Source organism: Colias philodice, chromosome 9, assembly GCF_061535455.1.
Source record: "Colias philodice isolate Cphi_HAF_F1 chromosome 9, ilColPhil1 Martin Lab GWU primary, whole genome shotgun sequence".
Lineage (NCBI taxonomy): Eukaryota > Metazoa > Arthropoda > Insecta > Lepidoptera > Pieridae > Colias > Colias philodice.
Genome location: NC_143094.1, coordinates 7887911 through 7951171, shown reverse-complemented (window position 1 = coordinate 7951171; position 63261 = coordinate 7887911). Strand labels below are relative to the sequence as shown.

Sequence of the window (63261 nt, the reverse complement as noted above, 5' to 3'; positions counted from 1 at the left end):
TATAACCGTAATAATATATATTTTTTATTTAGATATTTTTTCAGCATTATAATCGCAAATATTCCGGAATAAATGCTTATTAAACAAAAATGGAACGCCTGCGGAATCGGAATTGATGCGGAATTGTTAAATATTTGACATGTGGTAATTAGCTATTGTAATTTGATGGAATGTATGATAAAATATAACTATGTAAACAACTTTAACCAGTTTTTATAATTGTTGTACATCATCATCAACCTAAAACCTAATGGTTATTAGAGCGTATTTTCACCTGTTATTTCATGTAAGTACCTACCTAATTACACAACATTACCAACGAAGCATTATATTTTGAATTTCTTACATTTTATGAATTATTTGTTTACTTTGCATAGAACAACATTTGTACACTTTTAATTTATGCATCTATGCATTTTTCATACACGCATGTTAGTTCATAGTTGTCAAGCCGAAATGGCTGATTTGCTAAAAATATGTTATTCAACCAGTAATTTGTGTACCTAGCTTTGCCTACAGGTATATTCTATTAATTTGTCCACTGTTATAACCTACCTACATAATTGGTACTCATCATAGTTTTCAGTTGTTAAATGCTAGAAAAGGTAACAACTAGGTAGGTAGAATTTTGAAACAGTAAATATTTTCCTATACCTACTATGTTTGTTGGTATTAAAAATTTCAACGGACTAAAATCAGGATTTATTAATCATATTATACAATAACTTACCCGGCGATAGGCATCGATATTGGCATCCGTTCTTGCGGCTTGCCGTGACAATTGTTCCTGCAACTGGGCTACTTGCGACGCGCTGCGTTGGATTTTTTCTTCATATTCTAATACTACTACGTTCATCTATTTTTTAATGTGTTATTAGTAAAGAATAACATAGTTATTTAACTTTTTAATATCATTGAAATAACTTTTAATGTAGAGTTAGCGTTTAGCGCTTATGTATTCTGTGGTAGAGTGTAGAGTCTAATTTTAAGTGGAAAATAAGTAGGTAACTGATGATGTCTATACTAATATTGCTAAATTGAAGAGTTTGTTTGTTTATCAAGAAGTCATACTACAAATAACAGGAGTGGAGCTGCAGTAGAAAAAAAAATGGAAAACCTTCATGTTGAGAGAAGACGAATACCAAATACCAAGTTTCATCCAGGGTCAACTAGTACTTAGTAGGTATAGGTACTAAATATATTAATTATTAAAGTTTATTGTTTATTAAGTATCTACTACCACAGAATAATAACTAGTAATTAGCTTCCAGGTGCATGATTAATTTGCTGACAAACAGAAAACTCACTTTATCTCTATGCTCTGTTTCCATGTCACTGATTCTACTCCGTAACTCTTCAACCACACACGTTACCTGAGCCAATTGTGTGTCAGAATCGATTTGCAACTGTTGAACTATTCCGAAAAAAAAGAAACATATTTCTTAACGTATGATTTAAAATTTAAATATTTCGATATGTTTGATATTAGTTATCTAGACTAGATAGGCAGGTATAATATTTCTATACCGATCTACATAAGAAATCCTGGGACCTGGGCTGTGGAACTTGTGGAAGTACGAAATTAAACAAAACTTAGAAAAGTGGGTAACTAGATAGGTATACCTACCTTTTTGTTCATTCTCATTTATTATTTCGTTAATTCGTTTTTCCTGTGCATGATGTAATTCTGTTAGTGCATCGTCATGCTTTCTTATAATATTATTCTTTTCCTGTAACATGCATGTTGAAGTATTAATAATATTCACATTTTTAATAAGACGTACTTAGTTACCACAGTATTTTTTTTAAATGTACTTACTTTTTCCAAAGACGAAATACAAGAATCTTTCGAGATTATTTCCTCTTTTAATTTTTTTACATCGCGTCTAAGATAAACCAACTGTGACACAGTCTCCTGCAAATTGGCTATCATTTCACGCGATGTAATTAAATGATAACGGTGAGATTTTTCTAACTCTCGTGCTTCTGTTAAATCGGTTTCTAATTTTATGTTTATTTCACGTAGTTTTTTACACTCCTCCCTTTCATTTGAGAAGTCCTATATTTGAAATTGATTTATTTATAAGATTATTAACTAAACGGGGAAAGAAACTTCATTAATTAAATTAGGCATCCTTACGATTTTAGTTTTTGATAAGTTTTTTATCATAACTTCTAGCCGCTCATTAAAACTAACTCTATCTTCTTTTAGGTTTTCATCCATTTTATTATAAATTATAAAAAAATATGTTCTTTAAAGTTCTAATTAGAAATATACATCTCAATTATTAATATCAAAATCCACAAATTCAAGACAGATTCACATTTTCCGGTTTAAAGTTACCGCCAAAATATAAATGGAATACAGATAAAAAATGTTTGTCAACACAGGTAACCGATACCACAGAATAAAAACTAGTTGCCGATACGAACTCGAATGTATTGTTCTTTTTATTTAAAAATTACTTAGAAAAATTAAGACACATTAAAATTTATAATTTATAATTATTATATAAGGTATATAGTTAGGTAATTTATTGGTATCTATTTATATTTATTAAGTCCTTCTGGCTATTTTTATAATATACTTATATCTATAGGAATTATTAAAATAACATAGCTTTGACAAAAAACTTACCTATTTCCTCATTAATCACAGGTCACAGTCATAGCCTCATAGGCATAAATTAATAAACTATGAAAATTTTATTAAAGTTCAGTTAGTAGCTTGTTAGTAGGTATTCAGATAATAACATGCTATTTCAACATTTTGCCAAATATATCTAAGATCCATTTACCCATGTGGTATGTATGAAAAAATAACCATTCATTATCAATACTGGTCTATAATTTAAGTAGATAATAAAATCGATATAATAAATCACAGTACAAGAAAAAAATAATAAACATTGGTGATCTAATATTTTATTATATTCAAATGGCAGAGCTTGATTTAAATTGGGCATGTTCTACCTTATTCAACAGTTTGTGGTAAAATGAAAAGAAAATATATATTTTTTACAAGTAATATTTTAAATACAAAAATTATTCAACTTGTAACATGAGTTTTGATTCTTGTAATGTAGCCTTCAATTTAAAAGGTTTATTTAAATTTTCTATATTAAATTCTTCCCTTGCAAATTCCTCACCATCAGGATCAGCGTGTAGTGTAAAACTCATATTTTTAACATCATTACTTGAATCTATATCACATGAATACTGGCTAAATGGTGCTGTGCCTTCTTTAAACAATTTAACAGTTTGATTTAAATACTTCAGATATATATCTTTTCCCAAAAATTCAACCTCAGTATTGACATCTGTTAGCGATGAATTTGGAAAGTCCAATATAAGGCCAGCATGCTTTGCACAGCCCACAGCTATTACTTCATCAGGGTTGATACCGGATAAAACCTCAGCATTTGGCAACAAATTGGCGACTGCGGACTGAAGCTTGGGAATCTTCATACTTCCTCCACATAATATAATTTTACTTATTGTTCCATCAAAACTCTCTATAACTTTTTGTACTGGCTCTATATAAGCAGATATTTTTGAGGATAATATATTCTCAAATCTAGCCCTTGTAACATTCTGGCTGCAATCAACACCTTCTACCAATGACTCAATGAAAACATGTGCTGAATTTAATGTAGAGAGCACATGCTTGCAATTGTCAGCATGAGTTAAAAGTTTTGCCATGGCTCTACGGCTCTCCTGTGGGTCCAATTTCCATTTTTGCCTAAATTCTTGAGCAATATAGTCTGCCAAGTCTTTTGTCAAACTTTGTCCACCAAGATCAGATCTAAATATATTTTTCTCTATACTAATGAAACCTCCTGATACTTTGATGATTGATGCTGCACATGTAGAACCCCCAAGTCTATAAACTAACACATTCACATCTTCGGGGCTCTCTTCAATATTGTAAGCTAAGAGTGCAGCAGCTGGTTCGCTTATAACTTGTAAGACATCAAAACCTGCTAACTCTGCGCATTTTGTCAATCTTTCTCGACTGGCATGAGACCAGTGTAGTGGGGCAGCTAGCACTAATTTCAAATCTCCTTCATCTTTTACGGAATGACTAGCAATTGTAAAAAGTTTTGCATATATTTTTGTTGCTATATTATCTGGGTTGGAAAATAATTTAGTTTCACTTGTTTCAAATTCATAGACTAACTTTTCCTCATTTTGTATATGACATGACGATGAAGATTCAACAAACTTTAAATCTTCTTCAACCCAATCACAGTTCATAAGCCTTTTGTTATGTTTGATGATTGATTTTGAAGATGCCTGTCCTGATATCGCCGGTAATCCTACCTCCCATTCTGAACCATTAAGAGCTACAATTGCTGGTGTAACTCTATCTCCAGCATCATTAGCAAGAACAGAAGAGGTGCCATTATTGAAGGCTGCTAAACACCCGGAAATATTTCCTAAATGTATACCGTAAGCCACCGCCATATTATTGAGATAATTACATGAAATGCTTTAAATATTGAAAAAGAAACTTAACTGAATTTATAAACTGAAAACTATGTAGTTATTAAATCATATAATTTTACTAAAATTCGATAACCTCAATGCTCAATACGAAACAATGCTTTATTCTTGAAATCAAAGGCTGACAGCTTGAATCTGTCAGTTGTCTATTGAATTTGACAGAGATCGTGACAAATAATTTTTTTACATTGCCATTTAAAATATTTCCATTTAATTTTCCTTACGGTGGGCTTACATCAAACAATCACCTAGAAGAACATCAAACATAGAACACAAGAGCATTCTTTCGTGATCACAACGTGATCTTTTAGTTTAAACAAACGAAAACTCGTATTCAGTGTTATTCAGTATTAGAACATTGCATAGAATCTTTTCGAATGCACTAAGAACAACGAAATAATGCTCTACGCCTGTTTACAAGAATTTGACATAGTGAGAGTAGATTGAGCATTCGCTCGTCTGATGTAAATCGACCTTTACAAATTGTAAATACAAAAAAACATTGTCCTTGCAGTGTAAAAATAACAAAACTTAATTATTTTCACTTGAGAAAGGAATGCCGAAATATTATGCACGAAGATATTGAATTAATGCCTTCGCCAAATTAATGATTTTGAGTGCGACATAATATTTATTTATCAGACATCGATTATTGAACTATATAACAACAAATTGTACCCGAAAAAAAAAGGAGTACCTATGCGAGCGGACGAACGAAGTACAATAAAACGCACTAGATGACGCTGTATTAGTATTCAGTGTGGTATTCAGAATAAAACAAGCATATAGGTAGTGAGTTTCATGTTTTATGGTACCTAGATAGAAAATTATTTATAAGTGGTTTGAAAAACCAAAATAATCTCTACCTAGATTGGTCATAATGTTTTTGTTGTACGATTAAACATACATAATAGGTAGTTACATAACATTTAACAAAGTAGATTTTACTCTCAAAATACTTTTACAATCAGTATTAGAGTGGGACGCCACTTAAAAGGATAATCTTGTAATTTTGCTATTGGCATGAACGCGACCGAAATTTCAAATCCGCTAACAATTTTAAATCCACCCAGATATCTGGATTACATCCACGAAAACGAGGGTGTAATTTAAGGCCAACCACTTAGAAACTTTTTTAAATGTATTGTTTCATAGGTTTTCGTCATTATTTCGAAATTAAGGTTGGTTTCAGAAAAAAATAAAATGTTGGACAAACAAAACTACTACCTACTACTTGTAGATATTAAAAAAAATTGCTATTTTATAGGTCGTGTATAAATAAGAATAATTAGCCATAAATTAGATAATAAATTATTGATAAAAGGAAAATGTGACGTAAGGCGTTACCGGATTCAATGACACGTTCCCTGAGGGTTCAGTCGACCACGTGCCCATCTCCCCGGAATGTTTCGCAACTGATCAAATTTTGATTATTAAATATTGAATGAATCGTGATTGAATCGAACTTGAAAACAACAATTTAATAAAAAATACGGTATCATATTAAAAGGAAGTAATTTTTGTTTATTTGTTTTATTTTTATTGAAGTGAAACTTCTTTATCGGGGTTGGAAAAAAATTTAGTGTAACATTTTTTCGTTACGCGTGACATTTTTCCGTTACGCGCCATGTTTTTCTTATCCCTACCACGCGTGATTCGACGTATTTCTGTAAAGTTGCATATATATTAAATTATTTTAAGCTATTGCATAGCTTCTATCGCGGGCCTTGAGCGCGGGGACCGAATCGAGAAATTCCGTAACGAAAAAATCTCACGCTCCCCACTCCGACGGGCTTGGAGGTGTGGCTTGAAGGCATGCTATGCAATAGCTTTACCGCGGCAGTCCCCGAGTGCCACACGTCTTTTTATTTTTTGAAAAATAAGGTCATAAAGAAGTTTCATTTCTTACGTGTGTACCTACACTAGTACACGCAAACATTTTTTTTTCGCGTATCTAGGTACTCACTGTTCTGGTGAATAAACAAAAGAAAATTGTTTTTTAATAATATGCAAACAGCTGGTTCTGACACATTAGTTTGTTTCAGAAAACATCAAGGAAAACATCATTAAATCGGTATATCAAAGGCTCCTTTGAGTTTGAGCGCTAACCTCAAATATTTATTTGTCACCTGTAAAGATATACCATCTGTATAAAATATGCTTTATAATCGTTTAAAATACTACGGAATATGTTATTATTTTGTATTTCTTCTTTATTTTATTTAAAAGACAAAGTCATTTTAAGTGAATTAAAAAAATCGCTATTCATCCTAAGTATATTTTAAATTCTCAATTTCAAGAACCTAAGCCTTCATTTACATAGGATGCTCGACCCTTCAATCTTAAAACCGATTTATATACTGATTAACTTTCCTCTCAATTGCAAATTAAGGGTCAACTGGTCTCTACGAAGTCCTAATCTAATAATTGATAATTTTAATATTATAAAAATTAATTTAATTGAAACGAAATTGAAAAGCAAATTAAAGAAACATTTTAAATGAATCTATACGTACTAAATACCTACTAATATTATAAAGCTGAACAGTTTGTAGTTCCTCGATGAATGGGCTATCTTATACCGAAAGAATTTTTCAAATCGGACCAGTGGTTCCCGAGATTAGCGCGTTCAAACAAACAAACTCTTCAGCTTTATAATATGTATTAAGTATTAGATAGATTAAAGAGCTGAAGAGTTTGTTTGACATTTTTAAGCATAATAATCGATGTGGATTAATTTAACAAACAACGGTCATTTTTTGTTTTTGAATAAGTCAGTTGCTCAGTAGGTAATTAACGAGACCTTAATTTTATACGCCCACATCCTATTACGGCTTAATAAATAGAGAATGTAAATACGACTTGTGTTAGTAATTAAATTGTATCATTTGATCTTCGGTTACTAACGAGATTGAGATCATGGCAATAAATATGTATTCTAAATATTTAACTTCGGTCTTGAGTACCTAAATCTATTAATATGTACTTAGATTATTTTATGGAAAACTAAGCCCTGTAGTGTTCCGGTACCTAGTATACCTAATTGTGACTAGATTCAATTGCCAAAAGGGCTAGTTATGTAAGTATTTAAAAATTAGTATTGACGGTGACATAATTAGTATTATGATTATAAATAATTATGTTGAGGAAAATTATACCACGGCGTCTTGCCATATGGCATAGCAACCTATAGTTATCAGATTCCCAACATGTTTTGCAATTCCTGGAAAATGTATTGTAAATATTTATGAACCATCGTTGGTTTTTTATTCTATGTCTGTGACGTCAAAATCTAAACAAATCTTTTAAAATCCTACTTATTAACGCTATTATCTTAAGACTTGAAGTAACCACTTAACATGAAGCTCGTGCCATAATAATATTAATTAATTATCTTCCCCTTGTTAAAAACTCCATAATCAACAAAATGGCGTTGTGGGCCTGTTGATTGACATGCTTTTATCGCGTTTTAAAACGGGATTAGCATTATTTATATTTGATTGGGTACATACAATATTTTCTTATGGAAGGTAAGTACCTACGGTACCTACTTATTTTTATGTCACCTTAATCTAGGGTATTCTTAACACAAATCTCTATATTTTTTAATTCGATACCTATTATGTATTTACTTATTTTTTGTGTTACGAAAGAATAATACATTTTTTAATTAATAATTCATTTTCTTTAGAATCCAAAAATAAAAGATGCAGACATCGAAAGGAATATTAAGATTGTTATACAATATCGACATTCATTACATCACGAAAATGTATCCTGTTGGACTCCTTATCTCATACGTGAGATAGCGGTTGTCTTAGTTTCATTGGTATTACAAATGTGCCTATATAATATTTTGGTTCAATATCTTGGGAATCAACTAAGTCAACCCTCCCTAGACGAAAGCTCATTTCGTAGATATAATTAAGTTTGTTATTATTTATTTCTTCTACTTATTCAATTTAATCAGATATTAATTTGTAGGATAGCAAATTTTTCATAATATGTTATAGGAAAATGATAAAATGTTGTCACTAGACCACTATAGTAATTTATTTTACATGGAATTATTATTGGACTGTATTATAATATTTTTTTAATTGTATATATACAATACATATATTATACTACTCTTTGTTAGCTAGAAATATGTACTGGATATAGTGTAACAAATGTTAATGGCTTAGCTAATGGAGGTTGGATTGTACTCCCCAATTTATGTTCATAAAGAATGCTGCATAGCTCTTAGTGCCCCTCTAGAATTACATATTTTGACAAAATGGGTAGGTAAGTAATAGAAATATATTTTACTATTAAAAAAATTATTTACCTTTAAAATATAAAACACATACATAAAAATATATCTGCATTATGGAGTCTCATTTTCGCTTTTCTTTTATAAACCAATACATAGTCCTTTGAGTATATCGTGGGCAATGTTTTACTTTATTTCAATATACAATAAAATATCTTTTAAGGTATCCATAGAAAGCATTGAGCGAGCCCTCTTCAGCTATACGACTGAATGAAATTGCGTGTTCACGGTTTCGCTGAAAGCCAAGCGCTTCAGACCCTTTCGAGTGTGCGTTCGAGCCTTAATGCCTTCATTTTTTATATCTTTCCATTTCATATTTCTATATAGTACTCACGCAAACCTTGAAAGTTCTTCCGAACTTGCGTTGCGTGCGAACAGCGTGATCGCATTGAAATTAATCCTAACTTTTACTTCAGTCTTCAATATGTACGAGATCATTATACGGTATTACCCTTTAGGTTTTATTTTCACAAAAGCCTTGGATTGGTAAAAGGTTATTAACAAGTGCAATAAAAGCTCTATGCTAGATTTAACAGATGTAGTTTAAATAGGTACACTCACTGTTATTTAAGACGATACACAAAAAAAAATCTACTGCTTGGCGGGCGGAGTCTAATAGCTCGCTATCGCGAACGAATGAAACTTCATCAAATTATAAAATATCTATGATATTTATATGCGCCGTGAAGGTAAACTCGCATCAATTTGCTTTGAAATTGCTGAAGTGCAGAATAATTTTCACTTTTCTTTTAGCCCGAAAGGCTTATTTTAAAGCAATCTGCAGTTTCAATCCTTTTGAGGGTGGAAACATGACGATATTAAAGGCATGACTTGATACTATAATATATTGAAAGAAAGAAAGAAAGAAAGAAAATATTCTAATCTGCTTTTTATTTTTAAAATAATATTATGGTTTTTATTACATTAAAAATGTTGTATAGGTAACTTTGATATGAATTATGAATGAATGAATTATGAACATACCTTTTGTCATTAGCCTTGCTACCATTTTGAGAAATTAAGAAAATTGCGTGCTTATTACATATTACTATACCTATATCTATTCATAGGTACCAAATTGTAAATTAAGATCCAATTCAAACGAGGACAATTGCAATCAAAACTATAATATGTTAAATTGATCTTATTGAGACATGTGCCGTAAGTCGAATAAAATGTATTTCTAAATAATAAGTGTTTTATCAACAGTCTTCCAGATCACGAGTCTATCGATTCTCTTACACAACTTTGTTGTTGATTTAACGTCGGATCGATCTTTCGTCCCTACGGATCGTAAAACCAGTAAAACTAGAGCTACGCTTTAAAAATATATTTTATAGTAATACTAGCGACCCGCCCCGGCTTCGCACGGGTGCAATGCTGATACTAATTATACACTACAGAAAAACTGTGAACGTTGTATATAAAAACATAGCGGCCCGCTCCGGCTTCGCATGGGTATAAAATAGATAGCCGGGCGGATGTTAGTGAACTTAGCAGATCATTTTTAGCAGATCAAAAAAAAATGTGAGTTCTTATCGCGTGCAGTTGAGTTCTACAGTTCCTGATACTTTTTAGAAATAGTTCTGGCGTTTTTACCTTAAAAAACGACATTTGAAAAAATGATCTGCCAACTTCCCGTAGCAGATCATTTTTAGCAGATCAAAAAAAAAATGTGAGTTCTTATCGCGTGCAGTTGAGTTCTACAGTTCCTGATACTTTTTAGAAATAGTTCTGGCGTTTTTACCTTAAAAAACGACATTTGAAAAAATGATCTGTCAACTTCCCGTAGTAGATAATTTTTAGCAGATCAAAAAAAATGTGAGTTCTTATCGCGTGCAGTTGAGTTCTACAGTTCCTGATACTTTTTAGAAATACTCGCGTAAAATGAAACACTAGAAAATTTATTTATGTCATATTTCATCACGCCGTAGCACCATGCCGTAGCATCACGCCGTATCATCACGCCGTAGTATCATGCCGTAGCATCATGCCGTAGCTTCATGTCGTAGCATCATGCCGTAGCATCATGCCGTAGCATCATGCCGTAGCATCATGCCGTAGCATCATGCCGTAGCATCGCGCCGTAGCATTACGCCGTAGCATCACGGCGTAGCTTCACGCCGTAGCATCATGCCGTAGCATTACGCCGTAGCATCATGCCGTAGCATCACGCCGTAGCATCATGCCGTAGCATCACAGCGTAGCATCACGCCGTAGCATCACGTCGTAGCATCACGTCGTAGCATCACGTCGTAGCATTACGTCGTAGCATCACGTCGTAGCATCACGTCGTAGCATCACGTCGTAGCATCACGTCGTAGCATCACGTCGTAGCATCACGTCGTAGCATTACGTCTTAGCATCACGTTAAGCCGGGTCCAGGTCGGATTTTTTCAAATGTCGTTTGTTAAGGTAAAACGCCAGAACTATTTCTAAAAAGTATCAGGAACTGTAGAACTCAACTGCACGCGATAAGAACTCACATTTTTTTTTTTGGTCTGCTAAAAATGATCTGCTACGGGAAGTTGGCAAATCATTTTTTCAAATGTCGTTTTTTAAGGGGGCGCATAAAGCAAAATAACCAATCTTCTATTAGATGATACGTGTAATATGCAAGACCAAATCTAAAAAATAAAATATATATCAAACTAGATGATATGTTCAACGATTCTGTTTAATCAAAAACATAAAATATTAAAATTTACTCGATAAAAAAAAATCACCAAGTTAGCTCTAATTTTCACACTTTTACGTTTTCTACTTGACATGGTAATACTTATTATGATTTTTTTTTCATAAACAATTATATTAAAACATTTGCAAGATATTTGTCAGAGCATTTTGTGTAATTACTTTTAGTTTTGGTTTTATCTGCGATAAACCACTTTTATCGTGACAAAATCAAACGTTTATCTCGAGAAAAAAAGAGCGCCAAAAGTGGTTTATCGCAGATAAAACCAAAACAAAAAGTAATTACACAAAATGCTCTGACAAATATCTTGCAAATGTTTTAATATAATTGTTTATGAAAAAAAAATCATAATAAGTATTACCATGTCAAGTAGATAACGTAAAAGTGTGAAAATTAGAGCTAACTTGGTGATTTTTTTTTATCGAGTAAATTTTAATATTTTATGTTTTTGATTAAACAGAATCGTTGAACATATCATCTAGTTTGATATATATTTTATTTTTTAGATTTGGTCTTGCATATTACACGTATCATCTAATAGAAGATTGGTTATTTTGCTTTATGCGCCCCCTTAAGGTAAAAACGCCAGAACTATTTCTAAAAAGTATCAGGAACTGTAGAACTCATCTGCACGCGATAAGAACTCACATTTTTTTTTGATCTGCTAAAAATGATCTGCTAAGTTCACTAACATGCCGGGCGGCCGGTCGGTACCGCCGCAAACGCTACGTCCCGCAATTTTTAAATCTGTAATATCTTCGAAAATATTCACTTAAATCATACGGTATAAAGGGCCATATAGATCTATATTAAATGAACAATGTATTCAAGGTATTTAATTGGTTAAGGATTAATGCTGTATTGGTTAAAATCGCATCGAAAATTAGCCATTATTTGTCGTAAAAAGTAAATGACAAAAAAAAGTTATTGTGGGTTATCCATAAGAGATAGACATATACCATTGCGGACTTTTCTGTAGACCTTTTCAATGTGTATAATACTAAGTACATTATTTTGATAAAACTCGTAGGGTTCAGCCTGCGTTTGCAATGTAAGCGGAAAAAATGTAATTTTTTACGACATCACATTAGAAACCTCAAAAATAACAGTACTTCTCCACTATTTAGTGGATGTTATTATACATATAAACCTTCCTCTTGAATCTTGAATCTATTAAAAAAAACCGCATCAAAATCCGTTGCGTAGTTTCAAAGATTTAAGCGTACAAAGGGATATAGGGAAATAGGGACATAGGGACAGAGAAAGCGACTTTGTTTTATACTATGTAGTGATGATTATGAGTCTTATTTATGTAGCAGGTAGATACTAAAGAGATATGATTAGAAACACATTGGTGACTGTTACAAATATTATATCGAACTCCTTAAAATATAGTATTTAAAAAAGTTTTTGTTAATATTTTGTTTTGTTTATACTTCTATAAAGGTGTGGGTTCCATGTATATGGTGGGTTCCATAGTGGAAACCACAGATCACATAAACTTATGGTGGAAACGAATTATTAAAGGTAGAGCTCGAATACACCTACACTTTAATATTATTTTACAATGAAATACAGAAAATACTTTATTTTGAGATTTTTCAAGGAAACAATTGATTGATAGTGTTCCATTCCCTGTTGAAAAGTGATAAAAATTGACGCGGTAGGTAATTGGTACAGCCAATAATAAATCTTTCCACTTTTATAGAAAGTTGTAAGAAAAATTTCAACAAAATTTAATTGAACTTTGAATATTCAATTTTAAATTAATTGGGAATTAAACAAACTCGAGAGATTTTTCATTATCTATGTACCTATGAACTTACTTTACTTTATTCTTTAGGTACTCAATCATTTGACACGGTCAAACTATTGAGAGTATATTGTAATAATATGTTTAAGTATTTATTTGTCATTGTCTAATTCCTCAGGTACTTTGACTTTGTTTGTCTAGCAAATAAAATCTATATTCTATTTAAGTGAATCGAATATAGATTTTGAGTGGGCGTTATGAATAGAGAGAGGAAAAACACCGGGGTGACAGTATTAATAATGTTTATTGACCTCCGAGCTTGAAGAAATTATTATTAAATGACTAGATGTGCCCCGTGGTTACAGCTACGGCTACAACCACGGGCAATAACTTTCATCCCCTACTTTATTAATAAATACCCAATTTTTGGTTTTCGCTGTAGATCGGTGGAGTGTATAAATATATGTATACTAGATTTCCGCCCGCGGCTTCGCCCGCGTTTGCAAAGAAAAACCCGCATAGTTCCCGTTCCCGTGGGATTTCCGGGATTAAAACTATCCTCTGTGTTAATCCAAGTTACCCTCTATATGTGTACTAAATTTCATTGTAATCGGTTCAGTAGTTTTTACGTGAAAGAGTAACAAACATCCATACATCCATACATCCTTACAAACTTTCGCCTTTATAATATATATTAGATATTAGATGAAAGTACATTAATAAAGACATCTTACTGATAAATTATAGATTAATTACATATATGTGTGTAACATCTGTTTAACAAATCCAGATTAGCTGACATCTCAAAGTAAAACCCAAACAGCTTGATTGTTAACACAATATATCCCTACATTATAATATCTACTTACACTTGGAAACGATTACCTATATTATCTCTTGAGAGATAAACTTCTTATGAATCGCTTCAGAATAAAATAGGATAAGTAATAAAAATTTTCCTATTTAATACTACATGATTGATATTTATTATTTATATATTTTCTAAACTTTTAACCTCAATATTCAATTAAATTGTTACATTTTATTATTCGACATTGAAAACATAGTTCGGTTATAAGTTATAACCAATATGGAAGTATTAAATTTAGATTTGAAATGAATTTGAAACACAATTTTAAATTATATTTATTCAATTCAACAAAATTTGAAATTACCTAATATTATCCATGTTTTCACCGTGTTTTCAATTTGCAAAATGTTCAATATTGGCTTAGTTATTCGGAGGAATATATCCTCAGGCTGTTTAATCGACAATACGAACAAACCAAATCCGAATGCGGGCGTATAGCCTTATCAGCGTATTATCAAAAGGTTGTCCTTCTATGTCAAAGCAACCCGTTCTTCTAATGTATTTTAATCAAGTCTGTTTACGTACCTACATTCAATACATCAAAAGATGGAGTTCTATAGAAATTTCCAGCGTTGTACGTTTCGACTCACGACGTAATAATAATTGAAATGTACAAAATACATTCACAAATTCAAATCTACTTAAACTACTTATTTAGTCTTGCAAATATAAATTTATAAAATGTAATAAAATTACATAACAACATATATCTATTATTCTACTTAAGATTAACTTATATGTAAAAGGTAGATACCTCTAGACTCTACTCTCTACAAGGTACATATTATTAATTAGTATATCGCCATTAAAGAGTCAGCTAGTCACGTGTTCGAAAACTGCAATCTCTAATCTCTAATAAAATAATAGTTTAAATTAATATACTCCATATTAATATTATAGTCCCAATAATGCGGTGTAAGCAAAGGGAATATTAATTTCAAAGTTAATACCCAGTCATGGCAGTAACGTGGGTTGCAACGTAGGTAGTTAAGTCTATTTAGCAAGCGAAACGTCACGTACGTGGCCGTGGGTCAGATCGATGGACATATTAATAAATGAGTCCAACGGGGTTCTTATCAAATATATTTGATATAACTTGCAAGAAAATTTAAATAGAAACCAATATTAAAAATTAAAGACTAGAGCAAAAATTATAATGGTCTTTAATATCCTAGATTTTATATTCATATACCTACTTATGTAAATTTTACAACTGTACATAATATTATTATTGAACTAAATTAGTCTATGAAAAACCACATCTCTTCTTTAATACTAGATTATGAGTACGTACCTATACGTTTAATTAGTTATCTTGGGCTCGGTGTATCGAATTTTCAGATGCTATTTATATAATATCATAATGATAAAGTATTTGATATCGACAATCTGCAATATCTCGTGGCCAAAATGAGTACTTTGTATGAACAATGAACATGTTTCCAAAAATAAATAGGTATGTTATTAAAGCAATAACATGTAAGAGCATTATTCATTGTTCATGGAAAGCTTTGTTTATAATATCATTTTACAAATTGTTTTGTTGTATCGAATGTATTCGATAACACATGGTTTCAGCGGATATTAAAAGATAGGATCACAAAACAAACAAAGTAAATCAATCAATGGGATCGTTGTTATTTACCTATCATCCCACTCAAGCCAACAAAGGAAAGGTTGTGTGAAAATAGGGCTGAAATGTTTTTTTCCAAAAGTAGTTTAAAGACTTTCAGGCATTATACTTAATCGTATCTTTTTATCTGCCTTTTTATAATTTTAACACCGGTACAAATCATAGACATAACAAAGTACATTGTAATACGTTGAGAAATTAACATTATTTTTGTCTCGGAGGAGGTAATTTAAACTTAAAAACAACTAACAGTCGTTTAAATGACAAAACGGGGCCGGTGGGCCTGAAACAGCGAAACTTTTCAAAATTACCGTCTTCTAACAAAGTAGATATCTACTATTTAATTATAAAGTGTATTCTTTGAATTATGGATACAGACTTAAAGGTTTTCACAACCTGATAGAGCTTCCCTTCTAATCTCGTAAGCATACATAATTTAGCGGCTATAATAAATATAATATTAAAAAAAAATAAGGTCACACAAAATTATAACATTGTAAATATAATAAATTGGACTTAAAAGGCTCCAAATGTAATAACTTCTTAATGTGTAGGTATATTATAATTTAAGTTTGAATGAGCAGCAACTACAAAAGTAGTTGCTGCTCATTCAAACTTTATAACTGCAGCGGCCAGTTGTCTTGAAAGTTAAAAGTAATAATTGAAAAGCTCACATGGTTTTGGAGTATTAGATTTATGTAAACCTTGAACCTTAACTATTGAAAAGAAAAGAAACTGGTTGTAGTATTTCTTCATAGCTAATTTTATGTTCAAATGACGAAAATAAGTTCTCAATAATGGTCGATTGATCATTAAACTTACGTCTATTAAAATGTTCACGTGAATTTCATAATGATCAAACGATCGTACTTTGCGCGCTAACGGACTTGTATACCCTCGTCTGTCGACAGGTCTATTGTATCATTGCAAACTCGAACATTATAAATGAATAATCAGAGCAAATTAATTGTCTGCAATGCGACATCTCTTTGACTTGCCCCATTAACAATAGCCCACCAGATTGAATTGTATTGTAATCAATTAAAGGTATACTTCTTACGTTCCTACCTATTGTATTAATATAATTCCTAATTGTGTAGAGTGTTTTGACAAATTACTTCAAATACTCACTCAGTATTTTGTGCTATAAGGGAGCAATAACATTATTCACGAAATTCGAAGACTGAAATGAAACAATCGCGTGGGCTGTAGCTAGTGTTGCCAGGTCAAATTTGTTTTAAATCGGTACATCAGGTCAAAAAAATCGGGATTTTGGGTTGTAAATCGGGACAGAAAAAAAACAAGGTATTTTTGAATCCGGGTTCAATTTAATTTTTTTTTATTTAATGCGTTTTAAACTTCTGTATTACCCTAAATTAAATATGGATCTATCTTACATAACAAGTACATAATCAGTCTGGCTAGCTAGACTAGTAGAAATTATAAAATATAATCAAACTTTAAGGCCATGTTCACGAAGATGGCGGGAGCGGCGCGGGAGAACTAATTTTGAATTTCGAACAGTTGAAATTCAAAAATTTTTCGCCCTCGCTCGCTGCTCCCGCCAACTTCGTGAACACGGCCAGAGTACAGAAGAATAAGAGCGAGCGCCCACGAGCAACTTTGTCTCCGCAACAATTTTGTCTCCGCAACTATTTTGTCTCTCCAGCCATGGGCTAGTATGAAAGTGCGCGTACGTAGCGACGCAACTCCCGGGAGACTTTTTTGTCCGCGGGTTCGGAGACAAGCCCGCGACGCAACTGTCGCCCTATCTATTGGTTTCAATGCAAGTGCGCGCACGGCGACAAAAATGTTGCCAGGCGACGGCCGCCGGCCAGTTGCCGCGTAACCGGCGTAGCGATAATACCTATTTATGTCAACGTATTTATTCTCGTACACAGTAGTTTTAACCGACTTCAAAAAAAGGAGGAGGTTATCAATTCGGCCGGTATATTTTTTGTATGTATGTATACCAATTACTCCAAGGTTTCTGAACCGGTTTACGTGATTCTTTTTTTTTTTTTTGATGCGGAATGGTGTGGAATTGGTCCCATAAATTTTATTCGGATAAGCCCAGTAGTTTTTATTTTATGAGCATTTTTGTCTGGTCTCGATGACTTAATTGAAATGTAGCAAGTAACTTTGATTCATTTCCAGGTAACTGATTGAGCTGAAATTTTGTATACGCATGTAAATTGGATAACGATGAAACATTATTATGACATAGAGCTGATTTGATGATGGAGTCGGAAGGTGGTCATAGGAACTTAGTAATATATTGACTCAACTTTATCGAGTTTGGGCTCGTTTGATTCGTGTTGAAAAATACACTAAAAAGTATTAAATAAAAACTAATTTACTTTTTACAATTACGATTACATATCTATACTAATATTATAAAGAGGAAAGGTTTGTAGATATGTATGGTTTTCAGTTTTCACGCATAAACTACTGAACCGATTACAATGAAATTTAGCACACATATAGAGAGTAACTTGGATTAACACATAGGATAGGTTTTATCCCGGAAATCTCACGGGAATGGGAACTATGCGGGACAAGAGCACAGACCACAACCGTCTCTTCGAAAACCATGTTGATAAATGAAGAAAATTTTAAAGAAAAAGTTGCGTTGCTGTCGCTTTCGTGAGCGCATCGTTCAAAACTTTGCGAGGAGACAGCGACAGAGACAAAATAGTTGCCGGGCAACTAAGTTGCTCGTGGGCGCTCGCTCTAAAGTATTTATGTTAATAAGTGATGTGATGTGACGCTGATGTGTGCTATTTTGAATTTGACATAGTGATGTATTGAGTAAAAAATATTGTACACATTTTTTTTTCTATTTCGCATTTTGATTTATCGGGACATTTAGCGTCCCGATCAGGTACAAATCGGGACGCGTCCCCAGACCCCAGAAAATCGGGACGTCCCGCGTAAATCGGGACACCTGGCAACACTAGCTGTAGCTTATAATATAGCTTACCGTGACAAAACATGCGAGAGAAATTTAATTTCCTTTGGAAATTCGACGATATACAGAATTTATGCTACAAACATTTCTATGCAAATGTTTCAAATAGATTTCATTTTAAAAATACAGCCGATAAACTGTCTTCTTCTTCTTCTTTGTCGATTCACTCTTGGCAGAGCGGTCGTGGTCACGTTGAGACGTCCACATCGGTGGTAGAGGCGGACACAGCTTTCCGCACGATCTCCCGCCATCTCTTCCTGTTACTAGACTGTCTGGCGCAGTCTGATACGCGAATTCCTACAGCAGATTTCACTTGGTCGGTCCAGCGCATTGGTGACCTGCCGCGCGATCTGATTCCTTCCACCTTTCCTTGTACTACTAGCCGATAAACTGTACTGACTTAGTTAATGAGTATACTATTTTGGAAGGTAATAAAAATGTTTTTACAGCTAGCGTCAAGAATATACTTACGTATAAAATGGGAATATTGACATTATTTATTTTAAAAACTATTAATATCAGTACGACGCATGCCTAATGCGACTTTGACTGTTTTCAGCTTAGAGCATTAATGTTCTAAGGTTTTCAGTCTCTATTGTTTCTTAAGACTCAATTTTTGTAAAATCTGTTTAATACTGAAACGAAGCGTATTGGTTTCAATGTCAATGTAGATTATATTGTAATATAAAAACGAATACAAAAGGTAGACAATCGTGCAGACACTTTTATGTCCCTTGAAATACGAGCACTGTCTATTCCTCTCACGAACTATAGATTTGTAGAGCTTATCAATGTCTGAGTTCCTTTCCAATGGCGCCAAATGTTTTTCTATATACAGAATAGTATAACTTCACTATTGTATCAATTCAATTTGGATTTGTACACAACAATTTAACCCACTTAAGCATCTGACGATTTGCCAAGATCAAGGAAATTTTCGCGCTCCAAAAGAGCACAATATGTACGTGAATGAAAAGTACATTATAATATATCTAGAAACGCACTACATTATTTTTAATTAAAAGTATGACTGACAAAAATATGGATAATTTTAAAGTTTCAATAGCAAATGTAGATATAAAATGGCGTGGCGTGGGTGCCAATATAATAAAAATATATTTAAAAAATAAAAAATAATTTGGAAAATCCAAAAGTGCACGCCTCATAATTTTTTTTTAATAAATATTTATTAATTATTATTTTTGTTTATTTAATAACAATTAAACCACATCGAATCAGACCCTGAAAAATGAAAGGGTTCTATTCCTGAGCATACTCAAGCGTAAGAGAAAAAAAAAGACTCGATTAGTAAAGTATTTCGGTCGCTATCGTGTTAACAAGAAAAAGGATCCGCACATACAGACACACGGACGTCCAAGACAGAACTTTTTTAAACTGTTTTTTAACTAGTTTAAATAACAAAAATGACATCAAAAATATCATGAACGTTAAAAATAGTGTTTTTTCTTAATATGTGTGTGTATGTATTATCTTACAAGTGCAATGTATGATACATAAAGACATTTTAAGTTTGAAAAATCAGATGTTTTGCGCGAAGTGACAGTAGTACCCACCTCAACGCTTCGCTTATGAGGCGTGCAATAAGTTAAAACCGTACTTTCGGTAGTTACGCATTTTGTACCGATTTTCCATTTTTATTCCAATTTTAGAACATTTCTTAGAAATAACATGAATTTATTAACATACAACAAATTGTTGACATTTGATTAAAGAAATCCATAAAACTCATCTCCAATAGAATAACAACGTAGTATCGAAATCACAGCTTTTCAGAAAAAATAAAAACTGTTATGATTGCATTGCTCCAACTTCCTATTATCCGATTAAAGTGATTGAGGTATGCAATATGCATGGAAAGATATTTTTTTCTATGTAATAAAATAATCAATTATAGACATAAGCAAGGAGGCGGTATTAAAGAAGGATAATAGAATTATGTGAAATTCTGGACCATTAATATCTATAGCTGCTTTAATCGTAGTATAGCATAATATTGTATGCTATGGGCATACCTAAGTGCGATATCAACTGATACCTTTACGAATAACATAGTAATGTTGTATTGTAAGTATGTATGTTTACATTAATTTAATAAAATAAGAATAGCAAATGCAGTAATATTCTCTGTATCATCTCAAACAAGAACTATTATGTATTTTAGTGCTAAGCCTAATAGCCGTTGCAGATACGGCATATTATTTCACTAGGTAATAGCCGTTACAGATACGACATAATATTATTATTTTACACCTCAATAAATCACATGCGTTCAATCCAACTAACGACGGTAACCTTTTTCATGCTCTAACGAGTAAAGAATACATTTTTATATTTTCACCAAATCAAGAAATAATGAAATAAAAAAAATGGAGATGTATTTGACCTTCCCTAAACTAGACTATAGTTTACTGTTTTATTTTGTTGGGTGTGCGATATACATATAAATAAATACAAAAGATACCTACAAAGTATTTTACAAATGGTATGGGACTTTAAAGTTTAAAAAGGGGTCAAATAATAATAATTAATATCTAAACAATGTTTCATGAAATCCAAGACACCCCAGTAACAAACGTTATTAAAATAAAACAAAGTTTAATTAACTTCGATCGCCTAGGTAACCGATTTCAAAGGAATTTTCCGACATAATTATACCAGTGACAACAAATAATGAGTACCAAATATATATAAAACTTATCGCATCGTACCTTATCTCATTAATTTTTTACCTAAAAGTTTAAATAAGGAATAAAATAAAACCGACACTCAGCTGCATCCCTATTTAAAAATTGAATAAAACTTAGAAGAAGTCTTGGAAAACTTTTTTTTGTGCGTAGAAGTACCTACTAAATTTATTTATGTTTCTAATTGAGATCTTATAATTCCTATGACAATTAATTAATTAAGCGTATTTTAGTAAGATAGAGGTTTAGCATTTAACCACCTATACGAATGTAATAATTTATACATTTGAAAGCAATCTCCGCTACAGGGATTTGAATAAATGTTTTACTAATTGTTTTTTAATTATAAAAAGGTCTGTAGGGTTTTGTCGATGCAGGTCCTGGGAGCATAGGCTTTTATCTTTTTAATTAGATATATAGATAAAATTTATCATTATGTGTAAAATATAATATGGTCATTATATATATTATCTTTCTTATATATAAAATTCTCGTGTCACAATGTTAGTCTGCATACTCCTCCGAAACGGGTGGACCGATTCTCATGAAATTTTCTGTGCATATCGGGTAAGTCTGAGAATCGGCCAACATCTATTTTTCATATGTACCACGGGCGAAGCCGGGGCGGACCGCTAGTATATGTATAAATAATTTAAGTAACACTTATTTCTACTACTGGTATATTAATAGATATGGGGAAAGTTTATATCTACATATTTGTAAATATATGCATGTATTTTAATAAATTACTAAATCGAGTTTTTAAACCATAGCATATTCATTCATATAAATGTAAAAACGTAAACGTATTTAATTAGTTTACTTATAAATGAACCTCGTAAATTGTAATACGTATAATATTATAATCAGCGCAAATGTTAGTAAATACAATATCTAATTTATACTATCTAAAACTATTATACAAATACACAAAAAATCCACTCTAATAAAACAATGTTGTGACGAGCGAGGTTGTGACATATAAAATCTAGGTCATCCGCTTTCAGTTTGATGCACTTTAACAACTAATGACGTCAGGCTATTAGTGTTAAAAATGTGCATTGGGTAAATAAAACATCATTAATAATGTCACATGGCATTTATTATCGTCTTTAATTTGAACTAGCTTTGTAAGTACGTTAGGAACCTATATTATGTTAGAGCACTATCTAATTATCTATGGGCATACCTAAGTGCGATATCAACTGATACGTAGCATCCTCCACATGAAGACCTGTCCTCACGTGCAAATTCTCCCCATAATTTCACCATCTTCAGATTTTCAATTACCGAAAGATATCCTATTTCATACGATATTATAAGGTTTTGTCTATTACCATGATATGAATCATGCGTATGCATTTAAATTATTATTAATTCTATTTAAAACACTTAATACGACGTGGACATTATCTGAAATTTTTTATGAAACGAAGTAATCTCTGTAACCACCAGTCGCATATTATTTTATATACAGTATACGCACTCGTAGGATAATATTATAATTGAATACATATGCGAAAGCAAACATGGGACCGGTATTCAATGGAAAAACAATTCGTCTGGCTAGTTAATCAGCCGTTGAAATATTCGACGTAAACATTTTGCAGATATTTTAAGCTTCATGATGTACTACATACGCAAATAAGTTTAATATCTGATACTTCCATACACAGATCGCAGAATATCAAATTTACTGTCATACATAAAATAACAACATAAAACTCTTGGGCGTAATTATTAATTTGCATTTAGATAGCTATCCATAAAACAGAACCGGGTTACCGGGTAATATAAATATTACACTTTTTTCAATTCATTTATTCAGTTCTGATTTCGGTGTTTACGCAGCAAACGACGCAGAAATAAAATGTTCTATTGTAAACGTAGCTCAGTGAACCAATTTATTTTTCTCTTGAGACTGAATCAAATCTCAGCTTGTTTTATTTTTTTTTAACTTGCAATCGTTGATTACTGCTACGTACCTGAGTATTCTCACTATAATGCTTTATGTCAATATGCAATGGTAATTTAGAGTCGGATTGTAGCTTTTACAAACAATTTGTATTGTCTAATCAAACCTTTATTGTACTGAATAATATGAACGGTGAACAATATAATAGTGACTAGTATTTAATCATACATCATGAATACGTTATATTATACGTGTTCGTGCTGTTTATTTTCTATTTTAGGGCTGTATCACATAAGTACAGGAAAAATATACGGGTATAATAAGGTCAGTATGTGTTCATTGTATGCTACGAAGAATCTCAAAACCTATCAGCCTAAAGTTGAATGTGTATGGTATGATGATGTATTATTACTTATTATTGGTGAGTCACTCGACGAGCTATCACAAAATTAACGTGAAAGTAGAGTAAACGCATGAATTGGGTTACTCCAACCGGGAAGGTTATTTCACGGAAAATCGGTTATCGTGTGATAGTGAAGGTTCATTTGAAGGAGCATAATAAATTGATAGTACCTATATTAATAGCGCGTTTTATTACCTATTATCGTCTAAATTAGATTTCTGAATAATATCGGTTACAGTCCGGTAGCGCACATCTTGTAGATCAACATCACTTGATTTAATTACAAATGAAGTGGTTTGCATGTTCGATTCCCAAATTCGGTCAAAGCCAAGGAAACTGTTTATTTTTTTTTATAAAGTTCTCTCATAAAATGTATATGAATGATGAAATATATTTAAAATATGTTTAGCTATATCGTCTAGGTATGCATAGGTACTTTTAAAGTACGAAAAATACGACGAGTCCTCGAGAAAATTTCAATAAGTGGTTGTTATACAAACTCTCGTTGCCTTTGGAGATCTTAAGTATTAGGAGTTGGTTTGTTAACGTTATTTAATGAAAAAACTTTACCTAAATCTTCTGCTTCTTATTGCGATTCTGGTGAAAGCCCGAATTATCTATATTATGTTGGTACAGATAATACAGATAGATTATAATATAGTGTATACGAGTATAACTGATATCTTAATAAATTAAAACAAATAAATCAAACAGATATCTTTTTTTTTCTGGCCAACTGTGGCTTGGCCGATGCCGTTTCCTCACGATGTTTTCCTTCGCAGTTTAGAAATGAACAAATACCTATTTACTTACCTAAACATTAAACTATAGAGCAACTAGCAACACATAATCCTTGATCCAATGCAAAATTACATGCACAAAATTATTAGAAAAAAGTAGTCCTGTATTAGAAATCATAGTGGATAAACATTAAACACTGTACAACAAAGCCAAAATTGAATGAAATAGTAATCAATATTGGCAGTACGTCCTATGCTTATGTCCGCTACTATGTAGTATTGTATGATTATCTCTACTTATAGGTTGAAAACAAAGACATGTCACATTTTATGAGACGTTATCATGTCACATGTGACTTATCCTTTACAAATCGGATTACGATCGACACAAGGGGGCGTATAATGATGTATAGATAGTTATATCATATTGTTCTTCCTTTGTCTGAGATTATACGTGATTATACTACATCAGTTATGAATGAGAATTTCAGCAAAACAAAGAGTAAGCGATATAAACATCGTTATCGTTATTTCATTAACGTCGTTATACAAGAAGAGTATCGTCTCCGTTTCTATTATAACACGATTAAAGTTTGTATGAAGATTCATACATAATATAAATTTCTTTTTCTGATATAGCAAGAGGCTAAGCTGCGGGGCCGACTTTATGGAAATTATTTTCGTGTCTTCAGGTGGATAAAATTATGGTTAACTAGTGGTCCACCCCGGCTTCGCCCGTGGTACATATTTCGCAATAAAAGGTAGCCTATGTCCTTTCTCGGGTATCAAAATATCTCCATACCAAATTTCATGCAAATTGGTTCAGTAGTTTAAGCGTGATTGAGTAACAGATAGACAGACAGAGTTACTTTCGCATTTATAATATTAGTAAGGATTCTTACAAATGCGACAAAAATAGTGATAGCATACTTTACATATATTTATCTTCAGCATTAATATATGCCTTATATTCAGTACTCTAGTTACTTAGTTAGAACTTACTACCTCAATCTATAGCTTGCACGTCGCTATTAATTCGCTAGAGAATTCAATAATATCGTTACAAGCGTCAGTATGTTGCTATAACTATTAACATTGTAATATTTACCTTTACTTGGAAGCTTGAGTGATTAACCTATTTCGTTTTAATGTGATCGAACTAAATACAATGTGCTACATTTATATTTTTTTTCTTTGTAAATATTATGAATGTTATGAATTAGATACCATTGAACCAATGGATGGAAACTAAATCAATGGAATTAAAATCATTTCATGAAAAAAATTGCTATATTTTACCAATTTATTAGAAACTGTCTAAGGAAACTGTTTTTTAATGTCATTGCAATCAGTCATTTCTTTTTATTTTGTTACCCTTCGCAAGCAGACCAAGTAATCGTTTACCTATACGTACCTACAACAAAAACATTATGAATGCATGTATTCAAAATATACAATATCCGTATGCATTACATCAAACTATGAACAATATTTTGTGGGGAGCACCTGACTGTAATATGCACATCATAATAATTTAAACATACCTCATTTAACTACAGCGGTTTTGGATGTCTATGAAATGTAGTTTCTGTTGTAGTTGTTTTCCCGACTAATGAAAGCTCGCTCAATTTATTTTCAATTGTAGGTCAGGGGTCGCGATAAAGTTAGGTATTTCCAACTTAGTATCGAATCGAGTAAAGGCAAAAATCACGACCCAATTGTTGAAATATATCAAGGTATTTTTAACTAAACTACATATACAGAGCGAAGAAGATGTCCTTTATATATTTGAACAAAAGGACGAATTTGGCAACATAATAAGTATCTTTGACTAACTAGACACGGTTTAATGACCAAAACACACGTAAACAATACATACCTACATGTCCAACTAGTAGATGACAAATTGATGACCATATTGTAATTCAATTGGACAAGCGTATGGATACCGCATCCTTGGTCCAAAGTCTATTAATGTGTGATATTGGAACAGCAATATCATACAAATGAATATATGCATCATGCTGAGCCCCAGGGTTTGTTGCAATTTGCATGTTATTACTGAAGGAAAAAGCGCACATAGATTGCCGGGCAGGTGCAATATAAAAAGGGGCAAAAAGAATTTATGTCCATGTTTAAAAAATAAACATTTTCTTTTAAAGTGAAACTTTTATTACATCGTCTCATACTTTTTGGTCTGTGTAGCGCATGTCGCGTGACGGTCGGCTGCCGAGTAGGTATAAAGCAGTGTTCGGAACCGTTCGAACAGTTTCACTTTTACCGTGGTTTCATAAAACCACACAACATTTTTTTTATGTTCTGTATTATTAAATATAGTTTCGCATAGTTACACTCTAAGAGATAGATAATACATAGTAAGACGCTGCTGGACAATATTTTAATAATGCAAATTTGAAGTTTATTTAGAAATAATAGTAAGTTATCGTACAAAACTTTATTACGAAGGATTTACGAGGTTCTTACGTTATAGTTATGGCTCGTACACTCGTGCCGCTGTAGTGCAAGGTTTATCGTCCGTATTTTATGCTGACCGGGAACTCTTAAATATAAACCTAGTAAGTAAAAGAACATAGAAAGAAACATATTATGCAGTACACTGTATAATTACTAATTTAGTTTTGAAACGAATGACATGTTATTTCAATTTGCTTTCCTTAATTAACATATTGTCTAGTGAGATGTATGAGTGTCGAAGGGTCTTTTAGACAAAGCCGCCTTCACATGGCATTTGGCAGATTTCTCTATGAGCTTCTTCCTATGTTCTATAATATGTTTGCCTTTCGCTTACCCTCGTGTGGCACTGTCGAATACATGCAAAACATATTAATAACTAGCTTTCCACCCGCAGCTTCGCCCGCGCAGTCAAAGAAAAACCCGCATAGTTCCCGTTCCCGTGGGATTTCCGGGATAAAACCTATCCTATTTCTCGGGGTAAAAAGTAGCCTATGTCTTTTGGGTATCAAAATATCTCTATACCAAATTTCATGCAAATTGGTTCAGTAGTTAAGGCGTGATTGAGTCACAGACAGACAGACAGAGTTACTTTCGCATTTATAATATTAAGTACTATGGATTTTACTTTACATAAATATGAATTTTATGTAGGTACTTACTTTAAAGTTTCAAGGCGAAGTTCCTTTCTGCATTACAGCATAAATTCGTTTCAGAGCAATGCAGAAAACTTACCACATGTTGAATGGGTGCTCGGTATCCGAAGTTTACGAAGTCGTCTTAGACAAACTTTAGTTTCTAGATATAAAACTAATCGAAAGTAAATGACACGAATGGAAAAATGTATCTGCATTATCTACGAACAAAAGTAGAGCATTCTGTGGCATTATGCAGTTTAAAAGGATACTTTTTAAAAGAACTTTCAAGGTAAGTGCTTCGACGTCGAATTTTATGATTTTGATGTTGATTAGTATGTATGTAATATGATAATTAAAATAGCGATGAACAAATAATTATCGGAATCTTTTTATTGTAAATACTATTTTCATGTGTACATTTTAGTACAGTACTTAGTAAACTTTGTATAATTTCTGCGTAATTATTTGAGCTATGGCTATGTATAAGTCATATAAAGCCAGAGAAACACACAAGACATCCCATCTCATCCCTTCCGTTTTCTGCACACTTGTTTATATTACACGTGTAAATAACCGATAGGTACAAATTACTTTCCTTGTATGAATGTACTTTTGTATACGTAAGACAAAATAATATCACCAAATTTAATTACTCCAAGTTTTGTCATAACGCGTAACCTCGAGGCAAAATAACAATAAACGTTGAGTGTTTAAATAATATGTTTTTGGTATGCGTTTAGAAGTAACATGTGCGAAAAGGTCCATATTGAAGGAATTTCAGTTCAACGTTCAAATATTAACAAATCCTAGCCTTGTGGAAAATATATTTGCGAATAATGTACTTAAAGAATTCAGAATAGAGATTTTTTCAGTAAGAACAAAAACTTGAAGTAAAGCTTTTAAGATTTTTACAAAAGCTTCTTTATAAATATTTCATACAAAACTTAGTTAAATTATTGTGTAATAATCAAAGCAACTGAACACAACTTTTTGAAACCGACTGGAACGCGTGGATCATCCAGTTGAGTATGGTGGAAATAAATCAGCGGTTGATTGTTTGATCGCTTGATTGGTTGAATTAACATTTGAATAATTAAATTACAATACGTTTTGTTTGGAAACAAACTCATTTCAAAGGCGGATAACCGCAAATTAAATATACATTATGCAATGAGAATAACAGAATATTTTGCATTTGCGGCAAAACACATATCATCTTAATATACCGGAGGCAAAATCTCTTTAAGTCATACTTCATATTTTTTTTAATAATATCATAATTATATCGGAATTTATGTAACCACGTCAAATTAAAAAAAAAGTCGTAGTAAATCATCATCTTTGGTTACGACCGAATGTCTGAGACATGTAAGCGAGTGTCTGCTTTACAATTCACAAAACAAAACCAATTTGCATGCTTTGAGCTCAGGCTTAGTAGAGAGCTTAGTTCACATGCAAGCCTGATCAAACAGAGTGTATGTGTATTAAATGATTGTATTCGAAACAAATACAGTTTTGATTTGAAATAAACTTGGAGCAAAACAAACTAGAGCTTCCTGAGGGGTTTAGACTTTAATCTGGCAAAGATGGCTGTGACATTATGGATTATTGTCGGTCGAGAGTCTTAAAAATATTAGTTCTAAGATTAACTTCCAGCTTCCCCTTTGTCAAATCCAGATTTTGCTTGGTCTTTCATGTTCGCTGCTCATTGGATTACGATAAAGTATTTAAATAATACTTTTAATAAGTTTTACTTCAATCGCGCGTAAAGGTTACACGCACACACTTTTTTATATTTTAAAAGAATGCGAAATGACAACAAACTTTTTTTCGTAAAGTGGGATCCGATTCTATTTTCTTAAACATGCAAGCTGTGCAAGCTATTTAAGTAATAAAATAAAAATGAATTCAAATAAAATATTAATCTTAACAAAATATTAATACATAATAATTATTGCCAATACAATATATAACCATACTGTTGTCTATTTCGAATCGAATCTTGGTCGTATAAGAGATTTTTTTTTATTTCAATAAAATAAAAATGTACCATCTCTACTATAAACATCTACTCTTATTTAAATTAAATTATTTACGAAACAAAAATTGCACAAATTCCTAAACTGAAAGAAAATGGTAAATTGCTAGTCAAAGTTATCAAAAGAATATTTCAACTTAGCGCATTCTTAAAAAAAGCATAAAAACTTCATCTATAATCCTTTTGATAATCTACTAATACCGTTACGGGCAAAGCCATTGAAAATAAAATTAAAAAACTAAATACCTTATGCCGTTCATTATTGCACCTACAGCTAGAGTGTGATAATAATCTTCCTGTCGTAAATAACAATTCCCAGAAGTTCTGTAAGCTTGAAAGCGCGTAATAATGAACACAATTAATCAGTTCTATCTTTGAACATAGATAAGAATTAAAGCTATTGAACAAATCTATACTATATAATATTATAAAGCTGAAGAGTTTGTTTGTTTGTTTGAACGTGCTAATCTCAGAAACGACTTGTCCGAAATTTGAAATTTGCGGTGTTAAATAGCCCATTTATTGAGGAAGGTTATATATCATCACGTTAAGACCAACAGGAGCGGAGCAATGCGGGTGAAACCGCGGAGCACATCTAGTTAATAATTACAATCTTTTATTCTTTGTTTATTGTGTTAAGGTTCAAATTAGCTCAGTAGAGGGATATTGAAGAAAAATACGTGTTTTAACTTTGACTGTTTATTTCATACTAGATTTAAATTCATCGCATCTATCAATACACAACAAAAATTCAATTAATGTAAAATTCTCCCGAACATTCTTAATTTTCAATGTTAGGTAAGTTCTAACTAGGGAGCGTAAGAATACTTACATTTAACTATTTCGCGGTATTGTATTAGCAGCAATTGTTATTCCCACACGTATATTTAAATACAGAGAAACATTGCATTTACTAATGAAAACGTGGGCGTGGCAAAATTACCACGGCTATGTACACGAAATTAATTAATCAGACAATTAAAGGCTCGATACTGCTCTTAGATTTGAAAATTAATTATTTGTGAAGGTGACATTATGCTATCAATTAATATACATAAGGACATTGCATACATGCGATTTTTTAATTAACGATTTATCGCGACCGAAGTCCAAGTACGTATGCGCAAAATGTAATTTCACTTCTAAATTAATTTAACGTGAAGTGTTAAGTGGCAAATGGATCTCTTATTAATAGAGCATCAAGGTTTCAGTAGCGGAAATCCAGGTCACATAGAACTAAATGCGTCAAATCCCGAAACGAATATGATAATATTAAAATGTTTAAAGCTTTTGGGCTCATAACAGATTTGCGACTGTTTTCAATCACCCGTGAGCGATTGACTCAATTATAATACGTATACGTTCTGTTCAGTGTTACGGATTATGGAAATTTTAAGGGTGTAAAAATATACAAATTATAATTCATTGAATTATTTATTGATCCACAACAAATCGTGTAAAACATTTTAATTTTAACGCATAATGATTAAAAGTGAATCGACAAAAGCCTTATTTGTCAATTTACTTTAAGGTATCATAATGTAAAATCTATGCACAAAGAATGAAGATACATTTCAAATACACTTATATTATTATACTTACAATTACAAAGTATAAAAAATAAATATTTAAAGATAAAAATTGACTAAGGGGCTCTTACTTCGTACTAAAGTTATTTTATGTACGTCAATAATTCTCTACAAAATAGGTAGGTACTACGAATTAATTTGGACCCTAAAATATACAATATTAAAACGAAAATCGTAAGGACTTATTCTAGGACTCGATAAGTAAGCCTTATATACAATAATTAGTTCTTGCGTCATGGCTCAATAGACGCAAAAACTAATATGTGAACTTATTTCTAGATACAAAAATTAGAACAAGTATTATTAATAGTACACAATATTAAATATACGTATTTATGTACAAGTACCCTATGACGATTTATATTAAGATTATATATAATAATTTAAGTATACAAATGACCTTTTTATAATCTAGATATGTAACAAAATCTGAATTATAAGGTAAAATCATAAGTCTCTTTCGGCGCCAGAACCTGAAAAATAAAATTTTAATGTAATTTCATTTAAATCATAATTGTAAAAAAAAATATTCTCAATAGCACAGGCCTTTATCAAAATTAATAAATATTTTCGCAAGTCAGCGATATATTTCATTACTTTTAGTACTGAAAGCAGTTAGTATAACGTGGTATAACCGCATGTATAATATCTTTCACCGAACTAACCCCAGCTTTGTGGAAACGTTTAGGTGATCATTAATTTTTGCCTTTTTCCTTTCATTTTAACTAACCGCCTGCGGTTATTAATGGTTTTGTTAAAAGGCACGTACAGCCGTTTGTCTTTTAGTAACAATTATTAAATGTTGACTTGTTTAAAAACGCACTAGTGAACTTTTACTGTTAGGTCATCATAATACAATAAATTTTTGATCGAATACAAATGTAGAAGGATTTAAAAATTATTTCAAAATATTTCAGACGGCATAATGGATGTATTTTCAAAGCTAAAAAAAATCAAATGAAAATTTGTAAAGGAAAATATTTCGATTATTTTTTGGCAAAATAATTGAATTACTCAAAGAACAAAGATGAAAGCATTGAATTTCTAAAGAATAATATTCGTATAAATCGTGGCCAAAATCAGCTGTCAAAACAGATTATTTTTAAAACAAACCTGTAAAATTATATAATACTCTCCTCCACCACCCTGACGAGGGCGGGGATCTGTCGCTATAGGGGACCGGTGACCTACAACAAATAAACGTTAAATAAATTAAATAAATAAATAAATATTTCAGGACAATTTTCACACACGGCACGATCTGATCCCATACTAAGCTTTCGCTTGTGTTATGGAAACCAGATGGCTGATAAACATACATATTATATAATGTTAAATAAATACTTATATAGATTATTAACACCCAAACACAGAGCAAACATCTGTGTTCATCACACAAATTTTTGCCCCGCGTCGGAATCGAACCCACGACCTCTGGCTTGGCAGGCAGGGCCACTACCAACCAAGCCAACCGGTCAGTCAATTCATTCATTGTCATTGTTATTAATTTTCACAAAGTCGACAGTCCTAGAAAACGTACCTACTTACAAATGTTTAAAATTTATAAGAAATTTCAATCAAACCATAGCACGGTATTGGCGAAACGATCAAGGTCGAGAAAATAAACTTTGCCGTTTGAATATCGGCAAACTGAGAGCATGAACTGCTATGAATAGATGATAAATCTATTAACACACAGATAACGTAATGGTTAAACTTTTAAAACGTATTTACCAGTACATCTATCAAAGATTAGGGACCTATGTACTATTTAATATTTTATTTAATTAAAATATTATAAGCAACTGTATTAAAAGCATTTCTTCTATATTTGCAGTGCTATACGATGTTAAAGTCATTGTTAATGTATATCTTCTTACATTTAATTGTATAAAAGTCTCTATATAAAATGTGAAAAGTATATATTAGGGTTAAAGTAAGTATAAGTCCGAGGGATAAAAGCGTGCTCGTGAGTTGTAGAGGGACTACCGTAAAGCTAAATAGCCTGTATGGGAGCTTTGTCCCATTATTGTTTGGAAGCTCGAATCCTGTAATGTATGAAGGCTTTCGTTTCTAAGGAAACGTAAGGTAAGGTCATATATTCATTAACTATTAAATCGATTTGAACTGAGTGTGAATTAAACTTCGTTGTAATTATGATAATTATTATATAATGATATGTACATGTCACGTTTCAAAATTAAGGTTGTATTACATGCCATACAGTACATATACTAATTGTATTTTATATCATATTACATTGAAGACGACTATATCAATTTATCAGCAGCTAACATTAAAATTAAAAGAAAATGTTCAATATAAATTAAAAAATAATTTGTTTCACGTTTGTCGTCCTTTACAAAATTAATATTTTCATTAAAAAGTGTTCCATAACAAATAAATTACAAAACTAAGATCAGGTTTCTTTGCCAGACTCAAATTTGTTATTTCTAGTGGCGGCAGGCACTCAATCATTTCGTTTTATTCGTCTGACGGAGCCACTTGAGCTTTCCTTTTTAACTCGCCTTACAGATTAATGTAACAACATGAAGAATGCTCGAAGATCCTCCACAGCTATTTAGTGAATGTAGATTTATATACCGACACATATATTTACAAGCTACGAAATAAAAATCTGTAAAAGTATGTTTTAGAGAGAGTAGGAAAGAAAGTGTAAAGAAAACTAAAATCTTGACGTAGTTAATACAATACCAATCCAATTCACCCTGTTAGTTTTGTTTGGCCGCAAAAGATTAAAAGGTGCACTTTACAAAAAAAGTGCATTGTGATATTTTATCAAATTTTGTAAATTTTGATGCGGAATAATACTTGCAACACCAATATTAATAAATTGCGAATTGTTAGTCATAAAGCTTGCAGTTGTTATAAAGCTTATAACACGCAAAACCTCGTTGTCTACCTGTCGTATAATACCTGTGTAGTTGGCTCTTGTTTGGCAACGAATTTTGTAGATTCTTCAGTCCCGGATAGCATCCGCCGCGCCAGCCTTGCAAAGGTACATCTGAACTGCCGACTCATACTGCAGTATAATACGAAATTCACCGAAGATGTGAAAAGCGCCAGAACGTCCATTAAATCACCTATTGAAATATAAACATGGTAAAGAAAATCTCTCTAAAATATATAAAACAAACGCCACTGATTGCAAATTGAATGAACGTTGAAGTTAAATAATATAATGCTGTCGATGAATTTAACTGAGCTGAGAAAATACGAGAGAACGTTCTTATTCGCGTGTTTGCTTTACAAAATTATTTAGCCTTAAAGGATGTTTGTTATCGTGTTCTGAATGTTTCTGTTTAACATTACAGGTTTTGAAATAAATGAACGAGGCTCTAGATTCACGTCGAGTTTCAAGTTTCTGCTATATAGTAGGTATATACCTAAAACTATTTAACACAAACTACACTACAACATTACGATGTATGTAGTTGAGTGCTCCGCAGTCCACCGTTCTCTAATATAAAGTAAAACACTTTACCTGAGAGCCAGCTAAATGCTCTCAACACTAAGGAACATGAAAATCCTTTGAAACATGTAATTAATTAAATTATATCATAGCTCAAAGTTTATTAGAATATTACATACTTTTACACTACATAACTAAAGAGATTTCAAATTTTTATACAGGAATGTAACTAATATCTAGTTATATTACCTATATTGTGTGATTTTTGTATGAATAACTAAGTACCTAACAATTTACATGATTCACCCTTCAAATCTATAGATGACGTGGAATCGAACACAAAATGTAGAAAAGTATATTTAAACCATATCATGAAATAATGATTTGAAAAAGTGTGTAATAATATGTTTATAAATCAGTAATGAATTTCTTGGCAAGTGTTCACTGTTTATTGTTTGAAGAGTTTAGCCCAGCTAAACTCGAATTATTCTTATAAAAGAACACATCAACACATCTCACTCGATAACATTTAGATTGTGATGATGTTTGTTATACATTATTATGTGTTATATTTTCTTTATTTTAAGATGAGAATATAAAAGTTGTTATGTACAAGCCGTTAGGATTTCTGTCAAAACTGTTACCTATAGAAATATTCAAATAGAAATTGAGATAGCACTGTAGAATTGTATCCCTTAGAACAACGGTCCTAAGAACGGTTACAGATATGGACCTCGGCCTCCGATTATGCAATGTAAATGTGCAGAACGTCTACCATTCATTTACAAGGGTTTGTTACCCACCCCTACACAAGATAGACATACCTTCTGCTAGTTCTTGTCAATGCCTAAGTCCCATAGTAAAATGTACAATAATAATATCCCAAGAATCTCTACCTCTAAGCAATTTAGCAAAGCAGTAGAGTAATATGTTTATAGTAAAAGAAGAATGAACTCCTCTGGGTATCGGTCACCTGGCTAGAACCTCGATATTAAACTTTGCATTCGATTGCATTTGTTAAATACAAATAAGCCTGTACCTTAGTAGGCCATGACATGGTTTAGTGGGCCGTGGATATGTCTGCGGTATAAATGAGCAATGGGATTAGTCCATTGGATTAAGGGAACAACACTTTGCCCTCAATCTCAGCCGACCGTATTTTCCTCTTAAATAAAGAACAAAAGAGTGTTCTATAATATTCTCTTTTAATTCTCTTAAAATAACGTTGAATGTGTTATTAACGCGAAAAACATAGATTATGTAAATCTCGTGAAAGGGTTGTTCTGTGTATGTGAAGAGATAGATAAGGGGATTACAACAAATACTAAACAATCTTCTACATGAAATTAATACCAAACATCGTGCAGAAGTAAAACTTAGCTAACAGTGTTGATTTTTAACATTTAAGGAAAAAATTATCGGATCGATTAAATTGTATTAATACCACAGAATAATAACTAGTAGCTTAATACTAGAAAAAAATTATCCCAATTTTTTTGTTTACTGTTTTCACTATGTCTCTATGAAGAAACAAATCGTTTTCCATAGATTAGTTATAGTAACAGTTATCTTGTAAGACTTGCCGATATAGATATCAATATACGAGTAAACCAATTACTCGAAATCTAGATAATACACAATAATAATTAATATAGGCATTTAACATTTGAACTGAAGACCTATAAATATAAAAACTTTTCGTTTTCACAAGTTCCCCTTACACATTTAGGGCTAATAAAATGTCAAAGTTTGGTGATATAATAAATTTAAAAGGCAAATATCTTATTTCGAAGGAGCGTTTCCATCTAAGAAAATATATGCAAATTGAAAAGCAACAGATTTTGTCAATAGGGTTAAATTATTTCATTTAATATTTCTGTATAAGTAATATTATTATGGAGTATATTTTGTATTTCATAAAATCTCGTCTCCTACGTATATTTCACGTAACTTTGTTTCAAGTTACTGAAGAGTGTAAAATACATATTACAATTTCTAATCACGAAATAGATAAAAATGCATGTAAAAGGTATCTTAAATGTATAGTTAACCGCTAATCTACGTTTTTATTGTTCCATAGTAATAGATAATTAACCCAATTTAGACGAAAGGTAAATTTTATTTCGTTGACAAATCGTAAAAGTTTTATTGTAACCATAAATTCCCGGGCGATATGATACTTACCTCAGTTTGGCGAGGTAGAACATCATTTAAGATGAGTAATGATAAAACATTTCTCTATCATCTATCTACGTTAAATAATACAAAGCTTTAAAATTTCAAAGCACCAGGTGTTAGATACACCTAATAACAATCTCGTATTTTGAATGGGAGAGTTTTAATTCTTTATTGTATGTACTCAAGGGTCTTAAATATCTATCAATTATGAGAATAAATAAAACTTGCTAATATTCCCGTTTGTTATGTACGTGGTTTTTGAATTCCATGATTTTTTTAATATGTAAATTTTTTTCAATTATTTTATCTGACAAGTCGCAATGCCGACGTTAACATGAATATTGTTCATGTTTCAGGTAGATTAAACAGAAAATTAATATGAAAAGGACATCCAAGCTTACCAAACATGCTGTAACAGCTTTTAAAGAAGTCTGGTGCTAACGCGCTCGCCAGTCCCAACAATCCCTGGGGCACTTCGGTAGACAGAAAAAGACCCAGAACAGCCAGCAACATTCTGGTAGTCCTGTCCGTCCTGCTTGATCTACGTGCTGCGCTTGAATCTTCAGCAAGACATTGTTTTTCGGGCTGTAAAAAATATCACTCGACTAATTATTACATAATTCCACAAATCTGTCATAACACAGCGAGCTTAGCTTGCAAAAAATAAATGGCACGAGTTAAATGTACATACGCTCTTATTTTCTACATCGGCAAATTTTATACTGTATATCAAAAGGAGATCAAAGGGTGTAATGGACATTTGTAACAGCAATAAATTTTCGCAGATAAGTACGAAGAAAAATATTCCCATAGTGATTTAGTTGAGATTATTTCAGATTAGTTTCAAAATGAAGCTATACTGGACAAGTTCTTTTTGTTTAATCCTGGGTAAAGAACTCTCAACCTTATACTAAGTGGGTAGTATTGATCGCGACAAGTACGGTCTTTTACTTTACTTAGTCAGTAATTAATGTATGTATTAAAACTCTTGTCCAAAGTCTTTATCTACTTTGTGCAATCCATTTGTTACGCCATCATAAATAAAAGTGTTGTATACACTTCAAAACATATACCTATTTCATTTGTTTAAATAAAACTATACCTCGTTTCGATACTAAGGCCAATTATTATTATTCTTTATTTTCATCTTTTTGCTCATTTCTTATCATCTAAAAAATCTTCTATAATCTGAACAATTAAGCTTCTTTAATTTTCTGAAAAATAATGTGCCTTACTCTTAAAAATGCGCATAGGAAGTTTCGGGTTTCATGAGAAATACCAAATATGCGTTTGTTTCAGTTAAAAGTTTTTATATTTTAAGGGCCAGCTCATATTTTTTACATGTTAATAAAATACATATGTGGTTATGGGAAACGTTATTAAAATCGGTAAATATGGCATTATACCTATGACATAAGAGCAAAATGGATATAAACATGGAAATAGTGTTAATAAATAAATAATTATCAAAGTTTTATTACTTTGATTATTATTTATTAAAAATTAACATATAATTTACATCTCTAAATCAAAATGGATCGCAGAAACTACCAACTCCAGAATACCTTCATTGGGTCATTTCATTGTATATTCTGAATACAATTAGAAGATTTATCCCGCACTTACTGGCGCATTAAGTATTTATCCCCTTAGTATTCCAGATTTTGTTTTATTAATCAACTTCGACTTAGAATTGCTAATGGGATTCCAGCTGTCTAAATTCGATTAAATGGAAATACAATTTAGAGCCCACTGTTACAGAAGATATTGAATAATATAAAGCAATTTAAGGAGGTAGGTCTTTGTATTAAAACTTATAGCTTATGTTTAAGTTCTTACCTGTCATTGTATTATGCAGGATTTTTTACTGTATCTAGTTGAGTATAAGTATTCTGAAATTTATCAATCCTTACTTATCGAATACAATACGTGCACATGCTGTGTTCATAAATAGACGTAGGCTGTATAATTGATGTCGGTGCATGAAATAGGCGCACTAAGACAATCATAGGATTATATTCGACAAGAGCTTTGTTCACGACTACGGCCGCGTTAACTGAATTGCAGCGCACTCTAATTGCTTTCTAAAACCATGCCCTTAAAACTTGGAGAGAGATATCGGCCTTTGATATAAAATTTTTATGAAAACTATATAATTCATTTAATTAAATGCATGCAGCCAATCCTTCCTACCCATTGGCCAACAAAGAAAAAAGGGCTTTTCTTCATTATCATCATTTGCGGGTCCATACAATTTATAGTGTGTGACTTTATTAGATCATAAGCTATAAACGATTTTTTAATTATACTCCGCTTACACTATGTTACGTATACTCAACTTAAGTTAGTCTCAATCATGATTAGTTTTACATCTGATATTATTAGAAGAATGAACAGCAACACTTAAATGATTAATTATTATTACGAGGTACACGTGCGATACAATTGATGTGCCGTAGTTAACATTTGTGTTAAGATTTTACAACCATTAACAGTACACACTAAAATGAGGCTTTCAAATGTTAGTAATTCCTCGTATTATTTCAACATTATGTACAAAACCTAAACGTTACAGCCAAATTTAAAAAGTTTGCAAACAATTTTCAAAAGCTTGTTTGAAACCTCAAATTGTTCATGTTTAACAAGTTAGTAAAGTTGATTAATCATTAAATTAATACTGACCTCGTTGGGTCCAACAGTGGAACGCTTCAGCAACTTCTGTCGTCTCCTTTCTGTGGTGGTTAACTTTGATATCAAACACGTACTAAGTATCGACAACGCAATACTTGGAACAAGTTTTAATATGACACTATAAATCCACATGATAGCAGTCACGAGTTCTTTATTCTTCGACATTTCTAACACGTAAACGGTCCGATTTTGCGGCAAAGATAAATCCTGTGCGAACTCTGAATTATTTTGTGGAGTCACTTCACTAGGCATTATGTTCATTGCAAAATAAATAGGAAGACACAGAAATGGACACATGACATATGCACTCACTATTGCTATTGCAGTGTTTCGTTTGCTGCACCACGTTCTATTTTTTTGGGGAAACGCAATGGCAACGTACCTCCACACTGCAAGTGTAACGGCCAACCAAATTGATATCGTATGAAATGTTTGACTGAATATCGAATGAAAATACACAAACACAGCCCAAGCGTATGTGTTTTTATTCACTTGCGGTCCAATTTTAATATTCATGTGCAACACGTACGGTATGTATTCCAACATAACTAAGAGATCGGCCACTGCCAGCCCGGTGAGAATCGAGTTTGTGGGGCTGGCCATTTCCCGCCGACTCAAAACTGTGATGTTAATAGAATTTGTAGCGGAACCGACGATGCAGATAACGATGGCTAAATACCCGTGAAGACGCCTGTATGCCTTATTGAAATTTGTGGCTCCCGGCACACAATAGAGGTCGGTTTCATTAGCCATTTTCAACTCTCGTCCTCCTCCTGATACTCAGTCATTGATTTTTGGGACAACCACCCCTGTCTACGCGGCTTTGCGCCCCTTTGATCAACATTGTAGTATCTGAAACAATAATTTGTATGCTTAAATTTCACTTAAAAAGAATACGTGCAAAATAAAAGCTAAAATTTTAAGCACTTTAAACTTTTATAGCCTGTAATAGTGTCAAAGGACAGGATTTTCCGCGAGCAAAATATTTTTAAAGCGTCGTAAAAACATTCACATGTTTTTACAAGCTTGAAAAGCGCTGCTGTGCTTAAAAACCTTTTTCTAAAACATGCTGATTAAAAAAATGTGCCACTGGTAAAATATGGTATGAAACATACACAGTATAAAGATATATTTTCTGATAAATTGAATGATTAAGGACGGTGTTTGACTGTAATTAATTATTTTTAATTAACATGTTTCTCTCATATTCGCGTTTAATGTGCATATGCCTCCAATGAGTCTTTATTCTATTACAAAATTAATATCCTTATCAAACTACCAAGCCCGTCACAGAAGCCAAGCGTGGGGTAACATTTCAGTCCCGCATAATATTGATCGCCATTTTCCTAATATTGGATTGGATATCTTTGATGAAATAACTTTATAAGGATGCATTTAAGATGGCGCCCCGTTTCTTATTAGCTCTTAGCTTTAAGAGTTAATTATTGCCGATTGAGGCGGGAGCTAAAGCTCAAGATAATCCCTCTCAAGAAGACAATTGATACGCAACCTTAGCAAAACGTCTAGAATGGTTTGAAATGTCGATATACATCGATATAATTTAGGTACGCATTATAGATATAATATAAAATAATTCGTCGTTTCGAGAACGTCGGTCAATAATAATATTATCTACCTTTGCTCTGTATACTTTTATCTCTACTACAATAGTATCTATATGGTAACAAAGCAACAAAATCTTACTGGTTAGTTTTGCTTTTCTTCTGAGTCAGAGCGCGCAATCGAGTTAGTGCATCATCTAATAGTAAGCGACCACCGCCGCCTATGGACATTAATTTTTAAAAAGAACATAATGCCTCTGTAAATGTGTAAATGTGTGTGTGTGTGTGATTAGGATCTAGGAGATAAATAAAGGATTCATGATGGAAATTACGGGATAGACTGCAAATTGCAAGCTGCTAATCTTAACATTGATTGAATGTTTTAATTTCCCACGAGCATTAATTTTTCCCACAAAATTATATAAGATGCAACAAACAAGAAACCTCCGCGGTGTTTATATTAATGAAAGTGTTTATGAAATGCGTGAAAACTTTATGATCCACATCAATTATCCTTCCTTACCTTAACGTTTCATTAATTTTCATGTCTAGTAAAACAAACGCTCATTTTATTAATTACAATGACGTAGGTAGCTTTCTATCAATCCATACTTAATATTATAAATGCGAAAGTAACTCTGTCTGTCTGTCTGTTACTCAATCACGCCTAAACTACTGAAGCAATTTGCATGAAATTTGGTATGGAGATATTTTTATACCCGAGAAAGGACATAGACTACCTTTTATTGCGAAATATGTACCACGGGCGAAGCCGGGGCGGGCCTCTAGAGCTATATAAAGCTCGAAATGTATGTTTAATTTATTTTGACAGAATACGCGAAAGGGACCGCTGTGGAATTTCATAAACTGAATAAAACGGTTTAATAATGTAATCTATCTTGCAAGTAATCAATCATAAGAATTATAGTTATATACGCAAGAAAAATTCATATAAAACTGTTCTTAATACTTCAGCATTTTATGAGAACATTAAAATTCAATGCTCGAATGTCCCAAAGGCAGCAAAATAAAAGAGAATTAAATTCGCAAAATACTGTCCCCTCTGCACTTATATTTTTCATTCATAATAATGTTTCTGTACGAAGCTGAATGATCTCGCTCCAGGCTCGAATACTTTATATCTGTTATTGTCCTTAAAAGCATTAAGAAACCCCGGGTGAGCTGAGATTCTCATAAAGTCCTGCTACTTCAGTGCTTTGTTTCACAGTGGGTAATATTATTAAGTAGATACTTTATATTTCATGAAAATTGTTATTCATATTTTTGTATGAGATGTTTATATACTCCTTCTTCTCTAAAGAATACTCTCACTGGAAATATATTTTACCAAGCTACATTTTAGGATTACGTAGAAGAAGTGGTTAAATTTTTTTTTTTTTTTTTTTTTTTTATGGTAACTCCAACAAAAGAGCGGGCGACTCACTTCCTGGAAGCTCGCCGCCGCCCATGAGCGTTCGCATTGTCAGAGACTTTACGAACGCTTTGTTGGCTTTTTAGGAATTTGTAGGCTTTCTTCTTGAAGGTGGCCAAGTCAAAGTGATTAGGAAACACCGAAGCAGGTAACTTATTCCACAACAGCGTGGTTCTCGGTAAGAAGTGTCTCGAGAATCGCACTGTAGACGAGCGCCACGCATCCAGGTGGTGTGGATGGTACTTCAGTTTGTGTCGTGCAGTGCGGTTGTGGAATTGCGCGGATGGTATTAGTCCAAAAAGCTCGTCAGAACACTCTCCATTGTATATCCGATAAAATACGCACAGCGATGCAACATCACGCCGCAGTGCAAGCGGATCCAGCCGATCGGTGAGCTCGGGTCGGTTGACGATTCGAGAGGCTCGACGTTGAAGGCGGTCAAAAGGAAGTAGCTGGTATTGGGGTGCTCCAGCCCAGAGATGAGAACAGTATTCCATATGTGGCCTAACTTGGGCCTTGTAAAGTTGTAGGCGATGAGCTGGCGTGAAATACTGTCTCGCTCTTGCGAGCACCCCTAGCTTCTTTGAGGCTAGTTTAGCCTTGTCTTCCAGATGACCCCTGAACTGAACGTCGCTCGCAATGTCAACCCCGAGGATTCCGATACAAGGCGTGGGCTTAAGGAGAGTGTTTTGAAATTGGGGCGCAACGTCAAAAGGCTTCTTTTTCGCGGTGAAAGCGCAGACTTGTGTTTTTGAGGGGTTGAACTCGACTAAGTTACTCTGCCCCCATATCGAGATTTCATCGAGCGATTTCTCAATTTTTGACACAAGTTCCTTTCTGTGCTGGTCCAATTGCTCCTGAGAGATGTTTGCAAATCCGGTATAAGTGGCATCACCCGTACTATCGTCCGCATAACAATGTATATCGCGTATTCGTAACATATCATTGATGTGCAAGAGGAATAGCGTAGGCGATAACACGCACCCCTGTGGGACACCAGCATTCACAGGCATGAGTTTTGAGCATGATCCGTCGACAACGACCTTGATGCTTCTTGCCGTGAGAAAGCTGGCTATCCATTTGCAAAGTCTCTCAGGGAGGCCGTACGAAGGCAACTTGGAGAGGAGCCCCTTGTGCCACACCCGGTCAAATGCTTTCGCTACGTCTAAACTAACCGCCATGGCTTCCCCCTTACTCTCGATTGCAGACGCCCAACGATGTGTTAGGTAAACTAAAAGATCACCGGCTGAACGGCTGCGACGGAAACCGTATTGATGGTCGCTTAACAGCTGATGATCTTCTAGGTACCGCAACATCTGGCAGTTGATGATAGATTCCATCACTTTTGAGAGTAAGGAGGTAACAGCAATCGGCCTGTAGTTTTTTGGATCAGAGCGTAAGCCTTTCTTGGGTATTGGGTGTATCAAGGCGGTTTTCCAAGAGCCTGGGACAGTGCTAGAGGTGTAAGAGCACCGGAACAAACGCGTTAGGACTGGAGCCAACTCAGGAGCACAAGTTTTTAGGACAATAGCAGGGATCTGATCTGGCCCACTTGACTTGTTTACGTCGAGGTTAAATTCATGGCACAGAAGGCATGGCACGTTTGATTATACCTTAAAACTAAACTAGACGATCTTAAATATTTACTTTGAAATAACATTAATAAAATGTATTACTGTTTAAAAACAAGTCTTTTGTGATGGTTTACATTCTGTCATTCTCTAAAGATAAAGGTTTTGAAAAAAATGTTAATTGCATTACTAGTTATCCGGCTAGATATAATTTAAACTTGTATTTTAAAAAGTTCGGGCCTCCACTGGTGCCTTCACGAATCATTAATCATTTTTACTAATAACTACAACTAACGGGTTTTATATGCAAACTAATAAATAATATTTTTTTCCCATTTCAAGGTGAAATATGTGACGTATAGGCAATATAAAAAATATGAGTAGAATTATAGCTGTTACTTGTGATGTCATCACGTTTGTTTTTAAACAAAAACTCGTTTCCCTATGAAGGCATTTTTTTACAACTAGTTATGTAATTCTGTAGTTTTTTGGATCAGAGCGTAAGCCTTTCTTGGGTATTGGGTGTATCAAGGCGGTTTTCCAAGAGCCTGGGACAGTGCTAGAGGTGTAAGAGCACCGGAACAAACGCGTTAGGACTGGAGCCAACTCAGGAGCACAAGTTTTTAGGACAATAGCAGGGATCTGATCTGGCCCACTTGACTTGTTTACGTCGAGGTTAAATTCATGGCACAGAAGGCATGGCACGTTTGATTATACCTTAAAACTAAACTAGACGATCTTAAATATTTACTTTGAAATAACATTAATAAAATGTATTACTGTTTAAAAACAAGTCTTTTGTGATGGTTTACATTCTGTCATTCTCTAAAGATAAAGGTTTTGAAAAAAATGTTAATTGCATTACTAGTTATCCGGCTAGATATAATTTAAACTTGTATTTTAAAAAGTTCGGGCCTCCACTGGTGCCTTCACGAATCATTAATCATTTTTACTAATAACTACAACTAACGGGTTTTATATGCAAACTAATAAATAATATTTTTTTCCCATTTCAAGGTGAAATATGTGACGTATAGGCAATATAAAAAATATGAGTAGAATTATAGCTGTTACTTGTGATGTCATCACGTTTGTTTTTAAACAAAAACTCGTTTCCCTATGAAGGCATTTTTTTACAACTAGTTATGTAATTCTAACTAGGGAAAACGCGTTAAAAACTAGAAAAGACATATTCTTTAAAAATGTTGTAGAAAATACCTACCAGATTTTTTTACCCAAAACCGTGCTTACACTATAATTTTGTCATATAATTTTATATTCCGATTAGTTTTAATCATAATAATGAGTATATAGTAATAATATAAAGTCTTTAGTATAAAATAGATTAGCGAGGATGGAAGCAACTGGCGAAGCAACGCGTTCTACCAGAAAAAGGAGAGCAGAGACCGTAGATTATAAAGTATAGGCATATTCACTTATTTTTTATATTATATCAAAGTTTAAATATATTACTAGTAGACCCAGCGAACTAGGTATATATTTACCACTTGAGAAAAATTCTGCATAATAAATTTAAAAAATTCCGATCATTTAGTTGCTGAAAAGCCTTCACGAGTACGTTGCGTAATTTAATTTATCCGTCATCCAATAAAATAACCCGACGGATATTTTTAATTAACCACCTACAAATACACTGCTTTTAGTTTGTTTAAACGTCAGGAGTTGATAAAAGGGAAACGTAGTTGGTTTCACCCTGTAAAGCTTTGCGTGATACTGTAACTTTTGTTATAATAATTCTTATGAACCCTTCTCACTGAAGCGCCTTGAGGCAGTTTAACATTTTTCTTTTTGTTATAATTAAACCTTATCTTAATTGTTGGCAAAAATTTATGATACAAGAAATTTTAATTTCATTATACTTTTTCACGTATAATTTTAAAAAATTTTCCACGTAGAATGAAACACTCGCTGACACATGAGTCCCGACAGGTCCCAGGAGCGAGGCATGTAGTATAGTGACACCATAATATTATTTCTCTACACCACACACAGCCGCGGCTCTGAAAAACGTTCGAACGACACCGCGACATGTGCATGCATTTTAATTAATTAATTTTGTTTAACCAATAGGTTGTAAATATTTTTGTACTACAACAATATATTATAATGAGCGCACATTTTAAAAACTATATATACTTATGTTATATACATATTTTATTCAATTCATACAATTTTATCATAGAATAGTTCAATATATCAGATCACAGTCGCTGAAGTTCTCTCAAGGAGGTGACGCTATAAATGATCTGTAACAAAGACAGTTTATTCGTTAAGTGTTATTAAATATCTCCTTCAATAGACAACAACGGATATTACTGACCAAAACTGAAAAGGGATTGCAGGATGGGTCGGAAAGGGACGAATAGGTATCCGGCTCAAGTGAGAACTGAGAACACTCATTTTACGTAACATACCTACAAAGAATACTCATTTTACGAAAGGGTGAGAAGATTTTTAGATCAACGGTATTTTCTATTATCAAAAAATATATTGTATATAGATAGGTACCTATACAATAGAAAGCTATAGAAAAGTTTAATAACAGAGAGTAAATTAAAAAGGGACAATGTACTTCGTTAAAGCGAACACTTCAATATTATTACGATGCTGAATATTTTGCCCGGTTGTACGTTTCTTTTCTCAGAAAGAATGATGTATTATTTTCAGAAACCTTTTATAATAAAAGTGACTTTTATAATTCTATTCGCGTATGTAGGCTGTTATTCCGGCACCGTGGCTAATGACGTGTATGGGACATCAATCTTTACGAATGAGCAAGTAACAGGTGTGTAAAATATTTTCTTGAATTATAATAAAATAAAGAATTCGCAACACATTTTTCGCATTTGCTATTTTTGCGCGTATTTTACGTTTTGTTTATGAGACATCAAGGATATTTTAAGACGATACACAAAAAAAAATCCACTGCTTGGCGGGCGGAGTCTAATAGCTCGCTATCGCGAACGCGGGTGTGCGCGAAGTCATTCTTGCAAACTCCCCGCGCTGCCGCTGGCCGACTCGGGACAAACATGTATGGAGTCGTCATATAGTTATAATATTGTTATACATTTACTCAATTTTTGATTTATTGGTTTTATTTTCTTGCTTATAAACAAATAATCTTCTTTCCAACAACTACTTAGACATTATTAATAATTATTATTATTTCGTAATGTTTACTTTATTACAAAATAATACAGGTTATAAATAATCTTTAAAATAACAAAAAATATTGTTACTCTGAAAAAATGAAATGGTACTCAATAACGCGGACTACTGAATTGATTTAGATAGAATTTGATGCTGACGTAGATATTACATCATGCCCAGAAATGAAAGGTACTATTTCTGAAAGAAGTTATAAACCCAATTCTTCTCAGTCAAAGTCAAGAGTGGAAGATATCACTAATACAGTAAAACTGATGCGAAACTTTGGATGTTAATTTGTATATTTTTTTGTTAGTTGTTACTTAATCACGTTCACGTCAAGACTACATTACCAATTTTGATAAAATATAGCTAATTGCTTGGATTTACACATAGGATACTTTTTATTCGAACTGAACACTTCTGTGGGATAAAACAGGATTCACGATATAACCTAATTCCACGCGGGCAAAGCCGCGGTCGGAATGATATTTTTTTTTTAAATAAAAAAATTGTTTAAAAAAAAAACACAAAATATATTGACGCATGTATTTATTTTTTGCACTCGTTATTATAATTGTATGCATTATAATTGTAATTATTCATTACAAATAATCAAAATAAAATAGCCAGAACAAAGTTAGGCCCTGGTAGGGTAGGTAGGCAGGTACAGCAATGTGAGACGAACACTGGCTTATTTATACCAATAATAATGTATTTTAAACATTAAATTAAGTTTACTTTCTAACAACAAAAATACATAATATTAGCTAATGTGAAAACGAATCAACCAATCATCCCACAACAATGAAATGTGCACACAAATATTCATCCAAATCGGTTCATGTGATTAGGAGGAGTGACTGCAGCGCCATCTTCCGGGCCCAATTGTGTTTCCAGATCACCCAGGAACTCAATTTAATATACTTACACAAAATTTTTCGAAATGAAAACTCACATTACTATGTAAATATGAATATAAACCTGTTTTAGTACTAAGCAATTTCCCGCACAGGTGTAGTAAGTATAAATGAAATAAATATCAACATCAAATTCTTTATACAACATATGTATTTATCTACCACCTACTAAGAAATGTAATTCTTGAAATTTTTTCGTATTTTTTTTAAATATAATACTACTCCAATGAGCTCCTGTTTCATATTACATCCACCATACTTCCACTAAGTTCACCATGATTTTTTATTTCTTTGCACTTTGTTGCTTTCTGCTAAAAATGGAATCATGCGATAAAACCAGTAGAACGTTGATAACATACCTACATTTTTGACTGAATAAAGGTACTTACGAAGGAGTGGGGTTCACATTGTGAACAATCAGTGGGTTTATTTTCCTTCTGGATTCCGGATTTCTGAAAAGATTATCTATGCTATAAATGAAAAAAATCTTACACATTCGTTATGTTCTTATAACAGGGGTACATATCAAACATCGTCTATACAATAATAAAAATACAATTATCATCAAATTTAAAATAAAACCAACTTACTTCATTAATTTGTTCCAATTGTAAGCATTCTTTTTCCTCCAACCTTTATGTTTCTTCTTCTTATTTTCTTTATTGTCCCCATTTGTCTCATTTTGTCTTATCGTGTTGTCACCCTTTTTTACGATTGCGCGAGCGACACAAGTTCCCCGTGTGACGGCCGTAGCGGGAATGACTCGTGCAGCGATCGGGGTAAGAAGGTACAGGGCGGCTCTCGCTATATTGGCTGGTCGCGCGCTAATTTCAAGTATTTCTTGTTTATTTCAAAACCATCGCATATTTCAAAATTCTAAATCGGTAGACGTATAGGTTGTATATTTTATAGTTAATATCCAAAAAGTCGTAACTTTACGTTTGTTATTTTGAAGATGCCATAGATTATAAAAAAATAACAATGAGAACTTTGTATTTTTTTTCTATCGAGAAAATATCATGGAATCATGTTTCTAAAACGGTAGACGTATTGTGTTACTATTGAACTTTCTTGTCAAGAATTTTCATCACGACAACTTTAATAATATAAAAATTACGAAGGTTTAAAAAGGGCCGTAAATGTTAGAAAAATTAATTCATCACCTTAAGGAAAATGTTAAAAATATATTTTAACGCTAACAAAAAAGTCTATAAATATATTATATCTCTCGTAGTATAAGGACTTAAATATCACATTTGAAGTATACGATTAGGTACCATAAAGCAATAATAATAGAAATATATAGGTAGTTTTTTAATACATAATATTTGCTTCAGGAATTTCTTGCAACCCGTACAATTTTTTAAAAGAAAACGATGATTTAACAATGATAACTTGTAAATGTTATCGCAATATCGACACGAAGCTTAAACTACAACTTAATTATTCAAGTTAAATTAAAGTTTAAGGTTATTATAACTTATCAATACGTAGCTCAAAAATATCAACATGTTTTTGGTATGAATTATGCAATATCGAGGACAACGAGGTATTAAACTTTTACATATTTTTAAGGTACCAAATTATGATTGCGACATACGTTTTACGTCTTAAATATTTACTGATTTCAATTAGTCTTATTAAATTTTATATTATTCAATGAAACAAAGGGAAATTAAAGACAAAAGCTGCTTAATTGAGATGAAGGTGCGAAAAAAGATTTGATCCTATTGTCTATTACAGTTAGATAAGAGAAAAACTGAAAAGCCGCAGACCTCGCTTCTACAGTCTATTATATAGGTTCCTGTCGATATTCAAATCAGCTGACGGAGAAATTATTTTGAAGATAAAAAGGGGCGACGCAATGTAATTACTTTTCTTTTCTCATGTCTTATTCCATTATGTTAAAATTTAAAGGCAAAATAACAAATATTTTTGGAGGAAAATATAAACCATGTCAGTGATAGTCAAATTCAAAAGCTCTGACCTCTATATTAATTTGGAACTTATTATTTAGTATATAGTTTTAGTATACTGAATACCATAAATCAGTTTGCATTGAGTTATTGATTATGTTCACAAATTGAGATCAAATGTTTGATGAGCCTGCATAAAGACGACTGATTACGCGACAATACCAGTATAATTACAACAGAGATATATAACTTTTTTACTATCTGCTATTACTAAATAGATAATTATGAGAGTACTAGCTGTGTCCCGCGGTTTCTACCCGCATTGCTGCGCTCCTATTGGTCTTAGGGTGATGATATAACCTATAACCTTCCTCGATAAATGGACTAACTAACACCGAAAGAATTTTTCAAATCGGACTAGTAGTTCGTTCCTTCTGAGATAAGTGCGTTCAAACAAACAAGCAAACAAGCTCTTCAGCTTTATAATATTATATATGTATATATTATACCTAAGTATAGTATAGATAGGTAGGTACGTAGCAACTATTTTCTAATCTGTGGTAAGTCCAAGCTGATCAAATGCGGGTTGTTACATGTCACGTGTCGTCAAACATTCGATTGCCGACATGTCAATGTTTTTCTTCGTCGGTGCGGAGTTGATGTGGATAATGTGCAAATAGAAAACTCAATTTAATTTATGCATGCTCGATTAGTATTGATCCCTCGGCTTTTTGATTGAAGTTGGCCTAACAATGAGATCACTAATGCTTACGATCCAGGCAATATGGTTTTTTTTTATCACCTCGCCTTTATTACAGTGAAAACTCCTTTCATATATTATGTTGTTTATTTTGGTCATAAATAATAAACGTATAATAACAAGTTTTTCTTACTAATCATTACTAATAAGTTTTCCTATGAAGAAAATAATGATCTGCCAGGGCTCCTCCATTACATGATATGTTTTATTAGATATATTACGTGAGCCGGAGCGGAAAATGGGGTGATGAAGAAATTAGTAACAATTAACTAGATGTGACGTTATTCGGTATTTGATTGTATTTTATGGATCTCGCCTTTCTATTATTAACTAGCTTCCGCCCGCGACTCCGTCCGCGCGGATGTGGGTCTTCGCGTGGATGGTTTATTTCTCCATTTTGAGTAACTCTGACAATAACATCTTATAAATATCTATTGGACCCAAATACGGCTAGGCCTATTATAATACCCAACGTGTGTTCGCGGTTCTACAGAATAACGTCTATGGATAAAACTGAAAAATTAAGATTATTTTTTTTCTACGTATTTTTACAGGATAAAAAGTATCCTATTTTACGCCCAGGATAATAAGGTATAATTATACCAAGTTTCATCGAAATCGAACCGTTAGTTTTCACGTGATATCTTCACATACAGACAGACAGACAGACAGACAGACAGACAAAAATTTTTTTAATCACATATTTGGGTTTGGTATCGATCCAGTAACACCCCCTGCTATTTATTTTTTCAATATTTTCAATGTACAGAATTGACCCTTCTACAGATTTATTATATGTAGGTATAGATATAGATTATCGTCGTCGTCGTCGTCGTGTCAGCCGTGGGACGTCCACTGCTGGACAAAGGCCTCCCTCAGGGTTTTCCACCACGCCCGGTCACCGGCGGCCTGCATCCAGCGGCTCCCTGCCACTCGGACCAATTATGACTATTATTAATTATGACTATTCATAATAATTCATATGTATTGTACATATATTATACATTTAAATAAGAAAAAACGCTTTCGAAAACCTTAGTTTGATAAATAACAATTTTGAAATTCCCTTTTAAATGCAACTTTTTTTTAACAAAAACATTAAGTATTAAAGTATAATAAGTTATTACTGTAATACAATGTTTTTAAGAACAGTGCCTGTGGAAAATTCAAACTTGGCTTGGTCCTTTCAAGGAAAAAATACTCTACATTTTTTTATATTTAAGGAAAGTAATAAAGCAGGTACATCAGCTCGTCTATAAAAAATACCTACTAAACGTGAAGTCAAAATGTGCAAACGTATCAGAGTAACTTTATTTAATATTTTAGCTGACGTCTAATACGCCAAAGTTTTGCTCTTGGTTATAAATTTTGTTTAGCGAAAATTTTACGCAAACTTCCATTCTTGTAAATCCAAGTTATAAAGGTATTAATAATATAATTGTTAAATGGATCTCACTGATAATTTAATGTGCCATAAACGAATGCCGTAAGATTTTAAGTATTCTTAAACTACTATTAAAATTTTGCTTTTTTTTTGTTTACGAAAAGAAAACTTGACTTTGTATAGTTCTCGACTGATTCACCGGTAGGTATTTGATAAATTATGTTTATATTTGTGGTGCAGGTGTTTAAATTGTTTTAGATCTAAATTGCTAAGGAATGTAAGAGTACCTAGGTAATGTTATAAAATTTGTTTTTGTAATAATTCATTCAATAATTTGTAAACAGACTTCTATTTTCCATTCAAAATTATTAAGAAATTTCTTAGATGATTCATAATGACTATTTAACGCTTTTCCGTTGTTTATATAGTGGCTAATCGATCTCCACTACCGTGTATTTATAGTACAAATTCGTTTATTATAAAAAAAACTTCAACTATAAGTAATCGAAAGTTCCTCTAAATAAAGCACCTCGGCTCGCAGGGAGTTTAATCTAACACGTATCCTCATTTACAACTTATCGAATATGTATGGGAATGGATGAGCAAAGTTGTTATGGAACATAACTCTTATTTTCACACACAGCAGAGGCTGAAATTGAAATTTAAAGTTTTGAAATTCACCTCACACCCGCATTCAATTTGAATACTCTATATTCTGCACATGTTTAAGGAACAACGGTGAGACAGTTATAAATTATACTGCAAAAAATACCACTTTACTACCTATTATTTTCCAATATTTTGTTGCCCTGACGAAATTATTGATTACTCTTGAATAGTTGCCAAACCATGAAACAAACCACTTCGAATAATTTTTCCTTGAACATGTTTTATAGCACGAGCGACGTTGTTGGTGAGATATTTGATTTTTATAAATTTCGATGGATTATTCTGGAACTTAACCTATTTTCTTCTCATTCTAGTAGTACCTGTGTGTCTTTATTTATTTTCTGATTGAGTATCTACCTGATATTTACCCAATTCGTGTTAATGATCTTCCGTCTGTCGCCTTGATAAAAAATAATTAGCGCTGTTAAAGACGAAAACAGAAAAAAAATCAGAAAAGTTCTCAGAACAAATGGTTTTGATCTTCTCATATCCAATTCATAAATATTTGGATGCTTAAATATTCAATTCCCTTAATAATTTTATCGATAATCACAAAATAAAACGAGAAAATGTGCTTAATGAGTCTTGAGCTAGTTTTAATTTACTTGATGAAGTAGGTATATTGAATTATTTATAAACATATTTATTTTAATTATTTTAGAGACAATCTCCGCTCTTATTAAGCTTTTGAATTAGCTGAAGATAAATTCAATATTTCAGTTTATTTATTTTATTTACTACGTAAAACATTTACCTATTTACTAATGTGATAAAACAAGTAGATATTAATATCGTAGTATCAAAAACATTAATAGGTACTCCGTACTAAATCCATTTCACATGTCTCATAATAATTATGATAATACTCATCGAGCCACCGCCCATAAACAACACGTAAACAAAAAAGGAGGCTAATTAGAATTTAGTTAAATTAATTATGACCATGGTGAAATTTTTTCAGTCCTTTTATAATAAAATAAATTATGACAGTATGGTTAATTAGATACTTTTTTAAACTTTAATTGAATATACTTACATAATTATATACTAGCATACGAGGTCGAGTACCTATGGTATGGTCCCTATGTAAGTCAGGCAAAGGAATATGTCATGGATAGGGTTTTTGCCAAGGCAACGGCAATTCAAATTACATAAGGATCATTACCAGGAAGTAGTTGTACCGACACACACAGTACAGTTGTACTTCCGACATAATATAAAAGATATTCGGTCTTTCTTATTATACTTGTAATTACATTTAGACAGCAACTCAACTCTCAAGCAAGAATTACTGTGAGCGGAATTTTTTTTATGACGAACGGTGTGAATTCTTACTCTACATATACAAGTTACCGTTCACGAAATCTACTTCGTAAATATTAGTATTCTTATTTATCACGACTGCCATTCATGACGTATTTTTATTACGAATATAAACAAAATAGATAAGTTTAATACGTAATTATAGTTAGGTAATTTATGAATATATGAGTTAAAATATGTCATAATATTAATAAATTATTATTTATGTTTAATGTTTATTTATAAACAATAATTTTAAAGACTTTATACAACAGTTTTTAACTTAACAAGACTTACCCATTTGTTTAAAGCATTATAAACCGCGAAGATAATTCCGCCATTTACGAATCACTTGGCTTTAAAATCAAGCATATTTCTTGAATTGTCAACTTTATGGAGATAATAAAAAGAGTGAACATAGCTTTATTGCTGTTTATCGCGGCTAAAGAAATTAGATTGTAACGTGCGATGTCGGCGACGATCAAGCCCGCACTGCTACGTCTGACAATCGCAAAGAACCAGGATTTTCCGACCGCAATTTTCATGTAAACGGTACTACTTTGAATTATTCCTTGTTATAATCTTTTACAACCGACGTATCTGCGAAGTCATTAAGCTCGCTTAAACACAACAATGGGTGCACCCTTCTCCTAATCTAACTAATGCCATAACTAGAGCCGAAGTCAAGTTGATTCAAACATTTATCATAATAAAAGAATGGGAATGAAGTTAACATGTCTACTGAAAACCCAACACGCGTTTCGCTTACATGATTAGAATCATAAAACCTACTGGGGAGCAAGGCCCATAATACTTTATGATGTAATGACATTTCTACTTTATATCGGTTGATTTAGTTTATAAAGGATGGGATTGAATGTTTTAGCCTAAATTAAGTTCTCATATTCTGTGTGAAACTTTTTTTCAGATAATATTAATAACAAAATATTAATAACATAATGTATTGAAATACACTTTTAATCAAAAGCAATCAAATTGTTTGCCGAAGGCAATCATTATTTAGATTTAAAATTCTATAGCACATAGGTACAAGTAAATTACGATACCTTTCAAATGCCTGGGAGCTATCAAATAACAAGGGAATCTAATACCCCACAAAATAATGATACGTTCACAAATAAAATATAAATGGAAGGCGACGACAATAGGTATAATTTTTTTAAATTGCTAGTTAATATGATTCATATATTCTTGACTCTAGAACATACCATTATGAGAAGAAGATTATAGATTACGGGATATAAAGTTATTAATTACAGATAATCATTTGTGCTTACCTCGACAATGATGAGAAACAACATAAATAAGAATAAAGAAAAAATGTCGTCTAATTACTTTGTTACCTATACAAATCATATCATAAAAAATTTACATGTCTTTAAATAAAACAGACTGATTCATTAAACTAGAAACTAAGTGCTTCTTAAGCTCCACCGCAGGCTCTGAAATATTTTAAATTTCTTTATTTGAAGGCAAGAGACATCGCATTCTTTGAATTAATGGTTTAAAAAGGATACATTTAACATTACATTTCAACTAATGCACGCAAAGGTTCAACGATCCTGCTAATGTAATATAAAACTGTCTACACCTTACAATCTACATGAGAAAATTCTATCTAATAACTTTCCACATTTCGATTTTTTTTCCAAACGGACAAACGCACTTGTGTATCATCTGATGGACGATGGTTATAAGTGACCATCACTGGCTTTGAACATTTGCAGAGATAGAGCAAATGTATGCCTATGTCTTGTGCTATCTGCTTTGAAGGGTTAGGTAGGTGCATATTTAAGAGAGCAATAACGACGGGAATATATGAATGTACTGGGATGTTCATTGAAATTGACTTTTCTAAGGAGAATAATACGTGTCTCCACACACTGTAAGAGAAACAGTAACATTTACGGATGTGCCGTATGGTACCTGCCCGAGTGCGAGCTAGTTAAATTAAATTCATTCCTAAAAGCTGTGGTGGTAAAAGCTTTTTTTACGAGAGATTTTTTATTATTGGAATTTAATATTTATGTGTTAAAACTAACCTACTATCGAACCCACAAAATGTTTTATCGAGGTACTAAATAATAAATAACGTTAATCTTCAATCACGTTCCATCAGTTAGAGGGCGACTTTATAAATTCGGGAAACATGCTAAAAATTTTAATCTAAAATTTATCTTTACAAAATTTAACATCTAAGGTAATATTTAAAATTAAAACCGTGCCACCATCTCTGCATTTCATACATAGTAAATGTAAATGTTGCATGTAAAAAATATTGATGATGATATCAAGAATTATATTCTTATTATTTATATTTAATTCAAACATAAATACTTAAGGTTCATTTTTATTTAGCAATATTTAATAATAAGTGTTCAAATGTTTCAATGTCAGGGACAAATTGATTAGATATCGCAATTTAGATATAATGACGAAACAGCAAAAAAATGAACATAACGTATAGAAATACGAATGAAATTTGTCAAAATAAGTAGGTGGGCTTTGTTCTTTTATTGCCCAATTAACGATGGTAAATAAAGATATCAGTTAATATATTAAATTCTTGAAGTACTATCAGAAAAATACGGTACCAGTTGATACGACTGATAACATTGCCTTTAAATCTTCATGACATTAAAACTATTACTATGTCCATACATTACCAAAATTTTTAAATAAATAACTGAAAAAAAAGTGGGAAAATGTTAAATTTTTTTGGAGACAAGAGCTAAAATAACAATCTTTTGTTAATTGATAGTAGAGTATTAAGTCGTTAATAATTTGGTCCTTATCACACAATACACAGTGTCCTTATCAGAGGTTCCTATGATAATACTTAGGAATAATCAGTATATTTTCATCTTGACCGAGCCTTGATAAGTCCTTCATCACAATACAAACAGTAAAAATAATACGTTGATCTTACATTTATAAAATATAATTTTAATAAAAAAATTCTTAATTATTATATGCGGTATCATAATACGTATGTAGTTGAAGTAATAAATTTAATAATAATATTAGTATGGGATGAAATTTAAATTGATGAAATTCGCAAAATCGCAAATTTTATTGATCGAATTGCGTCTTAGGTCGTACTTTACATGTCAAAAAGAAAATATTACACTCTTGATAATTATTAATATTTAAAAAAGTTAAATAACAAGTTGTTCAATTGTTATTTTAAAATATAAATCAATATTGAATAACATTATATTACATCTAGATGTTACATGGCGATTTCTCGGCGAAATTTTTGGACATTATATGAATAATAAAATCGTAAACAGCATTTTTGTTTGTACAAACAATCCCAAACCTTCAATGGACAAAATAACGATGTATTTTTATATTATCATGGCCCATGTATCAAAATGTAGCATCAAAAAAAGTAATTGTGAATAAGAATGATTCAACTCAATATAACGAATAGTGACATTTTAAAAATAGATCAATATCTAAAGTATTTCTTATCTAGTGATTAAATAATATATAAATGGCTTAAATTTATTATTTCCCACATCACACTCAAGTATACACATATTGCTAATTTATAATCAATTATTAAAATTATTTTTGTAATATTTGTATGCTTCGCTTAGCCGTTGACGGTTGCCAGTAAATAAATCGGACTGAGATAAATCTTTTTAAACGTTGTAGGCGAGATTTTCCGTAAACTAAATCGAAATAGATAGTAATAAATTACCTAAGATTTATATCTATTTATGTGTTGCGATGACAATGTTATGTTATATGTCGGGGACTGCAGTGACGAAAGAAAAGGTATAAGAATAATTAAAGTTTATTTATTTACAAAGTTTTTAATAATTTCATAATAAAAAATAACACGAATTACCTCAAAATACTTATTCTTATTTACTGCGTACTACTGAATAACTTAGCTTACTCGTGCTTTATAATATAATTTGATAATATATTGTCGAATACATTACGATAGGTATATATGTATGTATTTCTTGAAACTTCTGGAACAGCTAGGTAGCGAGTATCATTTATAGGCCCATTTAGTATAATGGCTTCAATTCGCACCGTCGAAATCACGGCCATTTATTCCCCCAATAAACTTGATTGATCCTTTTGTAGAGTGATAAAATTGATAACGATAATCTGCATCATGTGTTATTAAAGGGTATGACGTCTGACACTAATCCGCTAAATCTGACGAATAATCCACCCTTTAATAAATTTTCCAGATGAACAACTATTATTTCCATATTTTACGCATAAAAAAGCGTTATTTATACAAAAACGCAGTCGGTAAACATAAAATATAAAATAAGTCTATAAAAAGCATACCAACACCGACGCTTTTAAAAATATTCGGCAAGCATGATACATCAAGCAATTTGTTTGATCAATATTTTTAGTTTGTATGTTATCTTTGAGTGCTTCATGATATATTCTATATTATCATAAAGCACTTGAAGATAATTGGCTATATTATATTAAATCGCTAGTACCATAAACTTTGTAAGCATTAAACTTTAATAATAGTAAATTACTGTTATTTACAGTCCAATAGTGTTATAGGTAAAACTGCAAATAGTAACAATTTATTCCTTTAAAATTACTTAATGTTTATTACGGTCATCTGACAATCAATCTGGGCTTTGTGCGTGTGAGTAATAGAGCAAACGCAATATTAATTTGTTTATACAATACGATTTCATTGACTATTTTTAAACTAACTATGACTATTGTTCAAAGTTTAGCTAACATACGTAGGTACATAATTTAAAAATGTATATTACTATAATATCAAATATGTAGATCAAGATGAAACTAAAGGCATGTTACATGTACATAATATGTATAACCTACGTTAAAGTTAGACCAACTCTTTCACACGGCGCGCACCTGTGTCCATTATATTCTCAAATGTTACAGTAAACTGTAAAAGTACTTTTATTGTAAACTTTTGGGAACTCTGTCACGGTCACGTAATAGGACACTTATTCGCGTATAAAATTCCTGCCTCCTTTTCTGAGAAACTGGGTGTAAAACATGTAACGAAACTATCTCAGCATAGCTGCTTTGAATGGCATTGTTACTCCATATAGGACATTCTTATATATGAAATATTCCTTACAGAAAATAACTACTATATTTATGGATGTTATTGGCTCTTTGAACATAAAAATACTAACTAGCCAATCTGGCTTTAAACTATAAGCCATCTATCCCTGCTACATGTTTACATTATTCTGTATAAAATTATACATTGTATTTATTACAATTCAATGTATAATTCTATTTTATGAGACATAAATAGTAAAATGAACTAATTTAAATTTCTTGGAATATCCTAACATAAGGAGCATGTGATAAAGGGAACACAATTTAAATAATGTTTAGATTAACTCAAATAATACCCGAAGATTAAATATAAACATTGTTGTAAGAAGCAAACAATACAACATGTGGTTTCGTTCCCATATCTACTTGTATTGGCTATTGATTAATTAGGATATCTTGTACTGTCTGTATCAAACGGTTTAACTGAAACATACCTAATAAATAAGTAACAGTAGATTTTCTATCAGCCATTTATTAAGGGTCTGGATTAAATAATTTCGTTGGAAGGCAAATTTATGAGAAATTAGAACGAAGTAATAAATTCAATTAGGTAAAAGAATTTAGATTAATTTAATAATCACATTACTTCGTAATTTAGAATTCTTAATATTTTAATAACGTTAAGATTTTACACTAAATAAGTATTTGTGCCAAAATAATGTTTTATTCATTTTAATGACTCCGGTTTATTGATATAAATATAATTCTTCAGTTTTGACACAACTTTTTTGAACTGCATCATAATACCACATAGTTCCTCTAGAAGCTTTTGAGCAAAATATATTATTTATCTTGACTTGGCAAAATATATTATTTAATTTGAATTTATGTCGAAAAACTATTATAAGAGATAAATATCCATAGTTATACGAAACCTTCAAATAATTATTTTAAAACTAAATGTTAGTCGTCAGTAATTCGATGTCGAGAGCTTTTATACTATCCATTCTTTATATCCATTATAACTTCAATATTATTTATGAACGTTTAGTCTAATAAGCTTGGTAAATAAAAAAATGGATACGCTATGAATACAAAAACTCCGTTGTTTTTGAAAACGTCAGTTATAATATGATATAGTGCCAAACAGAATAATAGCAAATCTTAAATAAACTACTATACAGGGTGTCCCATTGTTGGTATACTAAGCTCAAAGGAGGTGATAGTTTTGCATACGCTGAGTACGTAAAAAAGAAATATAGCCGAAAGAATATGTATTTTTTGGAGAAATAAAATCTCAATTTAAATCCTATTAGATTACCTATGAATAATAGCTAAAATAATGCAGACATTACTATATTTAATTTGTTATGGCTTATCTCCGTAACAACACCTGTCTGATGTTGACATAATTCATATTCTGGAATACCTCTTGAATTTTGTAAAGACGAAATTAGTTAAAATTAAAAGCAAATAATACTTTTACAAATTATTCAGCACTAGCTTTCCGCCCGCGGCATCGCCCGCGGCATCGCCCGCGGCATCGCCCGCGCAGTCAAAGAAAAACCCGCAAAGTTCCCGTTCTCGTGGGATTTCCGGGATAAAACCTATCCTATGTCCTTTCTCGGGTATCAGAATATCTCTATACCAAATTTCATGCAAATTGGTTCAGTAGTTAAGGCGTGATTGAGTAACAGACAGACAGACAGAGTTACTTTCGCATTTATAATATTAGTATGGATTCTCACGGAGATAAACTCATGGTATACATATATACTGTCAAACATACTTTGGCAGCAAAGTAATACACACAGCGAATGTACTCAAAAGTTTGAATTGTTTTTGATGCTATAAAAGAATCTGAAATTGAGTTCGAAATAAAACCGGCCAAGTGCGAGTCGGGCTCGCGCACAAAGGGTTCCGTAGCAGCAAATATAATAAATTACAGTTAAATCAACCTATCTCAAAAACTATAAGAGATACTTTGATCAAACCAAAAATCGTTGAAAGAGTTAATTAGCATGCATCACCTCTATTTTTTTTAGAATTTTATACCCCGTAGTTATAAAAATAGAGGGGGGGGGACATACTTTTTACGACTTTGAGAGCTGATATCTCAAAAACCGTTCACTTTAAGAAAAATGTTTTTTAGAAAACTTTATATCATTTTAAAAGACCTTTCCATTGATACCCCACACGGGTATGTACATCGAAAAAAAAAATTTCATCCCTCAGTTACATGTATGGGGGGCCCCACCCCCAATTCTTTTTTTTACTATTTAGTGTCATATTTTTGTAGCGGTTCATACAACACATATTCCCATCAAATTTCATCACTGTAGTACTTATAGTTTCCGAGTAAATCGGCTGTGACAGACGGACAGACGGACAGACGGACAGACGGACATGACGAAACTATAAGGGTTCCGTTTTTGCCATTTTGGCTACGGAACCCTAAAAATCACGTCTTTACCTCGAAACCGTTCAGTAAAATATAACATATAAGTTTTCTCAATATTGCAATAAAATAAACATACTTTTAAGCCAACACTTCATTTTATTCGAATAAAATTTCTACACGAAGATAACGAAGAGTTATTTTACGAAAAAGTATTTTTGAAGTGAAACTTCTTTATCGAGGTTGGAAAAAAATTTAGTGTAACGTTTTTTCGTTACGCGTGACATTTTTCTGTAAAGTTGCAAATAGTAAATTATTTTTTGAAAAATAAGGTCATAAAGAAGTTTCACTTCTTACGTGTGTACACTAGTACACGCACACATTTTTTTATATATATGTAGTTTTATATCTTCTTATTATCAATGCAATATACTTAAGAAGTTAATATTATTTAAGAATGATTGAAATAAATATTTTAATTAAATCAGAAGGGGTAATAAATACTGTTTGAAAACAAGCTGTATATATAGTACGTTTGTGAAAATATATTTATTAGGAACTAGCTGTTGCCCGCGACTTCGTCCGCGATTCGGTCGTTTTTCTTCATTCGTCGTTTAAAAAAAATACGTGACACTTTATTTTTGAATGTTCTTAATTGTCTCTTATAAAATTTAACTACATTAAAATTGAATACTCTGATAAGAAAATCTTAAAATCATCGAAAATCATAGACATCGAATATCTGAGGAAAACATGAATGAATGTGATTTAAATTCTACATTTCTTAGTAATTAAAATAATAATCTAAATTAAATGTAGATTAACAGTTTGAGCGCACCATTATAGAATATGTACCTAAGTAATAAATTACGTTAGTTTACATAGTAACTTTACTAAAAACACGATGACTTTCTTTCGCACTCGGTACCACAAACTAAACATGTTTGTGGTACGTGGCCCGCGTCACTTTACCCCCCACGAGTTCCCCTCCGTTGCTATGCGAAAATACATTCGTCGCCCTACTGTAGGAAAAATTGTAATACTGCGGCCTGGGCGTTATAACACGCTCAGGGAATTCCTGAGTGCTGATAGACTTCCGTCTATCGGCATTTATACCAATTTTATATTAATATCACCATCTTGAGGAAAAGCTTCTAATGTCGATTTAAAACGCATATTATACGGATTAACCTGATGAATTAACATGTTCTAAAATTGTGAAATGAGTTCAGTTTTAAATTCGAGAAATATTGATTTCTTGTATTCGATTATTCGTCGTAGTCGAATACAAAATATATTTAAAGAAACTTAGGTTGGCCTTCAGGCAAAAGGGATCCTATCAAATGATAAACTTGACCTTGTATCATAAAAGTAAGAATGAAAGGAGCATCTAATAATTGTTGAGCACCAAAGGATCATTTAAAACGCAATACTATAAGAGCTAATATTGTCTAAGAACTGTTTAGATTGCACATGTTCCTCGAAAACTTAAAAGTAGTGATTTCAAAGGTTCCGGCGTATCTTCAAACGAAAGCCGACTCCTTACTCCACTTTAAAGCATTACAAAAAGAA

General features: G+C 32.2%; 3 protein-coding genes across 4 annotated transcripts in view; all 3 read right to left on the bottom strand.

The window, feature by feature from the left end:
* The window catches only part of LOC149485961 (uncharacterized), a 3805-nt gene extending 1512 nt beyond the window's left edge, over nucleotides 1-2293 (bottom strand). The window contains exons 1-5 of the mRNA XM_089698658.1: nucleotides 2141-2293; nucleotides 1820-2059; nucleotides 1628-1730; nucleotides 1308-1414; nucleotides 731-856 (exon numbers count right to left, since the gene is read on the bottom strand). Of these exons, the coding sequence (XP_089554784.1) occupies nucleotides 731-856; nucleotides 1308-1414; nucleotides 1628-1730; nucleotides 1820-2059; nucleotides 2141-2224 (660 nt within the window). The 5' untranslated portion in view covers nucleotides 2225-2293. The remainder of the gene's footprint in view (nucleotides 1-730; nucleotides 857-1307; nucleotides 1415-1627; nucleotides 1731-1819; nucleotides 2060-2140) is intronic.
* Nucleotides 2294-3010: 717 nt separating this feature from the next.
* LOC149485960 (heat shock 70 kDa protein 14-like) lies at nucleotides 3011-4640 on the bottom strand. Its single transcript, XM_089699280.1, has one exon. It carries the CDS (start codon nucleotides 4465-4467, stop codon nucleotides 3046-3048), a length of 1422 nt encoding a protein of 473 aa, XP_089555406.1. The 5' UTR covers nucleotides 4468-4640; the 3' UTR covers nucleotides 3011-3045.
* A 26450-nt stretch (nucleotides 4641-31090) lies between these two features.
* LOC149485959 (G protein-coupled receptor dmsr-1-like) lies at nucleotides 31091-54728 on the bottom strand. Of its 2 annotated transcripts, none has more exons than XR_016316082.1 (6): nucleotides 54528-54728; nucleotides 39538-40398; nucleotides 37257-37440; nucleotides 34182-34348; nucleotides 32358-32431; nucleotides 31091-31717 (listed from the first exon to the last, which is right to left on the bottom strand). XR_016316082.1 is itself a non-coding variant. In XM_089699279.1 (6 exons), exons 2-6 carry the CDS (start codon nucleotides 40297-40299, stop codon nucleotides 31692-31694), a joined length of 1227 nt encoding a protein of 408 aa, XP_089555405.1. In that variant the 5' UTR covers nucleotides 40300-40398; nucleotides 54528-54728; the 3' UTR covers nucleotides 31091-31691. The 2 variants fall into 2 exon arrangements, 1 of the variants encoding a protein (XP_089555405.1); XM_089699279.1 differs by having other exon boundaries at nucleotides 34168-34348.
* Between the last annotated feature and the right edge of the window lie 8533 nt (nucleotides 54729-63261).

Coding starts and splice junctions, on each gene's coding strand:
- LOC149485960 (XM_089699280.1), bottom strand. CDS start 4,467: ATGGCGGTGGCTTACGGTATACATTTAGGAAATATTTCCGGGTGTTTA.
- LOC149485959 (XM_089699279.1), bottom strand. CDS start 40,299: ATGGCTAATGAAACCGACCTCTATTGTGTGCCGGGAGCCACAAATTTC. Junction 37,441..39,537: donor CCACTGTTGGACCCAACGAG/GTCAGTATTAAT, acceptor TATTTTTTACAG/CCCGAAAAACAATGTCTTGC. Junction 31,718..32,357: donor AGTATTATATAATTTTACAG/GTTTGTTTTAAA, acceptor TTTATTTTTCAG/GTTCTGGCGCCGAAAGAGAC.